Source organism: Haemaphysalis longicornis, unplaced genomic scaffold (assembly GCF_048455015.1).
Source record: "Haemaphysalis longicornis isolate Haplotype H1 unplaced genomic scaffold, Haemaphysalis longicornis Haplotype H1 scaffold_13, whole genome shotgun sequence".
Taxonomy (NCBI): domain Eukaryota; kingdom Metazoa; phylum Arthropoda; class Arachnida; order Ixodida; family Ixodidae; genus Haemaphysalis; species Haemaphysalis longicornis.
In genome coordinates, this window is record NW_027526233.1 from 46,765,109 (window position 1) to 46,826,056 (window position 60,948).

Genomic DNA, 60,948 nt, shown 5'->3' on the forward strand with positions numbered 1-60,948 from the left:
TCAATCAATCAATCAATCAATCAATCAATCAATAAGCTTTCTAGGGAAAATGACTACAGACTCGACTTTAGGGAAACGCCTATTTAGTCCCTTGAGCTCCTATTTCCACGCTTTGATATATGAGCATGAATTAGAGGTGAAGAAGTGCTTTTATGGCTTTTTTATAGTGCTTGGCGTTTCTGCCTAAATTAATATAAATGTCTGTAAATTCTTTCTTTAGAAATTCACGCTGTATACGAGCACAATTTAACACAAATTTTCGCTTTTGAATGCAGGTCCAGATCGCTTTTCACGTTACCGGACAGCATAAGTTGTTCGGAACTCTATGGTGGTCGATCCAGTCCTCTCGTTCAACGAACGTCCAGACAGCAACCACCAGCTGCAGTGGAATGAGGTGCAGTGACAAGATGCACATTTGTGAATCCAGAAATGGGAAGATAGTGGTACCTTGCTATTCTTCTCAACATTTTCACAGTTTTTCTTAAACTATGTTCTGTGTGCTCTACAAACATAATTCTTGACACATGCGCAGCGGAATCTTGTAAGGATACGAAAATACAACTCTCTTTTCAACGCAATGGTTGAACGCCGAACACGCCTGTGTTACCTTATCATTTGTATATCGAAGAGCCAAGGGTGAATCATTACTGCGGAGCTGCATTTCCTTACGCCTTAAAATTCGCTCTTCCAATGGCTCCTGAAACGCGCGGTTCTATCTAAAATCTGTTCGGCTCCAAAACAATTTTGTGAGATTCTTTTCACATCAGCGGAAGTATATTTAGTAGTGTTGAGACAGCCTGTGAGAACTATTGGGATAATACCATTTTACATAAGAAAATTACAACAGTTGTCCCTAACAGTTCTCATTTAAGCGCAGGTTAATTTCTTTTTAAAGTGCCCTCTCCCTTCCGCTTATTATTGAGGGGGGGGGGGCGTTTTTCTTGCGCCGTAACGAAATTGCGTCAGGCGGACATCAAGTAGCGCTCCTTTACTTCAGTATTCCCAGCTCGCAGGTATTTTTTTCATGGGTGTTCCGTTATATGCCACGCTCGAGCAAGCGACAGGAGCCACTGAACACGAATGTGAGCAGTGCGATTCCTGAATTAAGCGAATGGAACGCCTAGTACAACAGTTTTTTAGACAATTGAACGGGTATGTGTCACTGTTGGCTCCTTTGTGTGATAATAATTATTAAATTGGTAGTTTTATTTTTGTAGATAAAGGTCGCGCACGTCTACGTTAGAAATTATTTTATTTATGCAAGTATTGGTGGTGGCTATACTTTCTACGTTGATTGCCTGGAACGCTTTTCTGGCTGGCAATTTTCGGCTCCTAAAACACTGTGTTTTAATGCATAAAATCTGGCCTCTAAAGATATTTCGTCAAACTCCAAACGGATATCTTCCGCGGAGCCTTCAAATACCCAGGGTAGCCGAAGTATCCATAAACAAAAGCATTGCTAACAGAGACCACACGCCCTGTGTCAAAAGAAAATGGTACCATACGAGTCGGCACCCCCCCCCCCCGTCTCCCTATTTCCTTTATTGTCAACGAAACCCATTTTCGGCCTTCACCTCCTCGCATCCGTCTGCAGTAACTTCGCGTTCCAATGACAGCGCTTGTTCCATCATGTGTGTCCCTCTAGAAAGAGGCACTCTACACCATACAAATCACACCGATTTTGTGGAAGCACAAGGCAATTATATTACACCGAGTGGCTTGCGAGATTAGTGTAGTGTGGTTGACTACTCATCAAGAGATGAGCCTTAACATCATGGACGTAAAATGAGTGCTCAAAGAGACATTGAATTGTCTGACACAGACCTTTGCTAGTTCCCATTCTCCATGCTCGGTTTCCGGGCCTCGCCTTGCCTCCAAAAAGACTTGCATCAATCAGTAAATCTACGCAAACTCATCCATGGGATGAAAAATTCCCCCGCACCTCCCCGAAGGGAATCGTGCAGAAATGCGAATGCATTGGGTGCACCGATGAGTGTGTTGCGAGTAATGGCGTAATTAATGACGAGAGTGTGAACGTAATCATTTATTCATCAGCACCTGTTTGTGTTTTCGTTGTACCTGACGGCCACAATCACTGCCTTGTGATCGCTAAAGTGCACGGTCAAAGGGTCTTTGAGAAGCATACGCGCGTCACAGTTTCGCGTAAAGACCAGATCAATGCAACTCCCGTGAATGGTAGTGGTGCACATGTCGAATCCGGCAGAGAGACAATGCATAGAGTGCCTGGTCTGCATGTACTCGACCAGCCACTCGCCGCTCTTCTTGCGCACGTCAACGTTGAAGTCGCCAACCAAGACTAGGGGGTCAGAGGGTTTGGAGCGCACGCGCACACTTTCCATAGCCGCGTCCAGCTGCGCGGAAACGGCGTCTCGAGCGAGGTTGGGCGCGAGGTACACGGTCACCACAAAGACTCCGTCTCCGGTGTAGGCAAGGGTGTACAAGTCCTTGTACGGAGACGTGTCTCGAACGGGAGACGTGGCAACGGCGTGCGATATCAAGTTCCCATACACGTTAGACACGAGACTAACACGGCAGTACTCGCCGTCCTTGCCGCTTCGAGGAAACTAGTACAGCTCGCTTCAAGCGCATGCGTTCGGCATTGAGCGCGGAGATATAACACCTGCGGGCGCACGCCGACGGAGCACGACAACCCCAGACTAAGAAATGCATTCGCATTTACGACGACGACGACGACGAAGGCAGAACTACGAGGCACGCGCTCACGTGTGCTCGCGCTGGAGGAATGCAGGCGCACGCCGCTCGATGGACGCAAGACAACCCCCGACTAATAAATGCATTCGCATTTAAAAGTTAGGCTTCAGGTATAAGCCATGTTTTGATCTTGCACATTGTGCCTATTACTGAATTACCTACTTGAGATGTATATTCATAGGATGAGCCGTATGAACTTGATGGCCCAGTTGTGTGCCGAACGACGTGCGACTTAGTAGGCGATCGCGTGATACTAGCATACACACACGGGCGTTCGTTTCCCAGTGCCTCAAGCTATAGAACACCTCGAGCTTCCAAGTCACGTGGAGCCTCGGTAGTCAGGTGAATCTCAGCGTGTCACCTTAGCGTCTCAGATCAGTTTGTTTGAGGTACATGACGCGTGATAGTTCTTCCAAACAGCAGGTGTTTCACCTTGTAAATACTGCGCTGTTGCTTATCTTCAGGATCGTCGCGCATGCCTTGCTTCCGTGCATGTCAACCTCCGAGCGGCCCCGTCGTGCACCTGGGCCGCATTCGTTACCCGCTGTGAGAAAGGCGCCACCTGCAATATCTGTTGGGCACACAACACTCGGTTCGTCTTTGTGTAGGAGAGATGACAAGCCGATATTGATTGAGTTCGGGGTGTAACGCGCTAAATTTGTATTTCTCGTGTCCGATACCGCATGTCTTTGGCTTCGTTCGATACGCCGGCAGGTTTTCGATCATGGGGGAGATGGCGCCAATGCCGAGTTTGGGCTTCTTGCGTTAGAGAGGCAGATTTTCCGCTTATTATGAACCCATCGGCTCGAATAACATGTGTGGAGTCGGGACATTTATCGCACACGCGCACGTGCTTTGACTAGACAATGAAAGCGTCCCTCTCCTGTTGTGAAATGGCTCGCGTAAACCTTTCACGCCGTTTGCTTTCGCTTAGGGAAGCAGATGAGCGTAGCTTTTCCTTTGTACTTCGATTGCCAGAAGGGCAACCGGCCGCACAGCGCATCTGAGGCGTCGTACTTTACATGGTTTGCCCTTTGCGAAGAGTTAACAAAGCTATATCACACAACACACACGACAGCAACATCGCGACCCAACGCATTGGCTACGCGGCTTTGTCGTCGCAGCGTCGCCACGACGTAGCTCTGGTGAACACACGAAGCTATCCCACAGCGTTCCGCATACGTTTCGTTACCAGAAAAGCACTGGACAACTCTGGTAATGCACAACAAAGGCGATATAAACGGCGTAAATAACTACCGACCCCTGCCTGTTCTAATCACTCATGGACTAGTAATTGTATAAACTATCAATGCTTCAATCTTATTTTCTGTAAATTCAACAGTATAAAAGCTGAGCATCAGAACGGATTCCAAAAGCAAAAAAAGATATCCACTGAACTTGCACAGCTAAACAATAGGCGTAAATATCCACAACACTGAGTGGAAATTGTATACAACGGGTTTACTTTTTCATTTCAATGAAAACCGTTTGGTTTCGTTGAAAGCACTATTATTGCAAACGGTGGTTACATAGGGAGTCAAGAGATTTCTCTTTAACACGAAACAGCTGCTTATATACCCGCTGTCAGTACTCAGCTATTGACATAAACTAGACTCAGTGGAATGCAATACGGTGTCCTGTACGGTTTCATGATAGGTCCACTGTTATTTTTCCTTTGGATGGACGGCGTTGAACTGAGAGGTTTTTTGCAGGTTTTTAAAAAAGGAATAAAACCTTTTACCACCCGTTCCAACAACCAGTACAGAAGTCTGTGTCCTCGTTTTTGTAAGTGTTCATGCGACATTTATAATTCCGTGACATATTTTGAAATACGTTGATGTCCTGATTGCTGTGTGTGAAATGTGTAAGGGGGCTGATACGCCGTCGAGCATTTCTGATTGCCTTCTTTTTTTGCCAATCCGTTAGATAACTGTACTTGTTGCCTGAGTAAACTTGACTCTGAGTCGAAGGCGCCCTTATTGGGGGGCTCTCGTAATAGAGCGGATGGCAAGCTTAGTCCGTTCAGGCTGCTTCCACTGTCCGTGAATTGTGGGGTCACCTAGTCACACCTTCCATTTGCTGAAGCTGCCGTTGAAGTATAAGGAAGAAGGCCTGCCACAATTGAATGGCAACTGTTGGAGTATTTGAGCAGGTCAGCAGCTTTTGTATGGAGTTAATTTTGCAGAATTAGTGTTTTGTTAGGACGTTGGAGGGGACCGGCCCTGCATTTGACCAAATGTTTTGTGAAGGAGCAGTTTCACGCATAAAAGACAACTGTCTTGATAAGCGATCATCCCAATGTTCTTCTGTTGGGTCTATATAGTGATTTCATGAGAAGGACGTTTACGTCTGATAACACCCACTGCTGCTATGGTGTAAAGTTGGCGGATATGCGCAACTGGTCCGCGTCATATCATGGTGCAAGCCAGCGCCGCCTTCCAAACGTAACGTCGGAGATGGCTTTGAGAGTTCGTGCTATTCCTATAAGGCGTGACAGATTTCGGGGCGGAGGCTGGGGGTGATTTTTATAGACGATAAAATGATAGGGCCACTTTACCGCGAAAAGTTTGGTCTGTCTGTCTGTCTCAAACAGACAGACAGACCTGTCTGTCTGTCTGTCTGTCTGTCTGTCTGTCTGTCTGTCTGTCTGTCTGTCTGTCTGTCTTTGTGCGTGCGTGCAAGCGTGCGTGTGCGTCTGACTGTCTGTGTGTCTTTCTGTCTGTATGTCTGTCTGTACGTCTGTCTACCCCTTCATTCAGCTGTCAAACCAAAAGTTCGTACGACACGTTTACATAGGCAAAACATTTCAAAGCTACTAAATCTCGTAGCATACTTTATAATATTCGACATTCAGCAAAAAGCTTTCAGCGTTGTTCAGCAAAAAGAAACATTAGGCTCAGTTGAGGGAAAATATAAATACGGAACTGATACTAGTAGTGTATTTGCAATTGAGCATAGACGTGGGCGTAATTTCCGCGATATGATGCAAAAAGCGCGCCAGAAACAATATTTTGATACCAAAATAGAAAAAGAACTCACACTCGACCCTTCAGCTCGTAATCCGAGGGCCAAACAAATGCCGAAAAAGAGGCCCCAACAGATGGCGCGACCGAAACACGCACGCGGGAAAATTGATTGAAATTTAGCAAAGCTACGTTGTGTTATCACGTGAGGACCGAGACAGGAGGAGAGCAGCGTGAGTCGTGGGAAGAATAAGAGAAGACGCAGTCAAGCGGCAGGGGCTGCAGAGGACTTTCGTATTCCGACGATATTTGCAGCGACGAGGCCTGACAGGCGGATAATTTCGTTATACCATCGTGCCAAATGTTGGCGAAGTAGTTGGTTAGCCTCGGTGTGACAGCGTTTTGATTGTATAGCACTGCGTGCCCTCGCAAAAGTTCACTTTAAATGGCGTAGCACACAGACACTTGTCCTGCCATAATTTTACACTGACCTCATCACCGTCCCGTATGCTGGAGCTCAGTTCCTTGAAACACCGCTAGATTTCATGCTGTATTGGTAGACATATGGTGGGATCGATTCTGCCTTCCCTGGTTTTTTTTAACTGTTTCCGCGCGATGATTCACTTCCGCAGGGAATGCGCGCGAACTCTTCCAGGTTGCCAGGCGTACGTGGTCGAACATTGTTTAAGCAAGGCTTAACTTGCTGTTTATTTTAAAGAGTGCCTCCCCAGGCACAATATTCTATGCCGGCACATGCATTCTTTCACAATTGCAGAGTTTACAAGCCAAAAATATTTGTAATGCTCCGTGTAAAATAGGCAATATATCGTCGGGCGAAATTTCTGTCAGGTGCACTCCATCAGGGGTGCTTCTCCAGAAGACCCGAGTTTGAGCGAAACTCGGGAAAGGCGGAGCTGTGGTCATAATAATTAGCTCATGGTAACATTTCGAGGAGGGGTAAAAACGCTTTACAAATGCGATTAATGTATTTGATGATTATTGAGGTGACGCAACCGGTCCAGGGCCGCGTGCTCGAAGGATGCGCGACAAGGGCGTGGCGCATCTTTCAGTTCGTTCTCTCGCTCCACTGTTGAACCAGTGGCTACTCGGGGCAAGCAAATCCAACTACTTTATTTTATTGCACTTATACGTTACAAATCCTTATTACATTACAAATTTCATTATGTTTTTTTCCAGGCGTTCGTATGAGCTTCTTGTTTGAACTTTTTCGTCCTAAGAAGCAGTTTCTGCCGTCGGTGGCAGATATTGCAATCACGTGACTACGGCCGACTGGCTAACAACGAAAGCGGGTGATGGAAGCGCGCCACATTCAAAACAGTTGCTGCTCTTAGTGCGTTATCGAAATTTTGCACTTTTCCATACAGAAATTCCTCGGGGCACTCTCCTTACGCGCTTTGAAGGCTGAGGCCTGGCGATAATTATAAACCACTTCTTTACTGCTAGGTTGTACCAGCCCCTTATTCGTCGCTTGTATTTCTTTCTTTTTTTTGCATGGATTAGTTCGACCAGCGTCTTTTCGGTAATAACATCTTTGGTGAGTGTTTTCTCTTTGATTTGTTTGTATTTTTATGTAAATTACGTCAGCAAGCCGACTGGAACACGACGCAGCCTCGCTAGAATCGGGATCCCATGGGAGTGGTGCACCTGCCCCGCTCCTGTGACATCTCATTCAGGCGAAATGCGGCAGGCACTACTCTACAACTTTTACTTTCAAAATTCTCGGTGTTATGACTTTTGGCAACCGGGCACATTAGCTCCTCCAAGCTCCCAATTGCGGGCCAGTTCTACAATTGTGTATGTGCTGCGAAGGAAGGAGTAGCAACAGCAACTTTTCAGATTTGTTCGCTTTATTTAGTTGGTTTACTTTATTTAGTTTTGCTCTTCGTCGCTCTTGTTGGACAAAGCTCTCCACAGTCATTTGTTTTTTCAAAGTGTTAAACCCCCTCACTTTCCTATCTTCCTTCGTGCCCTTCCCATTCCCGCACACCCCTCCATCTGGCGTCACGCGGTTACTTTAATTTACAATTCTCCCTTTTACTCGCTTTCCATGCTCTGCTTCCTGCTATACGACGGTGACGCTGAACAAATCCCGCTGAAATGTACAGATCGCCTCTGACAAAACGCACGCGCCGTTGATTGTATACGTGTGCATATACGTATAAGCTGCCAGCAAAGTTTTCACAAGAAATTTGCGTCACGCAAAAAACTGTTTTGCGAGCAGACGATAACTGAAGCGCACGCTCCGGCTACAGAAGGATACACGCGGGGTCGAACCTGCGGAAGCCGTGCATGTTTGCCGGACTACCTAAAAGAAAGACGAGGTCAGGGAAACACATCTCCAGTGATCAGATTGCGCACACATCCACCACTGGTGCGGTCGATGTTGCTGTCGGCACCAATGCTTCCGTGGAAGCTGCTTGCCACGTGAAACCGCGGAGTGCCCAACACTTGCTCCTTGACAGTCATGGAGCGAAAGCCGCCTCTAAGTCCAGCAAACGGGTGTCTCTCACCGGATGACTGCACAGCCAATGCACAGTACTTTTGTAGATATAAGAACAAGCTCGAAATTACTTCTTCGTTTAAAAGACCTGTCGGGGCAGAAATATGCCTGCTACGGCGACCATAAAAATAAACAACGCCGCATCAGCGGCCGCCAAGGGCGTCCCGAGTTGGCCGTTCAAAACCATGCCCGAGTTTCCTTCTAATTGTAATGTCAGTCATACACACCCAGCCCATACGTGGGCGCGGCGTAGCGACGGAGCCACACCAACCCATGACGTCCACTTTGTGTGGCTGTACGTAGCCTCGTCGATGTCCTTTTTTGATGCCCACTAGCAGCGACAAGAACTTAGTACCAAACAAAATTTAAGCCCCAGGCCACCATGAGCCATTGGGGCCACAGTCGCGGGCGTGTTCGGTCACGACTGGGCTTTACTCTGGTTCGAACCGATACGAACGGCCAAGACGACAAAATTTTTCCACGGCCGCCATCTTCACATACCATGAAAACAGACGATGACAAATGGCACAACGTAAACGTGTAAAACGCACATGCCAATGCTCAAACGCGCACTTGAAACGCTAAGTTCGGACGATTTCTGATGAGCGCGCGCCGTGCACACTCCACCAAGATGTAAACAAAAGCAAATTGTTGGTCGGGAGCAGGGCGCGTTCCGTTAGCTTACTTGGCTTGTGCTTGCGCAGAGCTGCCCTGGTTCTACCCTCAGTCAATGTAGCAAACATAATTCAGTGGAAGAACAGAACACCGAGAAAAACGGACCGCCCCGCACCGGGCGTCCCCAGTAGCTGGGCTGGTGATTTAAAAGTAGCCGTGCGGTTTTTTAAAGACGATATTATAGGAGCCATGAAGACAAAATACAAGTTGGGTTTGTTAGAAAGACTGCTTCTTCGCGATAACAATGATACCAATATCATCGCAATCTTCGAACAAATAACGGAGATATTAAAAAAAAACGTGTGAAGCAGTCGTGGCCCCCTAGCCAATTTCCCGCAACTTTTCTATGACGCCAAGGAACCTTGTTTGTGCGATTGGCTGCCGCCTAACTCATCTGTCGCGACGACACATGACTGGACGCCTGTAATGGGGCCTCTAGTTCCATTTGACCGCATCACTTGAATGGTAACGTGCAGTTGGGGCACTGAAAATTATGTTTTATTGTTGACTCGTATGACGTCATTCTTGCTCATAACACGTCACTGTCGCACAAAATTTGAAAGTTTTTAAAGAATTCTTCCTTTTTTGTTAAAACATCTCTTTTGGTTGTAATGGAGATGAGTGAGATACTGAATCCTAGTCATTTCAAATTAAACGAAGTTGTATTTTCACTTCATGGCTTTGAAGACGATAGTCTTTCTTGGGCTACTTAAACCCAGAAATTTTGGTCTGTCTGTAATCTGTTTGTCTGTCTGTCTGTGACCCGATTTAGCCACCCGTGCAAAGTAAAACAAGGCCTGCGCAATAGACTTTTATAGTCACAGCTAAATCTGCCCATCTTAGTCCGGTGTAATGTTCATACTTGTCAACATTGTTGAACAAGAACAACACATTACGCAAATATAAGGCAACAAAATAATACACAACTGATATTTCCAGTGTTTTTTTATAAAAAATCTTCGATGCTTGATTTTTGCGAAATAAACTACTACATTCACTGCAGAAAAAAAATTCACTCCGCCGTCGCCTGCTGTCGCCCGCGCCAATATAGCTTATAGCGGCTTTTTAAACAATCAAGCGGCAAAAGCTACGAAAGGTTCCAGTAGATAGGCTCCACGTTCTGCTTGGAACGCACGTGGACTAGGGAAACGCGGTACTATAAGCATTGAAGTAGGGCGCCTCCATTCACGCGCGCCTCCGCCGTACGGCAGCGCTGGCATCGAGGAACCTGGCATGGAGGAGTGGACGAGGTAAATTTAAATCGACTTGAGCAAAACTTTAGCGAGTATACCTTGACAGGAGCGCGACGGAACAGGAACAGCATGAGAGGTGAGCGGGAAAGCGAAGGGAGGCATTTACTTGGCAAATGTCGGCAAAGACATTGCAACGAAAGGAGCAGATACGCCGCCAATTTTTTTCGTTTTGACACTTTCACAAAGCGGAACACGGAAAAAAACCTGAGACGAAGGAAGTTTTCCCAGTGTTGCGCTTTCTGAACGTTTCATATTGCAATTTCACCAATAAGCCCGCCTCGCCATTCTGTGGCAGTGGGGTTATCTAGTTCCTGCTAGGGAAGCAGTCTTGCCGGTGGATTTCTGATAGCGCTGCATGCGGATGATACAATCCACACTTTGTCAACGTAACCGGCCACAATAGGGCGCGCTGATTATGCCGAGCGGGCTGCGATTGAGCCGTTTCGCTCGAGGTATATCGGATGCTTCACTATCAATTCTTTTATAACCCAATCAGCTGGAAACCCGGGGGGGTAAGCAGAACTCGGGCCTTCTGGAATAGCGCCCCAGGTTTGGAATTTTAGGCGTATGTTGCACATTTTGCGCACCTTTTCTGCGTTGACTGCTGCCGGTAACATTTTAAAGTCGGATTGAGATGCTGGTGAATAACTCACGGCCAAAAGTAAACATTATTTGCAGATTTATGGCTTTTTTGGAATGCGGCCATCTTCGAAAGACGCCAGCAGGTTTCAATAGCGTGTAATGTTGTTACCAGGGCACGTATGACGCTCCACTGTGGCACAAAGAGAGACGGCGTAGGTCGGAAGCTACAACAGGGATGCCACAACGAGCAGAAAGAAACGACGTCTAATCAGAGCTTATCGGCCACAGCGCAGTGGAGCCTGAGGGTACGGCGCCCAGCAACGCCAGCGACGTCAATGCCACGGAAATTGGCTCGTAAAGTGCCGCACAAGCAAAGCCGGAGAAAATAGTTTCCCGCCGAAAGTCTCATTGACCGACGCAAAGTAAACGGAAAGGCGAATACGCGTCAGATATATTTAACCGCCTGCTCAGCTACGAAAATAACGCGCGGCCCAGAATAAGCTCAACGGCGAAAGCCGGTTAAGGACATCTTTCGTTTTTGTTCCGGCAGAGGAATGGAGTGGGGCGGCCGAAGGACGGCGCAGATAAGCGGCGCGTGGACAGCGGCGTGTCGACAGCGGGGGCCCTCAATCTCTACGAGACGCTATCCAGAGCCCCGGGCTCGAAAATACCGAGGGCAGAAACAACCGCTGCGGCTCGACAGAAATGCGGCTGTTTACGCGCCCGCTTTGACGCCGCAGGGCCCCGGACCATGCGGGCTCCCAAGTAAAGGCTTCTCGAACGCCGAAGCAAACTTTTGCGTGCTATGTTAACCAAAGGCGCAATAGTATACGACACGATCCTGGGAAGTGCTTAGAGAAGAGACGCAAACATGCAATCTAAGGGTGCTCCCACGTAACGAGCACGTCGCCATTCGTTCTCCGTGTAAGAAAAAGGGGCGTGGTTCCAACTGTGAGCTCAAGGCGAAGGAATTTGGGAATCCGAGGGAGTCGTTGTGTTGTGCTACGTTCAAGTGCGGGGTTCGTCCTGTTTTGGCCGCTATTGACCATTGCGTGTAGTTTGAAATGCGCGCTGCGCAGCGGGAGCGGACGTCCGTGACGTGGGTCGTGACGCTTCGCCCGCCAAAGGAGGGAGAGGGACTCCGCCGTTCATAAGTGGCCGTCAAGCGACGACGCCGCGTGTGGGGTGCCTTGTTCCATCTTCTGACGCCGAGTTCGCCTCACTAATTCGTCGTCTACGAGACTCTCCAGGAAGAAGCTTTCCCTCTCACTGAAGCACGAAAACAGGTGGGTATTCGCTCCACTTTCGCTCAACCGATTGGGACACAAATTCTATTATAGTCCGTTCCTTTGCCGTATTTCCGTCATGCATTTCGATCCGTTTGTCATGTATGCTGCGGTGTGTTTTCAAAATTCTTACTCTCATTAACGGTAAAAAGTGATGTCACAAAATATTAATAATAAAAATTAAAATTTTGTTCACTTTAATTATTCTTGCTTGTAGATCTAGACTATGCGCATTAGACGAACTAAAATGTGAATGGCCGGGTATCTGGATTATAGTTGTACAGATAAGCCTATTTCTCTATAAAAATAAAAAAAAATCTAGTTGCGTCTCACTGCGGACAAGAAATTTTGGAAGGTCAACAGGAACTGCTGCAAAATCCGGTGGCTTCTTCCGCGTTCAATGACTGCCTATCCCTTGAAGCAGCACCTTCCTTGCCAACTGTATAATGAGTACGTTTATCCCTTATTAGTCGCGTCTCGAATCATCAGTGTGTCGATGTGCTAGCGGGGTTAGAACCTCAAAAATTCGGAGTGAAACGAAAGTCCGCTGGGGTAGCCTTTCACATGGGTGAAAAATTGGTGCTGTCGTTGCAGATAACGAAACACACATTTTACGGATGAACGCTGACCCGAACTTTCTTCTGGAAGGTCGGCGACTCTACAAGCTAAAGAATGTCCTCTGTGTGTGTGACGAGGTTTCAGCGCACTTTAAAGAGTACCCACTACCAAGTGTTGGAAATTAATCCGGATCCCTCCACTGCGACGCGCCCCATAGCCAAAGTGCAGCTTCGGCGTGCTAAACCCCACAATCAATCATTCCGTTAAAAGTGACCTCTATCTAGGAATGTGGGATCAGGGAATAGCGCATGCTTAGCAAGGGCCTGCACTTTAACATTCTACCTACGGTGAACTCCGCGGATTGACCATTGTGCTTGGTAAGCTCAGCAGAGGTGGGCAATAGGCATTTCGAACGATAAGCACCGGCACGAGTACTTGTGCGACTGCGCAGGCGATGTAGGCTGGAAGTGGACCAGCTTATTGGAACCAGATGCAGTCATGCTGACGCGATGCTAGGCAGAGTAGCTCATTTGATTTGTCTGACTGCCTCAAGATTTGCAATGGTCGTCTAACCTTAGCGTTCCTTGTTATTTTACATCATTTCCTTCTAATTCGCTTCTTCTTGTTTTGCTACCTCTCTTCGTTTGAGCTTTCTTTTTTACTCCTTCTTATTTTAGTTTACCTTCACAATAATTGACACTCCAGAGTGCCAAGCACAGTTGTGAGGAAGGCTACGCTTTTCAGCACTTGTTAATGCTTGCTCACTATGCATGTTTTCAAATTTTCGAATGCAGAGATAATAATTACATAAGTGAACTCCAGAAGCTGTTGGCATTGGGAAGATGTCTTGACAAACCAAAGCTGCGCCCTTGACTTAGTTTCTGCCTGCTGGTTGGCTCCGCGACTTTCGTCCTGTTGAAAGCGAGTTGGCCTGGTTGGCTGACAGCGCTCAGCGTTACGGGTGTCAGTCAATTCGTTACTCAAAGCAAAAAAGCTCGGTGTGTTTCTAAAGGCAAGCGTTGTGTTTTAATTAACGCAACAGCAAACACATTAGCTTAACTATTTCTTCATCGACTTGCAGCCAGGAGAATATGATGTGCAATAGATCAATTTGATGAGGGTCACCTACCCTTGGTCAAGGAAGAGATGCCGATAGATTATCGCCCAAAATGGCTTCGTATTGCATGGCAAACATATTACCTTACCAAGAGAGAAACAATTGCATTATTCAGTGCTACATATTGCAAGCAAACTCCGACATGCATACCGGTGGTATCCTTTATGACGAGGAGGTTGTTTGTGGTGTAGGTTTGGTGCTTTTGGCGAAGTGGTGGCGTAGGTCTGCATACGTCGCCGTTACATTCTCTGGAAGTCATCACCCTTGGATTCCTTATCCTTTCGGATCCGAAAAACACTTTTTGCGTAGATTACGTGAATGCTTTTGTAAATTTGTACAAGACTTTTTCTGCATTAGTTTTGCGAAAGGAGATTGCCGCCGCTATCAGTGAGAACGATCTAAATTTGTTATCGAGAATTTTGTCTGTTCTAGGTTGGCTGTTCGCGCGCACGAGGACGTCAAGTGCTCCTTCGGAGGTTTTTGCTTCTGTTCCGACGATTCTCTCTGGCACGCCAAACAAAGCGCCTTTGTAGGCAGCCTTTACAAAGTCCGCTGTTAACGGGAGGGTTACCTGAACGTAGCTTGGCCCCATAAGGCAGTACAGTTGCTGAGCTTGCTCAAAAGTTAGTCAAGGGATCACCCTTCCCTTGGCGTGCAGCCGGTGAGAGAAGACAGAACGTGCGCTTCAGAATAGGTGGACGATTACAACGGCAACTTGTGGGGCCGCTTGAATTTTTGGGAAGGGCAGAGCGTAAACCTTTTAAAGGAGTCATACAGGGGTGCTGCTTTCGACTTTTGCCATCTGCAGGCATCTTCGACGCCGTGTCAAAAGGATTTCCCGACAACAGGTCTAAAATCAGCCCGTGCTCTGGACTGCGAAAGGAGCTGGAAAATTTCACGCCAATTGAACGTGTTTTTCCAAAAAAAGTTTCTGTATGCCAGAAAAGCCTAATTCTGTTCTCATGGGTAAAAAAGAAGAAAGTGCCATTACGAAGTGGCAAATTCGCTTTGCTTTATGAAACCAAACTACGCCCAACTGGCTGCTGGTATTGTCTGAAAGTCGCTGGCGTAATTTAAAGCACGTGCGTGAAACACATCATTAAACTACAAGTAACTTTGGTTGCTTATATGGCTTGCAGTTTAACGCACGAACGCATGATTTTTTGTCGCGAGTAGCCGTTAATGGGAAGGTATCGCGTTTTGGGAACAGACGCATAGCGGCCATTTGCAATCACCATGGTTTTGGGCTCTATGCTTTCGTTCGCCGCGGTATGAAGTTAAGCAGCGGTCAACATGACGATGGCCCAAACTTTAGCGAAAAATGTTTGCTGACATTTGTGACGTAATGCTGTCTACACAAAATTTATTTTCGCGTTGTGTCTTTATGTAAGGAAACTTGCTATCATAAGTTTTATAAAAGAAAATAATAAAGTAACGTACATTGAAGGCTGAAATCTGGGATAGTTAGGTGTTAGTACTTTGTAGCGCCATTGAAATGATGGCTGAACGCATAAAGAAAGCCAATGCTGGATCCCGGCAGGGCGAGCCCAGGACTTGCAGTCGCCTTGCCCTTGTCCTGGTGTTCGTTCTCGTTTAATTTGCACTACCCCTGTGTCTCGCACGAACAGTGTACATTTTCTACGTTTCCCGGAAACATGCGGTATTTAGTAGCCAAAAAAAAAATCAACCCAGATGCTTGCGCTAGCGAAATTGTTTGCTATGGGGACCAATGTCCCAGCAAATGGTATGTTTGAGGGAACGAACGTTTGTTGCTGTAAGGGGGGCCGGTTACTGGAACGACTTGTCGGCCGTCGTTGAGCTTTAAAAAGGAAATAATATGGATCCTTCCAAGAATTCATTCATAGTCGGCCATTCCAGCAGAAAGAATTTCGAATCTTCATGTGAATTACTGAGAAGATATTTTTCAGGTTCTAAAAATATCTGCTCCTCTTTATCTACTTCAAACAAATTTCCCTTCCTCAAACAAATTTGTTTCAATCGCGTTTATCATAATAGGTGTTCGTTAACGCAAAGTTTTTGGAACGAAATGAGGCGTTACCAGTGATTGTCGCTCGCGTGTTTGGAAGGAATAATCGGTGATGTCGTGTTTTCACTGAACATGGGGAACATCATGTACGCCCTGATAAAGCGTATGCCTGCCCGTAAAAAGGTACGTCCGGTAGTTAAGCGCAGCAGTTAACCTACTCTTCTCGAGGTATGGGTTCAAGCTGTGATGCGGAACGCAATGTTGACAGCAATTATTTGATAAAGATGTTCGCTCGTGTCCCAGAAACTCGTCGCCATCTCGGTTTCTCAAAAGCACTTTAATAAAAACTAGTTATGCACAAATGCACTTTTTCTCGTACAGATTTTCCGCTCCTACTGCGGAAGAATTACCAGGCGGGATGGATTACTTGCCTCGTTTATCCCTGTTTTTAGCTAACTCCTTCCATTAGGTACCGACAGACAGTTCACTCGTTGCACGAACTGTGCGTGCTCATTCCATTATTATTAATAATTAATTAATTATACATCAAAGGGGCGTTACGTGAGGGAGTAAAAAAGCCACTGAAGGATGATTTGTGTGATGGCTTCATTGAAATGGGTGATGCAGGAGTGGTGCACGGCATCAGAAGGCAGATCATTCCAGTCCCTAGATGTTTGAAGAAAAAATGAAGAATGGTGGGGAGTAGTATGCGCAACGAGCGGGATAATGACGTCTAGGCCTCGTCTCTTTTATTATCACAATTGCCGGAACGACAAGACTGAGGAAGACATGCATGTACTTTCCCCTGCATGTCATGTCGTTTCTGAACACTCCAATCATGAAGCTTTATCAACAAGCTTGGCTGCTTTGCGCTGTGCACGTGGCCTTTACTCCTTTCGTGCAATGAGCCCGTAATGGCTCCTACCGATTTTTGTGAATTCACTTTCTGCTACGTTTCCCGCTTTCAAGAGTCATGGACCCAGTGCGTCAAAGCCGCTGATGTATCAAGGGTGATTCGAGCACAATTGTGGGCAGGCGCATTAAAGACCCTCTTCGGGCGTCTCTAAGCATTGAATTATGGGTGATCCTATACTGTTGAACCCCAAGGAATTCCTTGGGTTTTACTGCCGTAATCTGACTTACCTTTAGATATGATAGTCATTGTCGGGCTACTTAAACCCAAAACTTTTGGTCTCTCTATGTGTCCCTATACAGCCAGCCGGCTAAAAGATAAACGAAATCCTTAATCAGAACTTCATGTAGGCAAAACCTTTCCAAACCTTAAAACCCGGTACCATATTTCATACTTGTCAACATTTTTGAGCGGAAGCAAAATATTACCCGCATGTGAGGCAAAACATCAATCCACAACTGTTACTAAGCAGTCTTTATTTAGTAGAAAATAAATGCGCCCGTAATATTTGCGATAGCAAATGAAAAAGTACGCCTTGAAAGCGAGAGTTTCACACCAAAACCAAACAGGATTTCCGTCCGAGCATATGGACCTTGTGGCGGCATTTCAGGTTCAGTAGTAACGAAAGGTTCAATTAGATGGCTCACGAAAAGTAGAACGCAGCAAAATTGAATTGACTTGTCCAAGCCTCCGCCATGGCATAAATGTAGCAGGAGTGCAACGCGAGTGGAAGAGATTGAGAGGTGGGCGGGGCACCGAAGAGAGGAATTCGTATGGCAGAGGCGGCGAAAGAGTGTCGTCTTTCGACAATATTTGCAGCGAAGTGAGCACATACGCTGCCAACGTTTCACGTTTAAATGGTGGTCAGCTCCCATTCGAACAAAAATACGTAGGTTTTATTATGCTTTAGTTTTTCTTGGAAGGAGCCGTGAAACTTGATCCCCTATGAAAAAGGTGTTCCTTTATCACTACAGTTCCTTTTTTTAACTACGAGCAGTTTCTGATTCATAGCACTTTACTGCGTCTGAAATATTCCCGCATGCTCGGTTGATTTACCAATGCGTTTCACTGCGACATGACATAAATGTCGACAAGAGTTTGATCCCAATTTATCACAAGAAACGTACGATGGTCCTCTCTGTGATGGCAACGCCTTTGTGCTTCCTTGAAGTGGCGTTATTTTACGTACGGAAACGAATTGTTTTCCGGACATACGTTATAACTAATTTTTATGCTTACATGCTCCGGTCCGCCTTTCTGGTGCTTCTGTGACTTCCTGCCCCCATCCGTGCCCCTTCAGGATTCCCACTACCGCCAATCATTCACTCTAAGTGTCTTGCGATGGCTTGAAGATTTTTTGTGTTTCTGTCTTCAGCACTAGGGATCATTCATTGACTTTAACCGACTTTTCGGTACGTCGCAGGATCGTGACGTCATTGCCGTTTACATTCCAAATCAAGGCAGCATTAACTTTGCGAAATTGTTAGGATTGCGTCTTGGTTTTGTTACCACGGATGCACAAAGTATTTACCGCTCATTTGTGTCGTAATCAAGAAATGGCAAGGCGCTTCATTTCTAGGTAATATGCTTCACCCGTGCTTACACGCTAAAATAGTGTTGCTGGTTTGAAAATTCGGGCATTTTGTTTGCTGGTGCAGTGGACTTCCCTACACGCTGTTGGCTGATACACCAATCATTGCGTTGGAGAGAAATCTTACTAATGGTGGAAATATGTTTTCTTTATTGTAAAAAATATAAATGCAGGGAGGCCTTGCCCCATGAAGCAAAACACAATCTTTTTACTATATGGATACTTTGTAAATCATCCTTGTTCCTTGTGCGTTAAAGTTGCAGCCTTTACCGAAGACATGAAGGTACATGCTTAGTTACTTTGTCTCAAGATGGACTTTGCTATCTGTCTCAAATTGCACTGGGTATCAAAGCACTGCTCATTAGCTCCTTTTTCCGGTGCAACTTCGTTTCTGTGAGATATCTAGGAACCGCGCTCAGACGGCTGCGCTGATAGCTCACCACCGTGTTCGCTCAATTTCCTTCTACTGTCAGGATTTTCCAGCACGCTGACGTCCGCAGGGCGCAAGTGTACGTGAGCAGGAAGTTCTGCAGCCAGAATACGCCGACATCCTCCTAATGGCCTATCTTGCCTCAGTGTTGATAAGTGAAACCGAAACCCAGAGAGAATTGCAGGGGAGATAGACGGTCTCCTTCAAAGCGTGTCTCCTTGCCTAGTGGAGCCTTATTTCCTATGCCGATTAAGCGCGCAGCACAGCCACGCATCTCTGCGTGCGTGCGCGGCACCACGGCGCCCGGCATCCGCCTCCGTCGCCACTTAACAGCAGCCGGCACGCGGAAGCGGTGTTTGCGCGTATGGCTATTAGAAGACCACGACGTCAGCACGAGGGGGCCTTTTTTTAGCCCTTGGTTGTAACCCGTGCGGGGTCTTCATTTATGACTCAAAGGCGCGCTCTGGGCAGAGTGTTTGTTGACTGCTCGTGTAAGCCGCCGCTGACTCGTGAGCCGTCCCAACTGCGCTTCGGCGCCATGAGTAGTTCTGGAATGCTTGGAATCCAGCGAACGTTTTCTCTCGCTTTGGATTTTTGTGGTTGTTGTGGTATTCATTTTAGAATTTTGTGAGGGTTTTTTTTTCTTAGCGATTGTATGTAGGTGATATAATAATACATTATTAGTAAACTGCCGGCGTCGCCAAATGCTCATACACCGCAGCTTACATGCCAGATCAAAAGGGTGTGTTATTAATTTCTGTAAACGTACCCAATTTGCCTGTGCAGTACCATCCGTTATAATAAACTTGCTTAGCATTTGGTATCCTTATTTATCTAATATAATGACTTTTTTTGCTCTAGTAAGATAAGCCTGCCCAACCTTTTAAGTGGCAATGTAAACATACACGGCTGAGTAATGGCCTGTCGGTTTAATCACTGCACCATTTGCAGGCTCACACTGGCAACAGCAAAAAGAAGAACGACTGGCCAAATGCTCCAACGCAGTCAGAAATATAAGCTAGAATGCAGTCAGCTCGAACGCATTCAGAAACGCCGGTTCTTGGGTTTTTCTATACGCAGTAGCTAGCTGTCTTTACTTCCTGCCTTTGTGACGCCACTCTACGTGCTCGCTGGCGTGCAGTAGCTGCATCGCTTTACTTCCTCTTCTATGCCGTCTGCATTAACCGCACGTGTGCCGCATGTGGCCTGAGCGCGCCAGGAGCGATCGCACCGCTTTCCACCCAGCGATCCATCTTGGATTTCAACAAGCCCCAGTCTTCAGGAGGGTTTTTTATGCTTTTGGCATAGTTAGTCTTGAATGAATGCCCGACTGTGCCTTTCCGCAAACGTTTCAATAGGCTGTTTTGTGATACGTACGGAGACCATTGCTATTTACTGTGAAAAAGGTTACAACCAACTTGCATTTTTCTTTCGTAGGAACCATGGCAGAGCTGAAGCACGTCTTGGTCATCGTGGTCCTGGCGGGTTTGTTGTGCTGCCGTGTCTCGAGGGGAGCACCGGCATCGACTTTGGCGCCGGTGACACTGCGGCACGACGAGATCGGCGACTGTCTGTGGGGAACGTGGATACGCAAGCGCTGTCAGGACTGCGCCGTGTTCATCAAGAGCTCGAAGGCGTACCGAATGTGCTGCTTCGACGACCCCGGAAACAGCACAGAGTCCGTGAGAGCGTACTGTGAGCGGCTGCTAAACTACACCGTCTGACATTACACCTCGGGCGGCGAGACAATGTTGACGAAGACCTTGGCTTATTAAGGCTGAGCAAGCTGGGCTTGTTGAACCATGTCCTCACGGATGCTATTACCAGGCAGTTTGGCCAGATGTGGGTGCTACCCAATTCTGCAAGTTCGAATTCGACATCCTTCGAACTGAAATCTTGAACTGTGCCCGCAGAAAGAAATACGTCGTGGTGCTGCGAGACAAACTATCTGTCATAGCTCATGACGTGTATCAACGAGGAAAGTGTGACAGCTTCCAGCGGGTGGGCATGCGAGTGCTGATAGCGATGTCAACTTTCATGCGTGCCTCAGCGCATGTGCTCTTGCTGTGTGCCGGCATCCTTGACCGGTGACTTTGTTAACTTGTACGAACGCCAGGTGGAATCATTTTGCGGCGTCGTTGCATAGTTTGAGCTGCAGTTCCGTGTTAGTGAACCGGCAAAATGCTAATGTTAACAGTTTTGGTGGTACCGACGTTTGGTTGGCCCTGCGGTTTTAATGCTGATCGTCCCGAGTATTATACTCCTATCTATGCTCCGAGGTATATATGGCTGGCATGTCCTGCGTGGTTCAACCGTCCGCATTCTTCTCCATACAGTAATTCTCAGGGGACAATGGGACCGAAGACATGCGCTTATCACTACAGGCTGGTTGGGCCATTACGTCCGAAATACTTTTTAACGTAATTCGGGAAAAGAACCAAATTATTTCCTGTTTCTTTATATCTGGGAAGGCTGTATATTTTGCAAAGGTGAAAATTAACGGCGAGATGTGGAAACTACAAAGACTAAAAAAAACTCAGTCAATATCACTCCTCCACAGCGGATCTTATCAGAAATAACTACTCTCTTTAAACGCCCAAGTTGAATTAAAGTATCACAACCGATGAAAGTATCTGGGGCAGTTCTTAATTTTTAGATCAAGATTTTAAGATGTATAATCAGCGGTAAAATTTCCTCTGGCGTGGTGTCGTTGTCTGGTGGTTTTCTGAACGCCCACTGGTGCTCGTTTCTTTATTTTGGAAAAGGAACGTAAATTGCTGCCATGAAGAATTAAGACCCTCTTTCACACAGTTACCACTACCGAGCAAATAACTTCTCTCCTCGTAGTTTATGACGGTCATATATCTTTCTTGGGTTACATGCAGGTGGATTGCGTGTACCGTATTCGCAGGATTTAACGCGCCCTCCATTGTAACGCGCAGTACAATTCAACACCGAGAAACCACAAAACCCACTTGGCGCCGATTATACCACGCACGCAACATAATGCCGTTAACAGACTCGTACTAATTGCGCAAAAAGTTTAATGAACATAAATCTATTCAGGCTGTGGGCAGCGGAAGTCCCTCTGTGAGGCTGTACACGTAAAAATGTGGTCCTTTTGTTTTTGGTAATCGCGAACACATGACACCGGGATGCCTTATGCACGGGACGTTGCCCCGTTTTCTTCCATGTCCGTCAAGATGACTTAGCGTTCAAACGAAGCCCCCGAAATTCATTGAGCCGCTCCGTCTCAGTGGAGAATTGGCGGTTTCACTTTTGAGGATTTTCAGTTTTGAGAGCTATTGTAACGCGCAGGTTCTTTTGAATACCTTTTTTTCATAAAAAAGGTGCGCGTTCTAATCGCGCAAATACGCTAAAAAGCACAATGCATATGACAGAAATGGAATGCGAGAAGCTTAGTGTGTTCTTACAATAAAAATGGTTCAATACAGTAATAGGAGAATACGCCTGCTTAGGGTATATCGTAGGACAACCAGTTATTTGTTGATAAAGTTATTTTTATTTTTGTAAAGAAACAACGAAAAAGTTGTCCATACAGCATTTCATATCTCTTCTTGTCATCTTCACTACACATGGGGTACAGACATGCTTGTTCGTCATCTTTTCGCACGCAAAATATTTATTTTCCTATTTATTCCTTCATGAGAGTGTGTGTAACATCTGTGTCATGCAAATTATGACAACACAAGTGTATATTGCTGGGTTTTGATACCTGGTTCCGAATATACGCCTATTTATTTACGTTTATTTATTGTTTGTACCGACCATGTGTTTTAGGAGAGTTGTTTACTGCTCAACTGGAACTTTGTGATAAAACAACTCGCAAATAAAGCAATTTTGAAGGGATTCTTGCTTTCGTACCTTCCGGTAATGACAATAGAGAGAGAGAGAAAATACCTTTATTCGGCCGAAGTTACAGGCCGAGCATGTCCGCCGCCTGGGAGACCAGTCTGCGCTGCTCTTCTTCTCCTTCAGAGCCAAGCCAGTCGGTCCACGTGGTGATGGAAAGGGATGGGGAGGGATAGGAGTCGGATAGCTGAGCCACCGGGCAGTAGAAGAGGCAATGAGGTAAATCAGCGTAGGCAGTGGGGCAGTTGGGACAAGAGGCGTCAGACCTATAGCGATAGAGGAAAAGGCGGGAGGGAGTGATCAGGGCATTCATTTGGATGTGCCGGAGGAGTCGAGCCTCCGTTACGGTGAGTGATGGGTGAGGAGGCGGCTAGAGGCGTTTGTCAAGACGGAGCTGAAGCTAGACCTCCTTGATGGTACGGCGAAGGGAGAGCCTCGCACCGTCCTCCGAGGGCCCAGGCCAGGGGATCAACGGTGCCCGGTGAATAGTTTCGCGGGCGAGTTGAGGCGCCAACTCATTGCCGTCAATCCCGGAATGTCCAGGGACCCAACGGAGGAAAACAATGGATGGCTGTAGAGCGGAGACCGCTCGTTCGACCTCCTGTTGAAGGATAGAAGGTAGTGAGCGATTTTGTATCTGTATAATAGCGGCGTGAGAGTCAGAAAAGACTGTGTATTCGGGGACGGGGGAGAGAGAAGCAAAGGACTGAAGGGCATGGGCAATGGCGAGAACCTCAAGAGACATTGCTTCCGTAGGGTGAAGGTACGGGCCGCTAGTGTGGGTTTCTGCTTCAGCAAGGGGAGGGTGGTACAGAATGTAACCGCACGAGCCTCGAGGCGCCACAAAGGAGGCATCTGTGTAAACAATTCCCTGGGTCGCAAAAAGAGGAGAATGATGCTGCGCGGCCGCATGACGACGACCTGCATGAAGGACAGGGGACATGTTTGACGGGAGAGGGAGAGTACGAAGGTTGGGCGCCGAAATTGCGTCGGGAGGGGTAATGGGGGAGACGGGAATCGGAGATATACCCGCCTGAACCAGTAACCATTGACCTTGACGGGTAAGGGAGAGCCGAGAAATCTGGGAATCTCGATGGAGATTGAGGAGAGAGCGAAGGGAATGAAAGAGGCCCGTGGCAAAAAGCTTATCTGTAGAAGTGGTGATAGGGAGATTCAGTGCTGCTTTGTAGAGTCCCACCAAGGCGGTCTCAAGGGTATTGAGTTGAGTGTTGGTGAAGGAGATGTAAGGGATAAAGTATAAGAACTTGTTGAGCGCGAGGGCGTGAGCAACCCTGCAGGCATTAGCTTCGTGAAGACCCGCCCGTCGAGTCACCACACGACGTAGAAGGTGGGTTACCGAGTGGCAGGTCGCGACGGCGCTGTGTAGGGCTTGAATGTTCTTGGCTGCATGCAAAGGAAAACCAAGAACCTTGCATTTGGTGACAACAGGAATGGGAGAACCAGAAATATGGAGAGAGATGAGGGAATTCTGGGCACGCTGGTAAGAGGAACGGTTGAGAAGGAGAAGCTCGGACTTTTCCGGAGCAGGGGAAAGACCAACAGCGGTGAGAAAAGAGTCGATGAGATCCAAGCCACGTTGCAGGGTGCTCTGCACATGGCCCGGAGAGCCAGATGAACACCAAAGGCTGATGTCGTCGGCGTAAAAAATGTAATGAAGATCAGGGATTTCAGATAGTTGGGAAGCCAGAGGAGTCATAGCAATATTGAAAAGGGTGGGGGAAAGAACAGCACCCTGAGGAGTGCCTCGAGTGATGTGGTGGGGGTCGGACAGATGAGAGTCGACTTGAAAACGAGCCACTCGGTGAGAGAGGAAGGAGCGGAGATAGGAGTACATGCGGGAGCCGCAGGACATTGCGGCAAGCTGTGCCAGGATATGGTCATGGCACACACCGTCAAAGGCTTTACGGACATCGACGGTCACCAGAGCGTGGATTTGGGTGGGGGTGGAAGAGAGAAAGGTGTGCTGGAGAAGCAAAAACATATCCTGAGCACCGACACGGCGACGGAATCCGATGAGAGAATGAGGGAAGAAGTCCCTCTTTTCGAGAAATTCAGAGAGGCGAGTCAGAGCCATACGCTCAAGGGTCTTACCAACGCATGACGTTAAGAATATAGGCCGAAGGTTAGCGATGGAAGGAGGTTTTCCAGGTTTGGGAATCATGGTAATAAGGAAAGACGTCCAGGAGCTAGGTAGGCTGCCACTGTCCCAAGCTTGATTAAAAATCTGGAGGAGGAACTCTTTCGCATTGCCGGGAAGGTTGCGGAGAGCCGTGTATGTGATGGCGTCTTCTCCAGGAGCAGAACGCTTAGCATTTCCAACCAGGGCCACCTCGAGCTCCCGGAGAGTGAAAGGGCGGTCCAGGTCAGAATTAGGTTCACCTGAGTAGTCCATATAGCTAGGAGTAAGAGGGGGCGGGAGATAATAAGAGGCTAGTTGGTTGAAGAGGTCGGAGGGTGTTCCTTGAGCAAGAGCTTTAGCTAAAGTGGGAGCAAGCGTGGGCTTAGTGCCTAGGAGAGATTTAAAAAGAGACCATGTCGATCGTGAGTGCAAGGCAGAGTCAAGATTGTCGCAGAGAGCACTCCATCGAGAATGTTCGAGGGAAGCGCAGTGGGCAACAATCTCGTGTCGTAGAGCAGCGATTCTGGAAGCGAGCTGAGTATTTTGCGGTTGGGAGCGGAAGGAGCGCTGCAGTCGTTTACGCCGGCGCCATAAACGGAGAAAGTGAGGGTCAGGGTCTTGGATTGGATGACGGATGCGAGCACGACGACTGCTGCTCGAAAGCGCAGCGGCAATGCCCGACGTCCAGTTCTCATACGACTCAAAAGAGTGGGAGGCCAGAGCCGTGCGGAAGGCGTCCCAGTCAATGTGAGTGACGAGGCGACGTCGCGGGATGTGGGAAACGGATATGGAAAGATGAATCAGAAAATGGTCGCGGAGGAGGTTTTCCGCTGTGACCCGCCACTGAACTGAAAGGGGCCCCCGAGAGAAAGTAAGGTCCGGTGTCGTGGGCCGCTGTGAGATAGTGCCGGCTCTGGTAGGGGAGCCCGGAGTATTAAGAAGGGTGAGGTGGCGTTCCTGTACAAGACAGTGGAAAAGGCGGCCAGGTTTGAGGGTCTGCGGGTAGCCATGAAGAGTGTGAGGTGCATTGAAGTCACCCCCAAGGATTAGATTGGTGGTGGACGGAAGTGAGTGAAGGAACTTGCCTAGCACACTGAATAAAGAGGAAGTTACAGGCGGGTTGTAGAAAGAGAGAAGGGCCAGTGAGATTTTAGAAGGATCATAATAGACCACGCCGACTAAATATTTGAGAAGGGTACAGGGTATGTCCAGTGGTTCCACGAGCATGTCGCCACGCACATAAATGGATGGTAGCGGCATGATGGGCGCGGTAACCTGGGATGGCACTAGTGACACGGGCCTCTTGTATCAAAACAAAATGAGGGAGAAAATGGTGGTTAAGGAGGTACTGATGGAGAGGCGTCTTATTATTGCGTAAGTTTCGGCAGTTCCACTGCACCACCTCCAAACGCTCAGCACTGGACATCTAGGTAGCAGTGGATGTAGAAGGACGGTCCTTTTTATTAGCCGGGGGGAGTGATTCTTGTAAAGAAATAGCAATGGAACCAAAGGACTTAAGTTGCTCGGATTGGGCATTCAGCGCGGTAAGAACTTTTAGGATGGAGGTTTCGAGCTGAACCAATCGAGTGTGCTGGGCGGTGGACGTGCGTTCGACTAAGTCTGCCAAAGGCATGAGTTGGGTTGCAGAGGGAGCTGTGGTGAACGTGGCAAGGTGCTGATTGAGCTGCGCAAGTTGGGAGGTAAGACAGGTGGTGGTTGCTTGGAGTGCTTCGGTGAGAGACTGAATCTGCTGTTGCAATTCCTGGGAAACGCGCTGCTGCTCACGCAGCTGGCGTTCGAGCATCGCGAGTCGGAGGTCGAAAGAGTAACGGTTCTCCTCATTCAAGGACGGTGAGGATGTAGCATTGGAGGAAGAGGGCGGTGGCACCAACGGTCCTTTCAGTTTAGCAGCGTACGAGCCCGGTTGGGATGTGACCGGTGAGTCAGATGCAGGTTTAGAGGACGGAAGGCAAGGGGTGTCCTGCGTGACCCGGCGCAAAGCTATGCGGCGTTCAAACGCAGCTTTAGCACATGCGCGTTGATTTTCGAGGAGGAAGGGGCAGGTAGGGTCAAGAGAGGGGTGAGTGTTCACCTTGCAATAAATGCACCAGGGCTGAGAGCATACGTGGGTGCTAGGGTCAGGTGGTAGATGGGCGGCACAACGGCGGCCCTTGGCCGGAGCACAATGCTGCGGGCACTGGTGAGCCCGGTGTCCCAGAGCGAGACAGCGGGTGCATGTGGGAGGTTTAGGCTTGTGGGGGCGACACCGAAAAGCAGCACGTTTGAAATATACGAAGCGGGGGATTACGGTGCCAGCAAAAGTAATGAGAACTGACTGGGTGCTACCCATCAAGCGTGCAGCAATAATATCGGTGGTATACGACTCTAGTTCCTGCATAATCTGAGGAGGAGTGAAATGGCCGCCGACGTTATGGATGACACCAAGGCAGGAGATGGGAGGGCTGCGAGCATAAGGTTTGATGCTGATGGTCTTACCATGAAGCCGAACGTGAGAGAGAGAGAGTAGGAGGTGAGCGGTAAGGGGGGAGTGAGTTTTCAGAAACACAAGGCTCTGAGTGGGCTTCGCCTGGAGGGTGATTTCTTCACTTGTGTTGGAGGAAAGTTGTGCAGCGGAGGCAATAGCGGTGAGCAAGTGGTACAGAGGTAGCTTGGGAGTAAGAGTGCCTGGAGGAAGTTGGATGCCGACAATGATCAGTTCGGTACGGGATCGGGCGGTGGAAGCGGGTTTACGGGCGGAGCCAAAAGTGGTCCAGGCGTTTTCCGAAGATTGCGTTGTAGCGTCATCTCCTGGCGGCTGAGTGAGATCCATTTCGGCCGACGTGTCTTCAGTCGGAGGCACGGCGGTCTTAATGGAATGTTCTTGTCTATCATAGGAGGAGGCAGCATTACGTAAGGACTGGGTAACGGAACACACGGTAGAAGGTGTAGCTATGAAAGGTCCAGTACCGGTGGCAGCGTCCAGCGGCGACGCGGTTGGTGCGGGAGGAGGGCTCTTGACTTGTTCCGCCGCCAAGGTCGTCGTCGGAGACGCTATGGCGGCGCAATCTGCGGTGAGGAACGCAGACGCCCGCAACGGGGCCGTCGGCCCTGCGCTGTCGGCGCCACTCACAGCGTTCGGAGCAGGCATTACGGCGTTTGCAGAGACGACTTCAAGATTTTGGCTTGCGGGGTCGGCCATAGCACTGAGTGTGATGGGAGAAGGTGCAGCAGCATCGGAGGCAGGAGGTTGGAAGAACGGCGAAGCGTCGGTGGTGATCGGCTGTAGGGGCCTGGTGCTGTCTTGCATTCCCGGAGAGCCAGGGCGACGCTGTAGTCTTAGCGAGGCGACGCGGTGCTTCGGACTTTTGAATGGGCCTGGGGGGCCACTCCGTCGTCGGACCAGGACCCCGATGGTGGCTGGATGATCCTGAAGGCTTCGTGAAACGAAGGGTAATTATTGCGCGGGCGGGCAAGGCCCTCAGCAAAAGCAGGGGCAAAGAAAAACGGCGCACGATATGCGGCTATGAAACCTGGACTGTGCCACCTAGCGGCCCCTAATGACAATATATTTACTATTGTTGAAGTAAGATGTAATGCCTCGCACGCTTATGCGACATCCTGTTGGGAAGTGGTAAGACTAAAACAAAACATGCACAATTCTTCCCCAATTTAAAAGCAAAAATCGAGACAGTTTAGGCTCATGCGGGATGAAGTTTTTCTTGGCGGTTTAAATAAAGCGTGTCTTATTTCTGGAGGGTAGTAAAAACCGTAAAGAATGAGGAGTAGGGAGATAATGCAACGACACAAGCCTAGACCGAACCCTTATTACCCTAGTTACACGGCGGAAGTAACCGCCGTTAAATTTAACCGCGCTTACTAAACTTTTACCCCGGTTATCGTAAACCGCATTTTTGACTGTTACTCGCAAAATTGTAAGTGTGATGACATCGGTCACGTTCTTGCGTGTGTTACAAAATTAAGTGAACACACTTTTAACCTCCGGATAAAACAACAAAAGAGAAGCAGTGTAGACAGAAGGAACTATCGTTAAAAGAGATGCTTGAGATTGAACGCACCGCACTCGCGCGCGGCGAGATTTAGGAGGGGGGCTTCCTCATCAGCTCGCAGCCGGCTTGCGCTTCTAGGTCCGGCCCGGTGTTGGGAACTTTAGCCTTAGGATCGCGGTGGATATTTGACCTCCGCACCGCTAAAACTGCGAATTACATTCCTTAGCGCAATTTTTCACTACAGTAATATCAGCTTTCTCGCATGTGGAACTCCTTTTCCACGATCAGATTGATTTCGAAGAGCGGCGACCTGTTCCTGCCGTGGTCATGGGCCAGTTCATGCCGCTTCCGCGGCCATGCGGGCAGGCGCGCCGGCGTGTTTGCAGGCACGGCTCGTTTCCGAGTGCTGAAAACGCGTCATGATTGCCTGCTTTATCCATTTTTTTTGGCGAACGACGTGTGGAATTTACAAATTGGGCACATCTATTGTCGTAGTTGATCGGGAGGGTCGGCAAACGAGCCGCTTCTTTCGCTTCAGTCGTGGTCAAGGGCAGTCGCGCTGACTGCGACGACGACGCAAAGAAAGCAAACGCCTCTTGGGGACAATTTTGGGCCGCCCGCGTCTCCTCCGCACGCCAGGTGATTTTTTTTAAAGCAAAGCTTTGCTACATTGGTGCGGCGGTTTCACGGAGGATACGCAAGTCAACCTTTTGACCTTTTGACCTCACGACACACCCCTCGAAGCGCATCACGCTGCGCACTAGACCCATTTTTAGTCGTTCTGCTCACATCGCGCCGCTACCATCGCGCTGGTGACGGAGCGGCCGCTCAGCTGACCGAAAGCCGACCAAACCCGGAGCCTCCCACGCATGCGCCGCTGTGGAGTCTCGGGCGATGTGACTCATCTTGCGCCGCGTTCGCCGTGAAGGAGAAACGCCGCGTTCGCCGTGAATGATAGCGAGGTCGGGCCTCCTCCCGTGAGCGTTGTACGAGACAGAATGCAATACAGCTATATCAAAAGTTACCCAAGCGAATCCAAGACTCAACCACACTAAGCCAAACTTTTGCTTTGCATATCCAAGGTTGACTGAGCTAAGCCGCTTCTATTTGCTTTCGCCTCCGCTGATACGCCGCCACTTGCGTCTGAACTGACTTGTGTGATTTTGAGAACTGCGGATGCGCGGCTGAGGTTAGCGTGACCGAACCACCGAACTAAGGTGGCCAAGCTCGGTTTGCGTTAACCACGGTTAGCGGGATAACTGCAGTTTCGTGTGTCGTGTAACAGAACAAACGGTGGTTTTGTCTGAGCCTGGTTTTCTTAACCATGGTTAAGTGTGCCCCTGTAAGTGGTGTATAAGGGAAGCAGCACCAATTTCATTGGGGTATTTGTCGTGATAAAACTCACCGCGCAATCCTGTATAGATTCCAAATCATTACGAAAATATAATTGCGAATGGGTTCAACAAACAATTTACCATCCCTTCCTAAAGAAAGCTGAGAGAGAGAGAGAGAGAGATAGATAGAGAGAGAGATAGATAGTAGATAGAGAGAGAGAGAGAGAGAGAGAGAGAGAGAGAGAGAGAGAGAGAGAGAGACAGACAGACAGAGAGAGCTCTTCATTAGAACAAAGCAGAGAGTTCTGCAGGCATGTATTTGCCTACATGCTGCTTTGCGGCCATGGGCTGAAGGGAATAAATGCACTAAAGGAAGCAGGGCGAAAGAGAGGTGTAGGGCTTCTGACGGCTTTTCTCATGCCGGCGAACAGGAGATCAGGAGACAAGATGCTCGGGCTGAGATGCAGCGTGCATTGCCACCCCCGCTTCTCTGAATAACCGCCGCCGTTATTGGTTCTTCTTTGGGGGGGCGCTGCTCCCGTTTCGGACACCTTGGCAACAACGCTCCGTAGCGTGCCTCGGGGGTCAAACAAGTTACTCTTGCAGTGACTAGACCAGGACGGCGACTTTTGTCAGCGCCACCCCCGCTTCTCTTTGTGGACAGTGGCCTAATGGAATGTTGGAAAGCCTGGCTCCCGACAATACACTTCGGAAGGGCGCGCGCAATTAGGGCAATAAGACGCCGCTTCGGAGTTTCGTCTCTAGGGGCTACCGTGATAGGCTTAAGCCTGGGAGGCCGCTTATGTGAGCACCGCTGCGCTAGATGGCCGCTCTTACGCTCACAAACTCGCTTCTCCGACGTTCCCGCGTTTTTGTGAGTCCGCCACGTCTGGGATAGGAGACGAGGGTGGGGAAGTTAGTGAGGCGCGTTTGGCTCCACCATTGGTGGATTTGAGATGTCGGCCTGACCAATTAAATCGGCTGCGGGACATATAATGGGCGCGAGGAATGATATTCCCGGGCAAGATAGGAAGCAGCAGACTTAGTTGAGACTTAGCTCGGGCTGGAGACCAGCGAGCCCCTCCGTGCTCAATGCACGTAAACCTTGCCGTCTAGGGCGTAACCCAGAGTCGATCGTTAACGTATGATACCTAGGGCGTAACTCGGAGAATCGGTCGCTAAGACGGCCATTCTAAATTACAGCTTTCTGTAACCAACTCTTGTAAATAACCGTAAATACAGTTTTCGTTTGTAATCATCCCTTCGTCCCGCCATCGTCATCTCATCCCTTCTGCTTCACCGCCAACACCGCCGAATTCTTCAAGCGAAGGGTCCTTCGACACCGACAACGAACCTACAAACCTACCAACAAGGTTTAATTAGAGGGGAAAAAAGGAAGAGGAAGAAAATAAGGTAACATGGGATGTTCCGTGGGTTACGTAAAAGTCCAGGTGGTCTCATAGGATGACGATGTATGGTTCTCTCTTGTCTCTGGGAGGCCGATGTCGTGTAAATAGTCAAACAGTGCAACTAACACTTTTCGCTGGGATGATGGAGGTGACCAGGATCCAAGAAGAGCTTTCAATGCAAAAAGTCTGTTGTTGAGGCACTGGATCTTCTTGGCGAGGTGGTTTCTTTCCTGGTTGTATGCCGGACACTCTAATAAAATGTGTTCAACAGGTTCTGGCAAACCACAGTTATCACAATAAGGGCTTGTGGTTTGACGGTAGGAATTCGTAAGTGCTGCGTTGAGGCGCAATCGATGGTAGAGCGTCTCAAGTCGACGTGGGATTCGCCCTGGGAGCCTTATTCGCAGGTCAGAGTCTATATGATGGAGAAAAGGTGATGAGCTTCGGGAAAGTACCAGAGGCGGTTCCGTTTCTCTAAGTCAAGCTGCTTCGCTAGCGCTGCAGCCTATTGCTTTATAAAGAAAATTTTCTTTACATTGCGCAGTTGTAGCCCTCTGCGAGCCGCCTCATCTGATCTCTCGTTGCCGAGAATGCAAAATGTGCGGGAATCTATTGTAAGGTCACCCGATGCCCAGCGACGCAGTCTAGATGGTGCAGGTAGGTGACGTCGCGGGATACATGGTCCTGAAGGCTGAAGCAACTGGCGTGCCGTAGGGTTTGCATTGCTGTCTTCGAATCCGTGAATATACCTATTCTGCTGATGGCTAACGAAGTATGTAGAGGAGGTCTTGCTTAATTGCACAAAGCTCGGCCGCCGTGGATGACGTTGCACTTTCAAGGCGGTAGGACAGCGCTTGGATAGTTGACGAAACGTAGACGCCCGATGCACTACTGTGAGGTGTAGATGAACCGTCCGTAAAATGTGTGCCATATGTGAATAACGGCCACTGATGTGGGCAAGTGCGAGTTGAAGGAGAGTTTGCTTTGAGTTGAGACCAGGTCTGTTGAGTTTTGTAAAAGCACACGGGTGGGAGAGTCCAGGGAGGAGGGGAAATCAGACGGCAAGGTTGGTCGCGCTTGGGATGGTACAGATATGTAATAAAGTTTATCATCCCTGGGAAGCGAGAGCTTTCGTTCCACTGCACAACGCGGGTCAAAAGATTGGTTGTTGTGTGCAATCGATACCGCAAGTATACTCGGAATGTCTCCTGGAGCCGAAGAACATCTAAGGGCAAGCAGCCGGCCTCCGCAACGGTACCAGTGCAGGAAGAGCCCTTAAGAATGCCAAGGCAGGTGCGCAGGCAATTATTTCTTGCCCCATCAAGCTGCTTTTTGCTTGTGGTCCACAGCCGCAGCAAAACAGGCAGGCTGTAACGCAACAAGCCATCAACATAAGCCTTGGAGAGAAGCAGCATCGATCGACAGTCACTGCCCCATTGACTTCCGGCAAAGTATCCAATCACTTGCGCCGCCGCGGAAATGCGAGCACGTAACCTCCGAACATCACGGGCCCAGGAGAGGTTTCGATCAATGGTTATCCCGAGGAATCTTTGAGTGCGCACGTAATGCAGGCAACGACCCCCAAGGATTAATGGGTACTGAGTCATGCGCTTGCGGGTGATCCCATGACAATGATCTTCTCAGGTGAGAGACGTAGGCCCTTTGGTGCAATGTATTCAGAGATATTTTTAGAGATTTCTGGAGCCTCTGTTGCGTATTTAGACGTTGCTGCGCTCCACATGCAGATGTCGTCGGCGTAAATTTTGACCTTTACGCTCAGAGGAAGCACACGTGTTAGGTGGATTAATGTAACGTTGAATAACAGAGGACTCAAAACCGCTCCTTGAGGTACCCCTTTCTTTATGTTTAACATGACGCAGGACATTGTGATGTGCTCATAAAGAGCTCTCGTCTTTCCAAGTAGCTGGAAATCCATGCATACAGCCTCCCACCAAGTCTAAGTGGAGCAAGGAACTCTAGAATGGCTGTATGAGAGACCAAATCAAATGCAGACTTTATGTCTAGATACAGCACTGTTGGTATGTTTCCGTGGTGTAATCTCTCTTCTAAGGACGCCACGAGGGCAAGGATGTTGTTTTCTCGAAACTCCTTTAAAATTGGTGGATAAAGAATCATTCTTTCCATGTACCAAGACATTCCTTTAAAGATCATTTTTTCCATGACTTTGGCAGTCCAGCTAAGTAGAGCTACAGGACGGAAGGGGTCTTACCGTGTTGGTTGTTTTCCAGGTTTTAGAATTGCTGTAGTTTTGGCTCTTTTCCCTTCTGCAGGCATAGTACTTCGCAGCCAAGTCGAGGTATAGTACTCCAGAAGGCGTAAGCGGCAGTGATAAGGGAGCTGGTAAATAAAGCTGAGAGAAGCGTGAAAGCTATCTGACATCATAACTACGTCAAAAATGCCTCAGACCCGCATCTAAAAGTGCGTCCAGCCTTCGCTGTGAGCCATCAATTGGTCGCCAAAACATTCAAAGACGACATCGCAAACGAAGAACGAACCCATGCGACGATTTTTAGTGCACGAAATTGACGCATCTACGAACAATCTAAATGTGCATCGATACGTGGTTTATGAGAAAAAAGGGCACCATTGTACTCCTTTTATTTTATTAATTTACCAGCGGTATTAGCCGGCGATGCCCGGGCGGGCCACTATACTAATGACACTAATCGGCATAACACCTGTTTTAGTTATTTCATGTCATAATTAGGTAGTTCACCATCAATATGTACTCAATGAGCTACTCCCGCAGGCTGTCACTACATGGGCTCCTACCGGAGGCTTGTAGAAATGGGAAAGGCTGTGTCTAGCGTACCGTCCAGACGGATGGGTGGATGGAAAGTTCCTGCAAAAACGCAGAAACTTTTTTTTGATGCGAAGCAGCTTATGGTCGAGCGTGTGCGGCGCCGTTGTGCGGCGTCCACACCCCCACTGCGCATGCCTGGACAGGTACCGCTGATGATGATTGCGGCAGGATGCCCCTAGGGGTTGGTCAACCAAAGAAATCCTCACAATATACCTTCGCGTTCAACCACCGTCGTCATCTTCCCGTAGGGGAACCCTGAGTACCACAGCCCCACTGCGCATGCCTGGCCAGGCACCGCTGATGATGATTGTGGCAGGATGCCCCTAGAGATTGGCCAACAAAAGAATCCATCACGAGGTACTTTCGCGTTCAACCACCGTCGTCATCTTCCCGCAGGGGAACTCTGAGTAGTATGCGAGGCATTCCTCCTCTCCTCTCCGGCGCTCCTCTTTTCTCCGTCATTACTCCTCTCCTCTGCGAAGCTTCTCTCCTCTGCGGTATTGCGCAACCAATGGCAACACCTGCGGCTCCACGCGCGATAATGCCAAGCAGTTTAGGGTTAGAGACGCGACGGTAGCCGCTGCAAACTCCGACGGGGGCGCCACTGTAGCTCCGCGGTATAAATTACGCGCGCGCGCTCTCCCGTCCCCTCGTTCTCCTCTCGCAACGCCGCTACAGAACTGAAAACTAATGGGAATTTGAGTCCTAGCTGCTTCGCATACTACTTAGGTTCCCCTGCGGGAAGATGGTGAAATTTTTTGTAAAGTTCTGTCCAGCCGGAATGAAGGGCTGTGGGCAACCTTCCATTTGAATGTTTGAATGTTTGAATGTTTATTTTATTTCAGACAACCGAAAAAAGTTACAGGGGAGATGTTCGAGTAAACATCGCAATGAACATAAAAACATAACAAAAGCGGTTGTCTTCGGGGGATGCCGAAAAGGCAAACGAATTACCTGATCAAGCGACATCCCCCGGACCCCCCCCCCCCTCCCTCCTCGCCCCACCCCTACACACAACCAACTAAGCAGCAACGTGAGAAAGTACAAAATTTTCGAGCTCAGAAAACTAAATACAAAAACAAACTCCATTTAATACACAGTTTACATAACACCAGTAAAGGTAGAATTTGTATTACTTAAGAATTGGCATTGCAAGTATAAACAAGATCACAAACTAGAAATACAGAGCTATATTCAACGGTAATATTACGCTTATCTATATAATGGCTTGCTCACTGTAGCCCCAGCAAATACACACCAACTTTCTTTTTGAAAGATTGTACAGAAAGAGAAGACTGTATCAATGTAAAAATAACAGGGTGGTCGTTCAAAAAGTCGGGAATTGTGTAGGTTGTCTTTTGCGACCCATAGTTTGTGCGGATTCGTTCTTTGTTGTAGCTCGCATGCCGTAGATTGTATTCGTGGTTCTTCGCTGCGTATTGTTCCAGGAAGGCATCAGAATTATTTTTGAACTGTTGATAAATGAACAAAGCCATTTTTTTGTTTATGCTGTTTTGAATAGTCAGTATGCTATGCTTGTGGAAGATTGGGGCAGCGTGGATTCTGGGTGATTCATTTTCTATCAAGCGTACTACTTTCTTTTGGAGTACTAGAAGATTATCTAAATTTACTTTGCCAGTTGTTCCCCACACAAGCGAGCAATAACTGAGGCGAGAGTGTATTAACGCGAAATACAGCTGCTTTTTTAACCACGTGGGCAGAAGCTGCTTCAGTTTATAGATGACGCCAACAGAGCGTGACACATCGGTTCGAATTCTATTTAGATGTGCTGACCAATTTAAATTTTCATTAAACGTCACACCAAGAAATTGGTGTGAAGGGACTTGTTCGATGGTCGTGCCTCGAAATGTGATTGAAATATGGTGGCTTACACCGTTATTTTTAGGACGAAAAACGACAAACTTAGTTTTATTTGTGTTCAATGAAAGCTGGTTTTCTTCTAGCCATACCGATAAATTTTCAAGCCAGGCATTTGTTAATGTCTGGAGTGGAGCAAGATCACTGCCGGAAAAAAATATGTTCGTGTCGTCGGCGTATAAGATTAAATCTGCTGTGGAAGAAATATGTACGATGTCGTTTATCCATAACAAGAATAAGAGCGGGCCGAGTATGGATCCATGTGGCACTCCAAAATTCAGTTTTCCTTGTTTGGATCTTGCGTGCTCGATTTCTGCGTATTGAAAACGATTACATAAGTAGCTTTTTATTAGATCCAAGCAAATCCCTCTAATTCCATACCTACTTAATGTTTGCAGTAAAATGCGGTGCTTTAGCGAGTCAAACGCTTTATTAAATTCAATGAAGACACTTATTGTGTATAGTTTCTGTTCCATGTGGTCAATTATTTTATCTTTAATGTTCAACAGTGCTAACTCAGTTGATGTTCCTTTTTGGAAACCGTACTGTTGCTCTGATATGACGTTGTTTGCCTTACAAAAATTATATATTCTAATATTATTCAACTGTTCTATTACTTCTGACATTAAAGGAAGAACTGAGATTGGTCTATAATTATTCATATTATTTGAATCTACTTTTTTGAATATAACAGAAACCTTGGCAATTTTTAGTTTGTCGGGAAAAACACCTGTACTCATTATCAGGTTGCAAACGTGCGATAGTGGTTGGCAAAGAAAGTGAGCTACTGCCTTTATGGGCTCCACTTTTATTTCACCTTCTCCGCAAGCTTTACTATTTTTTAACGCTTTTAATGTATTACAGACCTCTGATTCTGAAACGGGAGACAGGTATATAGAATTCTGTATGCTCATTTTGATGTATGATTCAGGATCAGTAGCTGCATTGGTGGTGGAAGCTGCGCCTGATACCAGGAAGTGCTTATTGAATTTATCAGCAAGCGCAGTTCCTTTGAATATTGTACCATCCATCTGTAGCTCTGAAATACCTCTGCTTTGGTTTTTCATCGTTAAGCTATTCAGAGTAGTCCAGATTTTTTTAGGGTCGTTAATTACACTAGCAAATTTGTTTTCATAGTATGAACAGCGTGCTTTTTAAATATCGTAGTTTAGCTTATTTCTACTTTTTTTGAATTCTGTAAAATGAATGGGTTTTTTGGTTTCACAAATAATGCAAATAGCCTGTCACGCTCCCTGATCCTTCTCGGAAGGGTGGCGTCAATACATGGCTTCCTAGCGTTTTTACATTGCTTAATTTGTACAAGGTGAAACGCCACATTGTAGACCTCTTTAACTTTACTAATAATCAAGTTGTAGCAATCCGAGGCGTTCTGTATATTGAGCACATCAAGCCAATCTACGTTTTCAATTAATCAGTAAAACACAGCGATTTTTTCGTCATTTATTAACCTGCGCACAACAGGCGCGGCAGTTGTGTCGCGTTTACGTCGTCCAGAATGAGTTAGAAAAACGATAAAAACCGGCAAGTGGTCACTTATAGCTGAAATTACGATACCAGCTTCTAGATTATTGGTGGGGCAAGTCGTGAAGCACGGATCCAATAGGGTCCTAGATGTGGCGGTAATCCGTGTTGGGGCGTTAATGACGTTTTCGTATCCGCAGGAGAAGAAAATGTCAAGCAGTTTTTGCTTGCTAGGTTGTGAGGAAAGCAAGTCTATGTTTAGATCACCAGTAATGACGATTGATTTGTCGCCGAGTTGATTGCAATAGTGTAGCATATCTTCAAGAAATTCCAAAAATGTTTCTATAGCTCCCGTGGGAGGCCTGTAGATAACTGCGATCACTGAGCTGGTGGTACTTATTAACAGCGACTCGTAGTCGCAGTTTAGAACTGAATATTTTTGAACTACGCAAAACTTTATATGGTGTCGGACGTATGCTGCCACGCCCCCTCCTTTTGTGCAGCTTCTGCACAGTGACGTGCACCCGTACCCTGGAAATTGCACAACGTCCGAATCCCTTGCAAACCACGTCTCGGAGAAGACCAGTATATCAAAGTAGCGTAATGCATTATATAACACTTCCACAGAATCCTTTTTGTTGTTGAGGCTCTGCGGATTTAGGTGGAGCAAAGAAGTATGTTTCTCATCGCGCAATGCTTTACTGTGGTTTATGCAGTGTGTGAAAGGATCGCAGTCGTAGTAAGTGTCCAGAGTGGCGTCACTTATCATTGCGAAAGTGTTTAGCCGGGGAAGCATCGAACTGCGTTCGCTTCAAGTTATCATTTTATCCGGTCTAAGTCGTTGACTGTGCTTATCCGGATCAACTTGTCGCGAGGGCCTCTCGAAACGAACAGTCTTCCATTTCGGTGCCAAGTGAACTGATATTCCTTCTCCTTTGCTGTAGTCCTCATTTGCGAGAATAAGGCCTTATTCTGAGCTGTTAGGTTCTCATTGAAAAAGATCTTGCTCTTTGCCTGTTTCAGTTTCTGTTTCTTTTCAAGCCAAGCTTCTTTTGTTACACGGGATGAAAAGCGCACAAGGACTGGGGCAGCCGTAACTGCTCCGCTTTCCTTTGGTTTAGACGGAAGCCGATGTACGGCTTCAATGTCCGTTTCGGAAAGCTCTGGAAGGTCGAGTTCTGTTGCCAATACATTTAGTTTGTCGAGCAGGTTTTCGCCAGTGTGCTGGGGCAAGCAATGCACTTCCAAGTTCATCCGTCGGCTATACTGCTCCAAATCATTGACTTGTTTACGTAGCTCTTCTACCTCCTGTTCTGTGACTTTTTCCTCGAGTCTTTCCATGCGCTTTCGTAAGCCGGATATGTCAGTATGTTGAAGTTTCAGCTGAGCAACAACTTCGTCATACTTTTTTGACATTTCCTTCATTGAGCTCTCAATGGCATGAACTGTCGACTTGATCATTTCCAAAGAATCAACCTTCGATTTCATTTCCAGGAGCGTCGAAAGTTTGCGATGAATTTCAGACAGTTGATTCGTGATGCTTATTTCCGGTTCATCGCCTGATCTGAGAGCCATCGGGCTCAGAGCAGTTTGTTTGCAGGCTTCACATTTCCATGATTTTTTGGTAGCATCAGTTTTCTTTTTGTATGCCTTTTCCTTTACCCCTGAGCACGTTCCAACGTGATAGGGTGATTGACAGTCAATACATGTTAAGTATGCACCACTTGCGAGCTGTTGCTCGCAAGCACTACATTCATCTGACATTATACAAATCACAAAAATGCACTCAGCAGCAGTGGCATCCGATTTAGCTCGGTAAAATTCGTTCAAACTACGGGAACCAACCTGCAACAGCAAAAGGGCGATGCTCAGTCGACTTCAATGGAACCGAGCGGTGCCACTGCTGCTGGGCGTGTGTAAGGCCGTCGGCGATGGTACTGGCTTTTATGAGCGATCCTGAATGTGACGTAGGTGCCCACGTGGTCCCGGCTGTCAATCTTCGCCTTCCTGGCTCCCAGCTACATTGCAGCGTTACATGCAGTCCTGCAACAGCAAAAGGGCGATGCTCAGTCGACTTCGATGGAACCAAGCGGTGCCACTGCTGCTGGGCGTGTGTCAGGCCGTCGGCAATGGTGCTGGCTTTTATGAGTGATCCTGGATGTGACGTAGGTGCCCACGTGGTCCCGGCTGTCCATCTTCGCCTCCCTGGCTCCCAGCTACATTTCAGCGTGCCATGCAGTCCTGCAACAGCAAAAAGGCGATGCTCAGTCGACTTCGATGGAACCAAGCGGTGCCACTGCTGCTAGGCGTGTGTCAAGACGGAATCCAACTCCGAGAGCTTAGCGTTCTCCCCAGACGGAGCCGAAGAGAAATTTGTATAGTTCCATCAAGACGAAAGGTAAAGTGGATAATTAGATGTCACTTCAAGTCCTCGGATTTGGTGTAGGGGTTGCGCCTAGAATACTCGAACTGTCGTCCCGAGTTCGATTGTCCCCGGGCATGAATTATTATTTTCTTTTTTGTTGGTTGTGCCAGCGTTTCATAACAGCTAACATCACGCTGGCTTTGCAGTTGAAGCGGTGAGAGGAGTCGGTCTTGATTTGGTACTCAATCGGCCGCTCCGCTATCGCTCACGAGCCAAGACAGACGTATACCCGTCGCCAAAGTTACATCCGGTTAGTAATGGTGACTAATAATTAACGGTGATTCTGGCTAGCCAATGAGCGGACGCGGTTCGACCGGTTGGGTAAAAATCAAGAAAACTCAAGCAAGGTGATCTGGCTAACTATAACTACATCAGACGGAACTCCACGCCGCTACCGCGACCACGACCGCTTCACAACAAGCGGCGAGAGCAGTCTTCCTTGATATTTACCAAGCCGAAAAAACCGCTTCCGCTCACTGACTAGCCAGAATCTGACTAGACACAGCCAACGGGAAAACACTCGACCTCGCGTCTTATAGGAAATCTCCCCACAAAAACTATACCAACATTGTGCGGTCAAGCAATTACTTACCTAGGTGAAGTGTTCTTTCAGTAGGTATGAATGGTACTCACCAGTCACAGTTTGTGATAAATAACATGAGCTGGTACGGGGAGGCGCGTGGTTGCAGAAACTGTCAATAGATGGCGAGAGCTATGTGAACGCGCGAAATTGAACTGCATTGCTCGTCCAGAGAGGCGTAAGTTTTAAAAAATCCCGCTGGGGTCTTTAAACGCCTCGTAGGACAAAATCATGAAATTTGTTTTTGGACAACTGTACGTGGAGCATTTCCAAGCAAAACGAATTGGATATGCCAGCGGGCTGTTTAGGTATTGAGCAATTTGTTAAACACGCAAATTTATCAAACTACTGAATGTCTCTATTAGGTGGATGTTATGGAAAAACCATATAAAGGTGTTTAGATACATTTATATGTTACCTATATCAACAAATACCACTTATATACCTCAACTGGCGTGCGAATAAAACCTTAATATATAAAGCCATTTCAGAACTCTTCACTCTTTCCCTGGAGTAATATTTACAACTTTCAGCAATATGTAGCTCCTGCACTATAATCAGAATGCTTTAATTAAATTTGAAGCCGTTTTATTGAGCAGTTTGGCTGGCGTTGATATGACCTATTAGTCCTTTCGGGCTCGTCAGGCGTATCATATAGAACAACTATTTTCACCCTTTTATCAGCGCCCCAGGCCGAAATCCTTAAAATTGGTTTTGTTTACTGTTATCAGTAACCTTTATTCGCAAAAAAACAATTAGATAAATTGATCAGTGAAACATTTATTGGAGGATCTTCGAGAACACCCATTTTGTTCCGATATGCAGAATCCGCCTAACAATGTTGCTTAGGGAAAACCGTAAAGGCACTTTTTAGATATTGTCACGAAGCAAAAGACGACGCAGTTATATTGAAGGAAAAAAAGTTTATTTCAGCGAACTTGTACTCCCATAACAACTCAATAACACCGAGGCGGCGAAGCAGCAGTCAACAAAGTGACATGCGGAGGCGGATGTCGGCGAATCGAATACCGTGGCATCCGCTTTGCGGGTGTTTATCTTTCGGCGCGAGTGTTTCTTGAACCATCGAACACAAGTAGATCAAAGAAGATTGTTCTACACTGTTTGCGTTAGTTCGAAATGCTCTCCCTATCAAAAGAGGTAACACGTACGGCATAAAAATAAAAAATGGAACAAGCGCTCCACTTGGCACACAGATAATACAGACCGGCGCAGCGTGGTGGTACTAAACAAAACATATATAAGCAAACAAACGCAATGCATGGTTCGTGGCATTACCCTTCCCCTCTAACAGTGCATGGACCCGATGCTAAAATAAAACGACAGCCTGAACACACAAACAAACAAACAAACAAAAAATAAGCAGTCATACAGTCATATAGCGTAGTAAGGTTTTAAGCGAACCACGTGGACGACTTCGGGCCGCGTGCGTCGTCGTTATGTTCCGGAATCACTATCCGGATTCACTTCGTAGGTAAGTTGGCCAACACGTTGTAGAAACCCGTAGGGTCCGAAATACCGTCGCACAAACATCTCACTGAGTCCGCGCCGTCGAATGGAAGCCCAAACCCACACATAATGTCCTGGGCGGTACTCGGTGTCTCGGCGTCGGAGGTTGTAGTGTCCGGCATTCACCAGCTCCTGGTCCGTTGTGCGAACTCGAGTAAGCCGGCGGGCCTCCTCCGTACGCTGAAGGAATCCTGGGACGTCGGCGTTGAGGTCGTCGTCTTCTATGTGGGAAGCATGGCGTCAAGAATCGCAGCCGGCCGTCTTCCGTAGACAAGCTCTAACGGTGTCATCTGCGTAGTTTACTGGGTAGCCGTGTTGTACGCAAACGTGACATACGGAAGGACTTCGTCCCAAGTCTTATTTTCCACGTCGACGTACAAGTGCTCCATTCAAAACATAACACGAAGCACAGGACCGGTGGCCGGAGCGGTCAAAATTGCATGCCAGCGCGATCTATGCGTAGATGCACCGCAAACAGCGAGAGTGCGTGGGCACATCCGGCTGGCCCCTTTCGACGTTCTGACGCTCGCCCTATCGCCACTATCGCCGGCTCAAGCGAAGCAGCGCTGCTTCCACCCCTGCTCGCCAGGAGCGCTTTCAGAGCTTCATGAAGGCCTCTTCACGCAGAGCCAGCAAAGAAAGCCTTTTCTTCAGCAAGGTCGCTTTCCTGCTTCGTCATGAATGCCACCGATTTCGCTTTGGGTGCCTGCAATGGTTTGTGATCCGTTTGATTTTGATTCATGTGGCTAGAATAATGCTTGGCGCAAGCTAAGGCATAAAAACGAGCAAAAAAACAAAAACTTCATGCGCGTACTGGCTGCATTGCGTTAACGATACAAATGGGCGCTCAAATAAAATGGGAACTGATACCATTGGGGTCCCGTTACTTGAACACAAATATACTTTATTACGCGGGAGGCACAATCCTACACAAATTCACTTAAAAGAGGAGGGTATCCCGGCTTCAAAAGGATGCTATTGGGCATATTGTGCGACAATGCTCGGAGAAATGAATCAAGGGTGGTTACCATTAAAGCAAATTATGAAGCAGTCCTTTTTCTTGTCAAGATATGTGCTTAGTAAGCTGCGAAAAAGTTGCTCATTTTCATGCGTTAGCTGAAGACAAGCGTTATTGTAGCCACATGATTCAAAATCAAGCGGATCGCGAAGCACGGCAGGCACCCATAGAGATATCGGTGGCAATCATAACGAAGCAAAAAGTGGACCCCGTTTAGGACAAAGCTTTCTTCGATGGACCTGCGTAAACAAGACTTCATGAAGCTCTGAAAGCGCCCCTGGCGAGCAGGGTGGCAGCAGCGCGGCTTCGCTTGAGCCGGCGATAAGGCGACCGTCAGAACATCGAGAGGGGCCAGCCGAATGTTCCCACGCACTCTCGCTATCTGCGGCGCACCTACGAATAGATCGCGCTGGCATGCAGTTTTGACCGCTCCGGCCACCGCTCCCGTGCTCGGTAATATTGTTACAGCAAAGCTGTACCCAGGCAGCACGGAAAGTCCGTTTCTTGACCGGCCATCCTATGGCTGTTCTCCGGCATGCTCGGCAAGAGGCAACGAATTGGCTGCCGTTGATAATAAAATGGACGATACGAATCCGGCTGCCGTCACCTTCGAACGTTTTCGGCAGCCAATGCTCATATGTTGGTCGCCTTTCACTGGTTTGCCGTAACCACGGTTTCTGCCCGGGGCGGGTTGCTTATAAATTCTCTGGTAAGTCACCCGCCGCCGAGGAACGGCGCTTGCTCCCGCAACATTGATCACAAGACGTGCGGCAACCTTGCGGCTGCCGAGTACTCTTTTTTTCTTTGAAAGCCGCTCATCAAAAGATGAGCAGCACGTACACGTCTTCCGAGCGGCCAACCTCTTTTCGCCTGCCGGAGTATAAAAGATGAACGGCTATGATGCCGTAGCCGAGTACTCGTTTTTCCTATGGCAGTTAATGCTCAAAAGTCGACAAGAAAACGTCTGGCTCCCGATCGCATTAATCCAGTCGGAACCAAATCACGCTCCTGCTCTTCGAAAGGTGAACGGCTGATGTCTGTCACAGGTCTAGCACCACCCCTGCCCAATCACCGGAGTTCCGAAGGTCATGCGTGGGCTAGCGCTTATCCACCGAACACAGTGTGCTGTATATACATGTACACTCATGGACGAATGAATGAAAACGCGAAAATATTAAACCGAATGCTCTAGAGGAAAGAATATGGATAGTGAATGCAAAACAATGGCTCGCTAGTAGTATATTTGGAAAGACACATTTTCAATCTTTGTTACTGTTATCAGAGTCCTTCAATGTTTTAGACTCTGCTGTTATATAGCGGCGCGATTATTTCACTTGCATGGAAAGAAATCGCGCTATTTGTGTGTTCCGGTTCATAATTTCGTGTTCGCGTTTCATTTGTCCATTATACGTTTTAGGCTATTCTTTAGACTTGAAACCAAAAATAAATGTCACTTTTTTGGACTAAAGAAGAAGTGCGCGTAAAACAACTCGTGCTTTGCGAGCCTGCATAGACACTGACCGCATTGGTACAGACGCTGACCTCATTGGTATTGCAATTTTTGATACAAGTTAAAAACGTAAGCTTTGTGACGAACCGCGACGCCGAGGATATTAAGGATCAATGCTCCGGGCGCACAACGCATATTACCTAGAGTAAAAAAGACCGCCCTTTTGGCGGTCTCTTGGCATTCTTTTTGCCTTGGGACGTCAAAATCACTGTACGCAGAACGTTTGTCAGCAAGTTTCCTTGCTCGTACAAGCGACCTAATGCTACTATGCGGAAATGTGTATTCTATAGAATCTGTATTTTGGAGCATTCATCGCGATAGCAGTAATTACATGCAACTGGCCCATGTCGTGCCATCAAGCAACCCTTTTCATTCGCCGTCTGTGTTGATGGAAAGAAGCAAAAATCGTATGTGCTATTGAACCAGCTCCAGGCTTTAGCACCTAAGTAGCAGTCAAGAAATGCACTAACATGGGCCCGAACAGTGGCGAAAGCTCGTGGCTTCCTGGACTGAAAAAAGGACAGCAGCTATGTGCAAACAAATGTGCCGCTCAGCGGACGCTAACATGACAGCAGATCTATGTACCGATAAGACCTCCCACTAAAAAAATTGCCGAAATTCAGGTTAGAGATAACGTTTTTTTTTTTTTTTTCACGCGTCAAGAAAACGAGGATTTCACCAGCCGAAGCCATGATAGCAGTGTAAATATGAAGGCAACGATTCATTAATTAGACCACGTGGGCATCCTAAATTTTAGTTCCCTCATTGTTTCTGTGGAAGGCGAAGTGGTCCCAATCTTATCTTTACAACCCCTCAGACGTGACCAGTAAGAACGGTGCATAATTTGAGCGTATTTTGTTATAGCCCTGAAAAAAAATAAACTGTTACGTAAATTTCTGAGATTGGTTGATTTATTATTATGTGGCTTAACTCGCTGACGCTACAGATACGCAAGCGACGAGGCGCGCTGTAGTGGAGGGCTCCGGATTAATTTCGGTCACCTGGGAATCTTCAATGTGCGCCGAAATCTCGAACACACGGGCGTTTTCGTTTTTGGCCTTCATCAGAAGTGTAGTTGTATGACAGCGTCAGCAATGCTGTTTCAATGTTTGAGAAGAGCTAGCTAGCTCTTTATGTTTGATTTCTAATACTTTTGATTGACAGCATATAACTTCGTTTATACAAAACTAGCTTTAACCAAAGGTAATTGTTTAGAGGAACTCGTTCGTTTGGGGGTCTATTACCTAATATGCGCAATTACGGGGTGAGTAAGCTCTCACGCACACACAAAAAGCCACAGCTAGCCGCCGCTGCAGCTACAACTGCCAACCGACCACTACAGAAATGACCCCGCCTGGGCTCCCCGAATGCTGCATGGGCCAGTTCCAGTTACTTCAGCATGACCTACGGAAACGTGAGGAAGCTTCAACATCGCTTTCGCCAACGACTACCTGCATGCGCATAAGACGAGACGAGTATCACCTCTCTGTCACTCTTGTAGTGTTCGTTAGGACATTGAACCTGCACTGTGTGCTGAAACTCAGCGTTAGCATAGGCTCACAGCCCTCGACTGCGTCTGCGACAAGGGCTGCGAAGGCCTTGCCTTTCTCCGTGACCGGCTTTGAGGAAATTCTGTGAACGTTTGCACTGTGTGCGCGTTTGTGCGTCTTTCAGATTTGCGTTTCTAGAGTACTTATAGTGTCTGCGTGCGTTTTTCTGTGCTGGTGTATTCATTCCTTGTCGTCATTTTCATTCCGTATCATAAAGGTATTCCTCCCTCCCAGTTTTCCTCGCAGAAGTTACGAAGAAAACACCCGACAAAAAAAAAAAAAAGAAATGCTAGTGAATAGTCCTGTGCGAGTACAGTAAAGACTCACATAAACGCTGTACCTTCTACGAGAAGTTATAGATTTACCAACCAAGTGGTTGAAAAAGCGTAAGGCTAGCGACACCTGCGACAAAGATTTCCCTCAGTAATGATTACGCACCCTGAAGTCTCAGATCACACCTTCAAATGATTAATGCAACATCACGATCTGCAAACGCGCGAGCCGAATGATTCAGGACTCCCGTGCAAGCCTGCGCTGAAGCAGGCCGAACGCCAAATTTTGTCCGAGCTGAAAAGCATTGTAAGGCACACGTGAATTTTTATTTGTCTGGTTATGACCGAGACAAGTCCACGAGACCGCGTACGGCGCAGGGAATCAGAGCCAGAGATAGCGGCAGCTAAGACAAGTCCGAGGTAAAATAAATAGCTAAGACAGGTGAAATGGAACATGCCGTCACTCCGATTCAAAGACTTTTACTCGCCATCATCATCCCCGTTCAAGATTTTTTCAGGGCGCTGCCATGCGCCAAAAATACAGCCTGATTGGCTTAGATCTTCTGGACAAAACTGGCAGCCAATCGGAAAAGACCGAGAGCAAGAAGGCAGCGATCGGGAAAATTGCAATCAGGAGCCCATTAAACCTGAAATACTTGTGAACACAAAAAGCAATAATAATTTTGAATGAATGATTCCTTAAAGATTGATTAATTTCGCAATGTTGTGTGATCACTTTGCATAAAAATACAAAAAGGGAACTCTGCTCTTTTGTTCGGCGCTGCAGTCGCTTCCGATCAGGATTCTATTTAAACTGAAATACTGGTGAACACCAAAAGCAATGACAATTTTGAATAAATGATTCTTTGAAGATTGAAAAATTTGGAATTGTTGTATGATCACTTTGAATTAAAATTTAAAGTCGTAACTCTGCTCATGTATTTGGCCGTTTCGGCGCTGCGGTCGTTTCCGATGTAATTTTTCCATCAAGTGTGGCGGCGAGGTCGGCCGTGGTTGCGCGTTGTCCGTGTTGTTATTCATGTTTTTTGTGCGATATACCGTCGTAAAATGTGTTCGCCCTTTGTGGATAAAACCTGCTTGCCACGTTGGAAACACGTGCGGTTAAGGATAAGCTGAAGTACAGCGGCAAACGATCGAAGAACGGCGGCGTTTTCCTGTGCCCGGACAAAGAAGTTCGGTAAGTTCTTTTTTGCTGGACCTTTTGTAGCGCGACTAAGGTTCGGTGCCAGAAACGTGTTATTGGCTTGATTTCTCGTTTCCGCGTCAGTCTCACGCTGTGGTTCGCGCAAGCTAAATGCAATTTGCTGGCGCTGCTCGATATGTCTAGCGTTGCTGACGGACAGGTGGTGGGCGCAGCGGAGGGCCTTAGGAAGCTTGAAATAATTGCCGGTGCTCTTGATAACATCGTGAGGAATCGACGTGTTTTGTTTCGTATGCGGTTTTTATCGCATTAGGTCTATTTCTATATGCGGCCGTGCGGTTTCACCGTGCTTTTGTTTTATTTCGATAGCTGTGCCACTTTGAACAAAGCAAAATACAATGTGCGACTGCTTAACTTATCGGACGTAAAACTTCCCTTGAGAAAAATGAAAACCTTAAATAGTTTGAGAATCTTAACTTGGCAATAAAAGTGTTTTGATATTTTTTTTATCGTCTTGTTACTGGCTGAAAACTATTTGTTTTCTTCAAACGGTTTGTAGTTCAGGAGCACATAGGCGGAGTATATTTCACATTGCTGTAAACGCTATCTACGCTTACATAGCATTGGTTTTAAGCACCTTTCATCAATTCTGTGGTTAGGTCTTTTGACATAACTGTCTTGATAATAAAACAATCATTGAGTGAGTGTTCTTACTTCTCGGAATGTGTAGTGTACTGTGAGCTTTTAACTTTGGCAGGTAACGACGTTTGTGCTTATGTAACTTTTCTTTGCAACCTTTTCATTTAAAAGTGGCTGGAGCTTCAGGACGGGGGCTGTCTGGCAAGATGAAAAGCAATAACAGGTACGTACTGCATTTATGTTGCCGATATAGGAACCCAGAAATAGAAACTGGACCTATAAGTATGCGTTTGAGTGATGTGGGGCCTTTGCAGCAGGAATTATGCCCACCTAACTTGTGGGAGTTTGTTCTTGCATTAGTAGTAGGTAGCCCTTTCAGCGGTAGGAGGCTCTGCATGTTTAGGACAGTTGAATTATGTTGAATGTAGCTTTTTATACGTGCAGAAAGTGAATTCCTGTTTTATATTTCTTTTGCACACGATGTAGTGCCTGTGCAAACCAGGTTTTCTGGGTGAAGAGTCCTTCAACATCTGCTTGAGGCTGGGCAGCTGTTATGTCATAATGCTAGTAATGTGAGTAAGCACTAGATCTTGCAGGTGCAGTCCCAGTGCCGCAAGAAGTAATTGGAATGCTGGAGCTGGGGCCAAACTCGGGTCTGTGTAGCTGCACCAGCGGTAACTGACAGCAGCATATCATATACACATGCATATCGGCCACAATATCCCCTCTATACCTATGGACCCTTCTGTATTACCGTGTCACTAAGCATTATGCATTGGATGTTGGATGCCGCGCCAGTGGAGTGATGGTGCTCTCAGCAGACACTTCTGGCAGCATAGCCTGCATGCTTCCAGTGAATGTGAGCTAGTCAAGCTGAATCTCTCGCAGATACAGGAAGGCACTGTTCTTTTCTCTGAATACAGACTCCTGACATCCTTTCGCGCTACCTATGCACTGAATTTACATGGCTTCCTTGTCAGTGGTCAGTTAATCAGCCGGCTGTTTTGCGATGGGTTAAGCAAAATAAAATAAAAAAACAGTGGGGAGGTTATGCTGGGTGTGCGTGCAAGGTCCCAAAGTTATTTGTGAACTTGATTTGTAAATTGATCTGTCAATTGAATTTCTTTCCCTTTTTTTGCATTCAAGCTCAGCCACCCCTTTCTCTGAAATAAGATCATGTCTATGCTACTGAGCTGCACTGTTGGTGGCACCTGGAGTGAGGCACCTTTATGCTTCATTTCTTTATGTCGACGGCATACTGACTGCTCAAAATGCTGTAAGCACAGTGCTTACATTATGCGCACAGGCTCAGTTGTGTGAGTTCAAATTCATTTCAACCAAATAACCTGCCGAGGTGGCTCAGTGGCAAGGCGTTGCGCTGCTGAGCACGAGATCGCGGGTTCGATTTTCGGCTGCGGCGGCCGCTTTTCTGATGGAGGCGAAAAGCAAAAATGCCCGTGTGTGCAAGATTTCGGCGCACGTTAAAGATCCCCAGGTGGTCAAAATTAATCCGGAGCCCTCTACTACGGCACGCCTCATCGCCTGCGTTGCGTCGGCGTGTTAAACCCTACAATCAATCAATCATTTCAACCAAATAGATTTTTGTCGGAGCAAAACGAACCGTTGGGCTTTCTTTGCCATATTTTGTTTATTCTTGCTCATTAATTAAAAATATATTTTTTTTTCATCTATATAAAATGGCTTTAGTGCCTCTAAATGTGTGCAGACAAACGTTTACATGCTGGGTTCTGTTTTTAAATGAGGCATAGCCACATGCTACTCAAGATCATGAGTTCGCTTTCTCGAATCGTAAGAATTGACAATTTAGATTCTTTCGGGCCAGTAAAGTGACTGCACATGTTGATGGGGTGGTAATTCTGCCGAGGCATCAACCGCCTGGTCATCATAGTGAACATATATTTGGCTAGATAGTGTGCGAAGGATGTGAAAAAAACAAATTGTACCAAAACAATGTAAATTAGGTGCAGTCAAAAGTTTTGTTCTTTGCACTATAGGGTAATGTTAGTACCTAAGCAGCATTTACTGTATTCACAAGCTTGAGACACTGACAGCATAATGCACCCGCAGCTAGGCTCAGTGGCTAAGGTGTGGTGCTGAGCCCATATATGCTGGTTTGATCTTGGCCGCGGTGGCTGCTTTTCTGATGGAGGCGAAAAGCGAAAACACCCTTGTCTCGAGATTCAGCATAAGTTAGTTTCCCAGGTGCTCAAAATTAATCCGGAGCCCTCCACTACTGCACGCCTCATAGCCCATGTGCAGCTTCAGCGTGTTAAACCCTGCAATCAGTCAACCCGACGGCGTAACGTAATCACGTGATTTTTATCAGAGCCTTTTGGTGGGATGAGGGGGCAAACGTCGATAGCCCTGGCAAATAAAATGCGTCAATGGTACGGATAGGTAGATGATGATGATGATTGATTGATTGGGGGGTTTAACGCGTTGACGCAACGCCGGCAATAAGGCGCGCCGCAGTGGAGGGCTCCGGATTAATTTTGGCCACCTGGGGATCTTTAACGTGCGCCGAAATCTCGTACACGCGTGCGTTTTTGCTTTTCGCCTCCATCAGAAAAGCGGCCGCAGCAGCCGGGAATCGAACCCGCAACCTCGTGCTCAGCAGCGCAATGCCTTAGCCACTGCGGCAGGTACGGATGGGTAGGTTTACCTAAAGTAGCCCATGCTGGCTTGTGCTCCTGCATGGTCTACTATAGGTAGATGTTGGGGCAGCAAGGCAGTGCTCCCTAATGATTTGGCCGCAACCCCCTGTGTACCAAGCAGGGGTACCTGAAACAGTCCATCATTTTTTAATACCTCAAAAGCTTCTCTCATTGGTGATCGGGCACAAATAAGATTTCATTTCGTTGTTGCTTATAGTCTTGCTCTTCTGATCAAGATCGGTCTAAAAAAAGCACAGAGAACATAGTGTATGCTAATTTTGAATTTTGCCCTTCCAATAATAATGCCAAAGACAACCCCGTACCGTGTTTACTGAATTGTAATGTGACCACGATTGTAGCGTGAGGGGTGACTTCATCGCATAAAAAAGAAAAATTAAAACCACTAAAGTAACTCAAAGGGTAACTTTCTGTTGTGCCAAAAAAAAAAAAGAAGAGCCGCCAAAGTACTCACGTGAGGCCAGTGGAATTATGGAAAAGCACATTTATTTTTCAAACACTTGGGCTAGGCGCCCACCTTTGACACTTATAACTTCGCAGGAAGCCCATCTGTCGAGCGATATCACTTGTTTTGAGCTGTATCAGCTCAACACTGACCGCCAAAAGGCGGTTACAATGTTTGGTGACGAAATCAGCAACACCCTTTTGTAATTCGACGTGGCAGCTGTAGCAAGGCCCTCGGAAACTTTTTGGGCAGGGTTCGCATGTAAAAAGGCGCTCCCGCAGTAGCTGCCATCCACAGACGGTCGATGTTGACTCTTCGGGGAGCTGCCGAATTCCCGATTTCTTGAGCCATTAAAATAGCATGGGTCATACTGAGTGCAACACGTTGCCGTAACAAGGGGAGCTGAAGCGGTGTTGAAACACTTCAGGGCAATGAAAGTTACCTATGCCTCAATACTAAAGTACGGCGCGAAAACAAAGGAAAAAAGTTGCGCACGCTGTCAACCACCACAGAAAAAAAGCAAGGAAACGAAAAAAGTTGATCTTAGCTTGTAGTGGACCCGAACAACTCTGACACATCTTGCTGACATAGATTGCGAAATGGTCAGAACTGTAGCCATTGATGACAAATGGGTGCATCATTGCAATTTTAGGCAGATTGTAACGCGAGGGTTGACTTCAGGTTGCAAAAAGAAAACGTGTTATAATCGACTAAATACAGTAACATTCGTATTTGTATTTAACTATTTAAATTCAATTTAAGAAATGTATGATATTTGTTCACCTCCTCTATTGTTTTGATTGTTCAGCATACTTGATCATGACAGCATCATGTGACGTTTTGAGACTGCCTAGAGATGAATGAACTCATGTTGCTCATGGCAATTTGCTGAAGCAAAAACTAGGGAAATTTTGACGCATCAGTTTGGTAGGCGCCCTGACTATAGACCACAATTTTACAACCTTCTCAGGGTGGCGCCATTTGCCCGGGATTGGTGTGGAGCTGTGCAGGCATTTCTCGGGGGACAGCGGGAGCAGCCACGGCCCCAGCCACATGCCACCAGCCGCATTGGACTGCGCATCGTGTGGCCGATTCGGACACCTAATCTGATTTGAAAATTGGTAAGTTCATATTCAACAGTTTGCAACCCACAGTTTACAGTGCAGTAGAAAGTGGGTTAAAGGCGAGTGAAAGCTAGTTGCATGCGAGGATTGCGTATGCTGTACACAGGCTGCAAATGGACCATGCTTTGCGTGGTTCTCACCGAAATCGCGGTTTGTGGAGCTATATTTCTCTGTGCCACACTTTTTCCAGTCAATTGCTGCACCCGACTCCTATACCCTACGAATTAGCTGTGCGTCTCACCGTCCCCGCAGAGCTGAGCTGTAGCATTAGAAAAGGGTTGATTTTTGTTTGTTTCTCGTCTATAAAATGAACACTGCTAACCTGTAGCGAACAGAAATTAGCGATAGATAATGGGATTGGAATCAGTAACTGGGCTCTAAAAACAGCATACGACAGCGCGTATTGTTGCAAAGGTGCTACATTCAAATATGTTCAATTTGGCGTGATAATCTATTTGCGGAAGCACTCAGGGACCCCCAAAATCTTAGTTATGGTTTTTAGTGCATAACGATCTTGTGTTTATTTTTTTATGTACTCAACAACTGTGCAGTGACGCTCAAACAAGCAGCCTTTGCACATTTTCACCCAAGGCATGCCGACCTGCATGCTGGAGGAAAAAAAAAAGTCTGAAAAATGTGGGTACAGCTGTTATATTCAAGAGGACTGCCATGACAAAATATACCACTCAGAGGCCATGAATCTGATAAGACAACATGCAACACGGGGCATTTGCAGCCTGTGCACAGCATGGGCAAACCCGCCGTGCAGTTAGTTCTCGCTCACCATGAGTGCGCTCTCTAGTGCACTGTTAAACTGTAGGGTGCTGACTCGTTGAATAAAATTGTACTTGCCAAAACCTTGGTGCTGAGACAAATCGTCTGGAATGCAATTGAGTAAGCACTGTTTGATGGTAATGGCACTATCTAAGCTCATCGGTGCTTTATTTTTAGAAAGTTCATAGCATTATCGAAAACCGTGAAAGATGCAGCTTCTCGCACAAGTTCACGATGTGTGCTCTTAAATCGAGTCTGCGCTTAAAAACTTCCTTACTTGGGGGCAGCTGGATGAAACATAAATTATAATCATACAAAGAACTAAATATTGCCAATGTAAATTCAACAGAAATTCGTCTTTATTGTCTCCTAAGCAGCATTTATTTATGCTTCCTCAGAAACTTCACTGCAGCAACCAAGCACAAGTTCAGAAGTTCTTGTACTGTATAGACAAGGCTTGCTCAGTTTTTTTAGTATCCTGTGCAAGTTTCTAACCTCTGTTGTTGGCTAGAAGCTTACTGTGTTAATAACTGTGGAAAAGAACAAGCTGACAATGTTCCTGTCAGTGCTGCGGCAGTAGCTCAAGAGGCAGCGGCTTTTTTGCCATTCACTATGCCAATGTGGAAAAAGCCATGTGTGCATTTCTCCTGGCAGGTCCCTGGAGACAGGGGGGCCTGAAGTAATGAATCAGTGCTGAGTTTGATAACGTTAAGCAATTACCACAATGCATTCCTCAATCAAGAGCTTCTAAGATGTCGAGGTAGGTATCGGTTTGTAAAGGTTCAGTTAAGATAGTAGGAAATTGTAGTGCATTTTCTTGCACGAAACGAAAAAAGTATTTTTAGATGTGATGACATTTCTCAGAAGATTTTGCTCTAGGAGCTTGTAGGCATTTTGCTTGCACACGGTGGTGCGTGCATGCTTCCCAGCTTTGGGCTAGTGCATGGGCCGCCGCTATCCTGTGAGCACCGCAGCAAAGACATAAATATTGCCGTTTTTTTTTTCTTTCCTTTTTTTCCCTATTGCGAACACAGTACACTGCTAACCTTTAAATGAAGGTTGCAAAGCTTCCTTATAAAGCTAATATAAAAAAAGAAACATTCAAGGAAGCCATTTCTGCAGTACAAATAAACCGCTGTTTTGAAAGCAGTAAAGATGAGGCTGAGTGAAACACTGCGGCAAATAGTTTGTTCTTCGCAAAACAGTATTTCTGGTAGAGAAGTTCAGAATGCAGCCTGGCTGTAATTTTAGATAAGTCGTAGTTATTAAGAAAGAAGCCGTGGCTTTCTACAGTGCTGTGAACCTCTTATAAATAAGTCGTCAGTGAGCTTGGAAAGTGCTGTACGGCTAAACAGTGAGAAGTCAAATGCATTCACGCATTTTTTTTTTTGGCAGAAAATAGTTTTTCTACCTTTAGTTGTAAGACAACCGCTGGTGGCTTTAGTGAGCAACTACTGATGCCCCCTCCTCACCCCCCCCTACACACACATACGCACCTTTTTTTGGCATCTTTCTTTGTCAACTACGACTGCACGCTGCAATTTCTGTGGCTGCCAAGCTTGTGCGAGCGTACTGAGTTTGTCCCCTGCCATTTCCGTGGCCTCAACAATATTGGGGCAGCAGAGTTTTACAATCTAGGCAACTGACCATTCATAGCCGTAGTGCAAAAAATTGGGCCTGTTTGTTTCTTATTGCGTGTGCTTTTTTTTTTTTTGAGGTTCAACACTGCGAGGACACCTATGCGCAGAATTTTGCGGCGTGTGCTTCTTGCAATATCCTTGCTTTATTACACAAGACTAAAGAGAAAATGCGGTACTATGTCGTAATTGAGACAACTGAAATAAAGCCAACGGTTTGTAGGCTGTAAAAAGTGCAATAATATAAGTACGAGGTCCAGGTTTTGTATTTTCATGATAGAAGCATTCCTTTCCCGTCATTCGCACAAACATTTTTACTCAGTGGCTGCTATGAGGCTTTTTGATCTTAGTGATTATTCGAATAAATGCTAATGTACGGCAGCGCGGCTGAGATGCACTGCTTTAATTTGAGAAAGTTACAGGTGGGGAAATGTAGTATGCCAAGATCCTTGTAGAAATAAAAAAGTTGTTTAATTTTAAATTTAAAAATACAAGCAAATAGAGCACTGCCCTCTTCTCAAAAACCGGAAATCTGCTGCTCACTTTCTCACTGACCCCGATGTCATATGGTGGGACAAATGAGGGCGGCAAAAAATACGTCCTGGAAGTTTTAAGCCCAGGGTGGCCTGACCTGGAAAGCTCCTTTCCGCGCTTCGTGACGCTGTCGTTCGGTGGTACTGTGCCGGAAAGTAGGAGAGGACAAGCAGCCACACGAGACTAGCAAAGTGACGTGCCTGCTGCTGCGTCGATGGGTGTTGCTACGTCTCTTGCTTTGTCTGAACTCTGTACCATCTTTACCTCTCTTTAGTTTAGTGTGAAGCCATGTTCAGCGCTGCCTTGCTATTGAGGTTTCATGTGAACGTCACTTGTGGGTTCAAAGAAAGGTTAAAGAAACAGCTGCATATTCTGGTAAAAAAAACCTTATAGAACGCTCGCAGCAAAAAAACAAAACGCGGGATTAGAACCACTGACTTGCAAACCAGTACTCCAGCTTCTTACCTCTCGACCATATACACAAGCTGTGAGGCTTGCAAAAATTGAGCAGTGTCTGTTTCTTGTCATGTTTGTGAAATTCTGGCAGTGAGAATGCTTGTGTCTCACGCACCAATCTTGCAGACAACCCCCATCTTGCTAATACTAGAAGCAATGTAGCTAGAGCTTCCATATTTACCTCATAACAAGCATCACCCGATCGCAATCTCTCCGACGCAAGCAAAGGTAGCGAAGTACAGAATGTGCCACACAGAATTATATCTGTCTCCAAGGGATATTAGCTTGCCAACAAAAACAGTTTGGTTCAATTTGTCTCAAGGCAGCCAATCACCGCTAGAGAAAAAAATGTTGCTGTTTTTCGGTGAACGAAACAGCATTTCCCAGTGCTAAAACATGTCCCCAGACATAGAGACGGACTGATAACCTGGAAGCTGCCGTCCACTTTTGCTATGCTCCCTGACCACGCCTCCTCTACCATCGATGCCAATATCTGCCGTGAATAGACATCAGCATACGGCGTGCGAATGAACGAGTTCGCGTGTATTTCGGCGACGCGCGCTGACGCCAGGCGATATCAAGAGTGGTGCATCGTAACACGCCATGGAAAGGCACACGTGCTCGAAGCGGAGCCATAGTGCGGCTCTGTTACTGTCTCTATAGATTTTTGTATTCTTTGAGCCCACAGTTAAGCTTTTATGCTTACTTTAAAGAAAACAAGCAGTAAGGCAACATTTAGGCTCGTTTGGTCAAAATAATGGTATATACACACTTTCAAGCTGAGCCAACTGTAGGGCCACCGCTCTTTGTCGTCATATCCGGAGGCCTCAAGTGTGACGTTGCCAGTACTGCATGTGCTTGTATTTTTAGACTAAAAAATAGAATAACTTTCTCATATCTGCGCCGCTTTGATCATTCTTTTTGCGCATGTAGAATTTTTTTCATAGAATGTGGACTTCAAAAACATTATGAACAAAATTGAGGCGTGGCTTTGCTATTGCAAACAGCAGTGACCAGTGGAGATGAGGGGAAGCCTCAGAAAATGGTACACCTTCCTAGTCTACCTCGACAACGCCGTAGTATTTACCCGGAACTGCGACGAGCAACTTAAACCTGAGCGCGGCCCGACAAAGCGCGTTCCGAGCGGGAAACTAATGTCCCGGGGTTTTTCATCCCGGCGGATTCGCCATCGAAGTAGTCCGCTGCGGGAAACAAGGTGTAGACCCGCGAAAACGATCTGGAGGCGAGAAAAGGCGTGGCCTTGCTGTCGCAAACAGCCTCGCGAAAGTTATGCGCGGAATGCTGATGTCATTGCTAATGTCATACCATGTGCGCTCGGCAAGGCTAAACCTTTTGCACGAGGACCCTTGTACGTGCACCGGTCCTCGTCTCCACTCCTCCCTCCTCCCCCTCGCAAACTCGTCTGCCGGACTGTGTGCTGTAGCGCACTGGTAACATCCCTCCGAGGAGCACAAGCTTGACAGCTCTGCTGTTAAAAAGAAAAGGCCAGAGCTCTGTGCCGTGCCATAACCAAAAGGCAGCAGAACTGATTGTGTTATCTACGACAACAAATTGTTTGCTTTCTCATGTGCTCACGTTAAAGGTATGCTTTTGCGTCATATGTTCAGCCTCGATGCATTCAACTTACAAGTGTATTTCAAATTTCCTTTCTCCTGTTAGGCCCAGTACTTCTGCCACATGGGTGGCTACGACTTCAAGGCGGGGCCCGCACGGTGTTGGGCATGGTGATTGGGCAGCCAGTGGCATTGTCCTGCAGCTGGGCAGGGTCCAAGGGGGTGAAAGAGGCCTTCTACGAGCTAGACAACATTGTCTCTTGTTCTTGGTAAGCTGCCCTGATTTTATTTTATGCACAAGGAATTCATTATAATATTTTCAGGGGCTACTTTATTTCAGGGTATTTGTTCGACTATTAGAGCTTATTTTTAATGTTCTTGTTTACAGGAATGAATACGGATACTGTTTGGTAATGCGTAATAAATATTGGCTCTCTGGAATAGTTGTACGTTGTGAAAACTAGAGGCATTGCATTAAGCAAGCTTGTAATACTTTTTTTTTTCACCCGTCGCGGTGGCTTAGTGGCTAAGGCGTTGTGCTGCTGTGCTGAAGGTCACAGGTTCGATCCTAGCTGCGGCGGCCGTTTTTCTGACGGAGGCGAAAAACAAAGACGCCCGTGTGTTGAGATTTCGGCACATGTGAAAGATCCCCAGGTGGTCGAAATTAATCCGGAGCCCTCTGCTACGGCGCACCTCATAACCTGCGTAGTTTCGGCGTGTTAAACCTCATAATCAATCAATCAATTGAATTTTTTTTTCAGGAAGGGCATTGCTAAGCCTGTGGACATTTTTACAGTGCAGTATGTTACTTATTTGTCTGTTTTCAATTTTGTTTCAGTGTCAATACAGCCCAGGTACCCCGACGCAAACAAGGTCGCTGTGGCAGCTGTTATTAAAAAACGGCTATACTCCGCCGGTGACTGGGATGGCGGCCGCACGAAGCGGAAGACACTGGACAGTATGAACTGAGCAAAATAACGAACCGGAAGACACTGGACAGCATGAACTGAGCAAAATAAATTAAGTCGAAAAACCTAATCACCACAGACTTTGTAAATCACTACATTTGTCCCTGAAAGGGCAAACAGTGCTCTTTAAAAGGGCACAAATGCTTATGCATGCATTACGAATTTACAGCATGTCCCGTTTTTAGGAACCCATGTGCGCAATTCGAACTGAAAGCTGCTGGGGTTGGACAGCCGGGATGTAAATGGCAGAATGTCTACTATGGTTGAACAGCTAGTATATACCTAAAGTTGAACAGCCAGGCACCAGCCGCTCACCAGGGAAGGCTGACTGGCCGTACTTCGGCAAAAGCTTATGGGCCATTGATTAGACACATTTCAACGGCCGACCATCGGCATAAGGTCAACAGTTGACCTCCTGCAAAAGTTTAACAGCCGGCCTCGGGCAATGGTTCATCAGCCAGCCTCCGGCAAAAGGTAATGGCTGATCTCCGGCAAAGCTGTACGGCCGGAGACCGTTGTGGACCCCTCTGCAGTGAATTGGTAAAAGGAGAGTGGCCATTGGGTGTACAGCAGTTAACTTTAAACACACGGCAGAGGCCCACCTTTGAGTGCGCGCTTTACACTTTGACTGGAGAAAGGCCGGGCAGAAATTACCTGGCTGAAGTTCTTCGGCTGATTTTAAGCCGTACAGGCTTGTGCTGCTTGGGTAAATGGCTAGGATCCAGCAGATCGTCTCCGGTCGCAGAGCGATGTAGACAGGAATCGCTAGCAAGCGTGCAAGCGTAGCGCCACGTTGCGGAGCCTACTCAAATACCCGGAATCGTGAAACTGCGCGCCACACCCCTGGGTCATGGAAAAAAATCAAACAAAATTAAAAAGGTCCTAGGGCCTTCATAGAGCATGCACCGTGATTACCTTACCCGCGCTATAATAAATTTGAACCCACGATTCTGTGTGTTTTGTAGCGTAAGCTAAACTGGCCGAGGTTGAGCAGTTTCGCGTGTGCCGTGAAGGGCCGTTCTCCGCAAGCGCGAGGGCATTGGATTGGATTCGATTCGATTGAATTGTCTTGGCGTGGCTTGGCTTAAATTGGCTCGGTTTAAATTGGGTTGGATTGGATTGGATTGGATTACGGTGGATTGTGTTGGATTGTGTTGCGTCATAGCCGCGGCAGACGCACTGGCCCAGGCGCGTGCCCAGGTGGGCGCCTCAATTGCGCAGTAGCCAAGTCTGACGCTGCCTCGGAGCCGCTTGATAGCCGTTTCACGTTGCTCGTGAAGAGCCGTGCTGAGCATACGCGAGGAGCAGTGACTGCAAAGGACTGGACTATCAGTTAACAACCAGGAACAATGATCAATCGCAAATTGCAAACAAACGTGTTTTGCTTCATGCACCCCTTGGACTACAACCCAGTCAAACCTCATGTTCAGGCTCGGCACCGCAGCTTTGCTGGCCATCCCTCCTCACGGAGTGGAAGGACTCTGAATTTTTTGCAGCCCCTGTACATATGCAGAATATCCGTGATCGTCTTGTTCAGACGTTCCATAAGTCCGTTCGTTTGGGGGTGGTACGTCATCGTTCTTCGGTGATACGTGTTGCTGTAGCGTATGATTCCTTGCATCAGCTCCGCGGTAAAGGCTTTTCCGCGGTCCGTGATTAGGACTTCAGGGGCTCCATGTCGCAGCACAACTTGGTTTTTAAAGAACTTGGCGACTTCTTGTGCAGTCCCCCTCGGAAGAGTGGCGGTCTCTGCGTAGCTTGTCATGTAGTTTGTCGCTATGACAATCCACTTGTTCTCTGATCGTGACGTAGGGAACGGGCCTAGAAGGTCCATTCAATCTGTTGAAAGGGCCTCAACGGGTCGGGCATCGGTTGCAGAAATCCGGCGGGTTTTGTCGGTGGCGTTTTTCGTCGCTGGCAGTCCCGGCAACTCCGAACGTAGTGGGTGACGTCGGATGTAAGGCGGGGCCAGAAGTACTTCGCCTTTATTTTTGCAATAGTGCGAGCTGTGCCGAGATGTCCGGAAGACGGGTCATCGTGGGACGCTTCCAAAATTTAGTCACGAAGGTCTGCGGGGATGACAAGTAGATCATTCGTTCTCGTTCCGGGGCTGAAATTCTTCTTCACGAGGACGGAGTTTTTGAGGCTGAATGCTGGTAAGTTCCGCTTGAACGCTCTAGGCACGGCGACGTTTCGTCCTTCGAGGTAGTCGATCATGACGCGCAAGTCGGGGTCGGCACGCTGCCGGGCCGCAATGCCACTCTCCGTCACGACTGCGAAGAACGCGCTGTCTTCATCGGCATTTTTGGGGTGGTCGGTCGACGGAGGCGCGGGACAGGCAATCGGCGTCGGAGTGTTTCCTGCCGGATTGATAGACGACTGTAACGTCGAACTCTTGCTCTACCGCCAAAAACGGCCAGAGGAGTCCTTCAAATTGGCGAGCAAACACAGCGCATGGTGGTCTGTCACATCCTTGAACGGTATACCATACACGTTTGGGAGAA

General features: G+C 47.3%; 2 long non-coding RNA genes across 3 annotated transcripts; both read left to right on the forward strand.

Moving 5' to 3' along the window:
• Nucleotides 1–11,587: 11,587 nt before the first annotated feature.
• Nucleotides 11,588–22,493, forward strand: LOC144164283 (uncharacterized). Its single transcript, XR_013321131.1, has 2 exons — nucleotides 11,588–12,013; nucleotides 20,047–22,493. It is a non-coding gene; the product is annotated as an uncharacterized LOC144164283 (long non-coding RNA).
• Nucleotides 22,494–47,648: 25,155 nt separating this feature from the next.
• On the forward strand, nucleotides 47,649–58,511 carry LOC144164285 (uncharacterized). 2 transcript variants are annotated; one of them, XR_013321133.1, is made up of 4 exons: nucleotides 47,651–48,462; nucleotides 52,348–52,498; nucleotides 57,583–57,745; nucleotides 58,315–58,511. It is a non-coding gene; the product is annotated as an uncharacterized LOC144164285 (long non-coding RNA). The 2 variants fall into 2 exon arrangements; XR_013321132.1 differs by lacking the exon at nucleotides 58,315–58,511 and having other exon boundaries at nucleotides 47,649–48,462; nucleotides 57,583–58,308.
• Nucleotides 58,512–60,948: the final 2,437 nt, after the last annotated feature.